Genomic DNA, 72,089 nt, shown 5'->3' on the forward strand with positions numbered 1-72,089 from the left:
TGTTGCTAGCTCAAATGGTGTTCGCCCAGTGGACTCACTCCGCTGCAAGTTATAAGAGAATTGGGCGATGTCTAGGAGCTTTGCCCAATCTTTCTGATGTGCGCTTACATAATGCCTCAAGTAGCATTCTAGTAAGGCATTGACTCGTTCCTTTTGTCCATCCGTCTGTGGGTGGAAACTAGTAGAAAAGTGCAGTTCCGTGCCAAGTATGTCGAACAACTCTCTCCAAAAGTTCCCAGTGAAGCGGGGGTCTCGATCACTGATGATATGCCTTGGTAAGCCCCAATACTTTACCACGTTCTTAAAGAATAGCTTGGCGGCTTCCTTAGCTGTGCAACCCGGTGAGGTGGGCATGAAGGTGGCATATTTGTAAAATCTATCCACGACCACCATAATAGTACCATAACTATAGGACTTCGGTAGGCAAGTGATAAAGTCCATAGTCACGCTCTCCCATGGACGCTCTGCAACTGGTAGTGGCTCCAAAAGTCCTCCGGGTTGTTGTTGTTCAACCTTGTCCTGTTGACAGACAAGACAAGTCTGCACATAGCACTCTATGTCATTTTGCATGCGTGGCCAATAGTAGACTGACTCAACCAAGGCCCTAGTGCGACGTTGACCTGGATGACCAGCCCACATTGTGTCATGACTCTCCCTTATGATCCGTCGTCTAATGTCTCCAAACTTAGGAACGTAGACCCACCGACCTGTGGTAAGTAGTAGTCCATCTTCTATCCAAAACCGTCTCGTCTTGCCTTTGTTAGCTAACTCGATAAGTTGTCTGGCTGCTGGATCATGCTGCATGCCTTCTTTTATAGCCTCCCGAATGTCCCATCTCGCTGAAGTGATTGCAGCAAGCTCGGCTTTCCGGCTTAAGGCATCGGCTACAACATTACCTTTTCCCGGCTTATACTCCAGCGCATAATCAAACTCGGCTAAGAAATCCTGCCACCTAGCTTGCTTTGGTGTGAGCTTCTTCTGTGTTTGAAAGTAGCTAGTAGCAACATTATCAGTCTTGACCACGAACCTCGACCCGAGCAGATAATGTCTCCATGTACGAAGGCAATGCACAATGGCAGTCATTTCCTTCTCTTGTACCGTGTAACGCCGCTCTGTCTCATTTAACTTGCGGCTCTCAAATGCTATGGGATGCTTATCCTGCATCAGGACACCTCCAATGGCAAAGTCTGAGGCATCTGTGTGCACCTCAAAAGTCTTGGCAAAGTCAGGTAACGCCAAGACTGGCTCCTCTGTTACAGCTGTCTTAAGGCCTTCAAATGCCTTTTGACAATGCTCTGTCCAAACCCATGGCTTGTTCTTCTTTAGCAACTCAGTCAATGGTGCGGCCTTTGCTGAGTATCCACTGATGAACCGGCGATAGTAGTTAACAAGGCCAAGGAAGGATCTCAACTCAGTTACCTTTATGGGTGCCTCCCACTCCTCGATAGCACGTACCTTAGCATCGTCCATGCGTAGCTCACCATTGCTACTGACATGGCCCAAGAAGTGCACCTTTGATTGCGCGAACTCACATTTCTCCCTCTTGATGTATAGCTCGTTCTCTCGCAAGACTTGGAAAACCTTCCTTAAGTGCTCCATGTGCTCCCCCAAGGTGTTGCTGTAGATGACTATGTCGTCTAGGTAGACTACCACGAATTGATCAAGGTAGGGATGGAAGATCTTGTTCATAAGGGTGCAAAATGTAGCCGGTGCATTGGTTAAGCCGAAGGGCATCACCAACCACTCAAAGGCTCCATATCTCGTCACACATGTTGTCTTTGGCTCATCCCCTTCCTCAATGCGAACCTGGTAGTAGCCCTTTCGAAGATCCACCTTGGTAAAGTACTTGGCTTTCCTAAGTCTATCGAACAAGTCAGCAATGAGCGGGATTGGGTACTTATTCTTCATGGTGACCTTATTAAGTGCTCGGTAGTCTATGCACAAATGCAACGATCCATCCTTCTTCTTCTGGAACAATACTGGTGCGCCGAAAGGTGCCTTTGATGGGCGAATGTGACCAGCATCCAACAACTCTTTCAATTGTTTCTTGAGCTCCTCCAGCTCGGGTGGTGCCATACGATATGGGGCAAATGCAGGTGATTTAGCCCCTGGCTCCAACTCAATCTTGTGATCCACCTCTCGCCTAAGCGGCAAGTGCTTAGGCAACTCCTCGGGCATGACATCCTTGTTCTCCTCAAGCAACTTCTCTATGCAAGGCGACACTGTCTCTTGAAAATTCTTGTCTTCCTCTAGACTTGCAATGGTTGCCACGAATGTGGGCTCCCCCTTCTTGATCCCCTTGACAACCTGCATAGCTGAGAGTTGTGCTTGGATCTGTCCGTGTGGCATAGTCATTGTAGGTACCATGCAAGCTCCTTCTCGCTCCATAACCAAAAGACGTTGGAGGTAGGGGTCGATTAAAGTATGACAATGTCTAAAGAACTCTTGCCCCAGTATGATGTCAAAGATATCCATAGTGGTTACGGTAAAGTTTGTCATACCTTTCCAAGTTCCCAATTTGACACCAACTCCATTAGCTACCCCACGAGCATTCTGTATCTCGTCATTAACGATCTTGACGCGAGAGTTGGTTGGAGCAAGCTTCAATTCCAGTCTCTTTGCGGCAGCCTCAGTCACGAAATTATGAGTTGCTCCAGTGTCCACCATTGCACGAGCGGGCTTGTTGTTGATGGTGAGATCCACGTACTGATTGCCATTCTCGGTAGGTTGGATAGCTTGCTTCGTGACAGCACCACATAATCCGATCATACCCAACTGTGCGGTTTCCGGACTCTCTCCTTGTGGCTGCTCCTTCCGCTCACGTACCATGGCACTGAGGCTCTTGAGGTCAGGACAATTCCTGAAGCCATGTGGCCCTCCACATATATAACATCCCTTCTTCTCGACCTGTGCCTTCTTCTCGACGTAGCCCTGACGGCCACTCGACTTTTTGAAATCTTGAGTCTTGGAGTATTGTTGTTGTATCTCCTTGCCTTTGCCACGGTCTCCCCCACATTTGACATTGTTAACCTTTGACTCCTTGCCATTACCTTTGTCATGCTTGTCATGCCTGAAGTCCATCAATGATTCGGCCTCCACTATGGCTTGGTCTATATCAGTGACTTGTCGGTGTTGCAACTCCTGCTTAGCCCAATTTTGCAACCCGTCCATGAAGTGGAACAACAAGTCATCATTGGTCAGGTTGGGGATTTGAAGCATAAGGGTAGTGAACTCCTTGACATAGTTACGTATGCTCCCTGTTTGCTTCAATTCCCTAAGCTTGCGCCTTGCCTCGTACAAGACATTGTTTGGAAAGAACTGTCGCTTGAACTCCGCTTTGAACTGATCCCATGTGCTAATAGTACCTAGACCTTTATCTATGTTGTCCATCTTCCTTCTCCACCATAGCATGGCAGTCTCTGAGAGGTACAATACCGTAGTATTGATATTGGCCTCGTCGTCCCTCACTTTGCCGTGCCTGAAGTAGTTCTCCAAGTGCCAAAGGAAGTTTTCCACTTCTTGTGCATCACGAACACCTTTGAACACCGGGGGTTTAGGAGCCTCGATTTTGGCCTCCCTCATCACCACAACATTGCTGGCTACCTCGGTCATGCCAGCATTGACATGCTCCTCGAGTGACTCTATCTTTGCCTTCATAGCATCGATAGTACTCAAAGCCTCCATGAGTCTGCACTCTAAAGCAGTGATGGTTTGCCTTAGTTCCATCTCAGTCTGTGTACGTCCCTCCAAGTCATTTCAGATACTCTCAATCTCTTCAAGAGTGTGCCCCTCAAGAACATTAAGGGTGTCTTCCACCTTCCCCAAGCGTTGGCCAAATACCTCCACGGCATCCATCCCCGCGTTCATCTTCATCACCCACTCTTTACCGAGCGAGACGTCCTCTGGAAGGACCTCCACTTCATCCTCGCTCGCCTCAGTGGCAGATGGTTCTTGGGATGTAAGCCCTTCGTTTGAGACAACCTCAGGTGGCACCTCCTGGCTCTTGTTGGTGGCATTCCTCTTTTTACTACGGCCGCTCTTGCCAGCAGCATCCTGGATGACGTTGGCTTGGGTGTTAGCAACGTTAATTTCTCCGTCGTTCGCCATTCCCTTAGTTGAAACCTTCGCTCTAATACCACGTTGTCACGTCCTTAGTTGTTAACTAAGTACACGTGCGGCACTTGACAACTCGCTCACGATCTTGCACAAATTACTCACGTTCTTGCTATGCCAAGTCAGCCTTACTACCTTTAGGACCGCTAAGAGAATGGTAGAAAGAACACAAGAGAATTGTTCAAGAAAGCTTTGTATTAGAGAGAACTTGAATTGTTTGCTTGATGAATTACAAATGAATGACCCCCTTTATATACTAGTCTCCTAGGGGCTAGTGTGTAAATATTAATTATTACACAAGTCCTTGATATTTACAAGATAAGGGTTTTTTCTAGAATTCTCTACAAGCCTAGAAGATTCCAAGGACTTTCCTAGCAAATCCATAAGGATCTAGGTTTTTCCTAAGGAAATGTCCATACTTCTCTAGAATCTTCTCACAAATGCTAGCCTTATTCTTATGTAAGCTTCCACATGGCATTAATATATGCCAAATGGCGTTTATGTGGCATGATGACATGGCGGGTCATCACACATGGATCTATAATTGACCCATAGGAGATTACCCGATATCCTTATGTAAGAAATTGGCCTGTTCCTCATTTTTTTTTTAAAAAAAGTTTTCTTTTCCCCTCTTCCTTCCTTTCAATCTAAAAGTTCCATTAGTTTTTAATCCTTCCTTCAAAAAATTACTTGACTTATGCGATTGAAATAGGATGTGTTAAAAAAGGTCACGTAAATTTTATATCAAAACAACGTATCAGAAAAATTAATTGTAACAACAACGATAGGGATACGCTAATGATCTCGTAACATATCAAATACATCAATAATTACCCATGAATCCATGATCATATGTAATTTCAATAAAAGATAGAACAATATTTTTTAATGGAACCTTTAAACTTCTTAGAAGAAAATAAAATGAGACAAAAATACCTTCTCATTCTGTGGTTCATAAATTTTAGGTATATGAAAAGCTTTAGTCCTTGCCTTCTATAATTTCTTTTTCTTTCTCCTTCTTCAAGCTTTCTTGTTCTTTCTTTGGAAAATTGGAATTTACAGTATAAATATTTTCATCCATTCCCCAATCACCATAGTAGGCAGTAAATCTTGTATTCTTTGAACTTCTTCGTTCATCACTCCTTTTCTTCTTCAATGCTTGCCAAAGACAGCTGCATGTTGATCTTTGTGAAGAAGGTGAATCCATGGGAAAGAAAAAACTAAGGAAAAAAAAACTAAATCTTACAAAATAAAAATCTGTATGTTTGTGTGTGTTTTAATTAATGTGTACTCTAAATATTATCGAACATGCTTTTATATTTGTGAGATTGGGATTTCGTAATCTTGCAATATCTGTAATCTAGATTTTCTTTTGACATCCTATTGATAGAATTATTTATTTCTCTTTTACAGTTATACTAAAGGGAAAATATATAAGTTATCTCCTAAACTTATAAGGAAAATTCATTGACACACCTTAGTTTTATGAGCGACCTCTTATTCTCCTACACTTGGTGAAAATGAATATAATACTCATTAAGGGATTGACGTGGCAGAAAAACACATCATAAAATTATAACTTTCTTTTATAACTAGGACGTTTAAAACATTTTAAAAAAATTTGCATAAATATGAAACTTTTTGGGGTGGTCTTAACTTTTAATTAACCTCTATTTTTTCTATAGGTAGAACTTTAATGTCAAAAGTTAAAAGTGTTGCCCATGGGGCAAGCTAATGACAAGAGTAAAACTTTTCAAGTGGCGCCCAATTTTGCGCCAACTATTAAATTTGTACTCATTTTTTTTTTAAGTTTAACTGATATCCAATTTTTGGATAACTTCGGATACATATACTTTTCTCTTCTTCTTACTGCTATTCTCTTCTTCTTTGTGCTTATAATTTCTTCTTCTTCTTCTTCTTAGTTGCAAAATAGGTTTATTAAATTTGTTGTTGTTTTGACAATTTGATGATTGAGATTTGTTCTTTATGATATTTGAAAGTTATGTTTCAAATTTGAGCTCATTTGGAGTAGATTTGGGCATTGAATCGTGTATTGTATTGTTGAAATTCGAAGAACAAGTTTATGTTTCAGAACTTAAGATTTGAAATCTGAAGTTGGATTCAATAGATTGAACTAATTAAGATTCGAATTTCTGAAGTTGCATTGAAGAGACTAAACTGCTTCACATTTGAATTTCTAAAGTTGCATTTAAAAGATGTAAAAAATTTCAAATTTAATTTCTGAAGTTGCATTGAAGTGATTGAAATACTTCAGATCCGAATGAGTACACTTTTCAAAATTTTATACAATACGAATATAACTTCAATGGTGGCCTCAAAAGTAGGTATATATGAAAATGCCATATGGCAATACTTGTTAAATTTGAAGTTCTGCCTATGTGACAAGCAGGGACAAAAATTCAAGACCATCCACTTTGAGGGCTATTTGCATACTTCACCCATTAAAACATGACTAATAAAAATTAGGGTCCACTTCTTACTTTCTTTAATTATCCAAAAGAGTAGTTAATTACTTATGTGATCATTCAGCTAATAAAAATGATGTAATAAAGTCATTTTTTTAAAATTTTATAACAAAAAAATTCTTCTAGTATTTCTATATCACATCAAATATATTTTTATTGAAAAGTATATTGTCGTTAACAATATAACGATGTGGCATGTAATGTTTGAAGCCAAAAACAAAACTCGACCATTTTTAGAGTTGTATGAGCGAAAAACTTCATGTCATGCATTTGACCTGGTCAATAATGATAAAGTCTTTGAAGATTGTGATGTGTCAACACTATGACATATCAACCTGATCCCAAAAGGCCGAGGTCATTTAAAAAAAGATAAATTATCATCGAGGTAGAGGTGGTTTAATGCAAAACGACGACGAGCATCCAACTTCGGCACGCAGTAACCGCTAGTTTTAGGATTTAGATTCCCTAGAAGAATATTCTAGTGAATATTCCTTTTTGTTGTACTAACTAGGGTTTTGTGGCCCATGTACTCTTATAAATAGGAAGAGATCTAGTTCTAAAGAGGGATCGAACATTTTTTGTAAAGAATATCATTGACATTTTTTGTGGAAGATTCGCTCTTTATTGACTACATACAAAGCATAACTTTACACTCCCTTTCTTTGATCATTCTCTCCCGATCCAAGAAGAATCAAAATATTCAACTGCTTATCACCATCTATCATTGTCATAAAGCTTAGTGAAAAACTTCACCCTTGTCGGGTGAACCTTGTCTCATTTATTACTTAAAAGACATTTATTATCATTCATTGCTATCTTTTATGTTTTCAAGTCTTTATTGCTCCATCGTTGTTTTGTGATAATCTCACCTGTTACCACACATTAAATACACGCCATAAAAGCATTATATATGTTATTGAACATTAATATTAAGTTTGATTAACCCTCTCTTTCTATAAATCTAACTGTATAAAAACGCATATCTAATTTTTGTGTTATATGGTTTGGCGTTGTCTCATTCAACTTTTGTGACTTGTTAACTTAAACTTACTGTAAATCTATCATTTCTCTCTTTGTATGCAAGAATTTCTTGGAAGGTAACCAAGGAAAGGGAATAAGAGCAGCGGACAACGTCCCACTCAACCTAATGAGCGCCATCGACGAAGGGTATGAAACTCAAGATGAAGAATTAACCCCCACGACATCCCCAGGTTAGGGAAGTCGACGACGCCCTTCTATTGCACAACCATACCAAACGAAAAGAGGCTTCCATGTCTGCGGAAGAAGGCGTACTACCCGCTATGAAGAAACTCCTGTAGGCTTGGCTAACTGGCACTTTTGTCAGCGTGATGAGCAAGAAGGCCCCTTTCACGATGTGGAACCCTAAGGATCCATGCAGCACAATGTAGGAACAAACAAGATTGCCAACTGAACCCTCCTACTTTAGGTAATACCCATACAATTGTTGATAGTGCAAGTGACATCGTCTCGCCACCGTGTTAAAGAGAATGGAAGAAATGTAGAACGAGAACAGGGCGCTCAAGGAACAGATGAAAGAGCACCAAGAATGGGTAGACAAGATACCAAGTGCCCCTAAATTGTTATAAAAAAGACACACCGGCAGCTTCGTAGAATAGCTATACAGGGAAGAAACGGCTTCTCATACCATACCAAAAACATTCAAAATGCCCCAGTACCTCATAATCTACGACACAACAACTGATCCCGAGGACCATGTCACCCACTATGTCACCGCCTTGAAAGGCAACTACCTCACCAAAGAACAGGTCTCCTTGTTGAAAATTTTTGGTGAAACCCTCACAGGAGTGGCATTGACATAGTATTCATCGCCGCCGACCTATTCCATAGAAACATTCTGTTACAACCCATATTCACATATGTTAGTTAATGCCGTAAGGTAGTCAACGTAAATCCATAAAGAGATTATCATTAAGATGATAAGAAGTTAATCCTATTGGTCTTATATGATACAAGGATGTATAAGGGTGGTAAATAAGTATTAGAAGTTAAACGAATCAAGTATGTTGTAACCCATATTTTGGGTAAACCTAGAGGTTCTTAATATACTCTGAGGTCGTGTTTTAAGGTACTTGAATCATATAATATCCATATCATAAGTCTTGAAGTCAAACAAGTCATGAAACAAAAGTCGACAAAAGTTGTCACAACTTACGTTCATAATTTTACTTAAACTTGAGGTCAAATGTTACTAACCTTTTCTCCTAATTTACTTAGAATTATGGGGTGATCTACCCACCAAAATGAAGATCTATGAGTTTAGTTTCCAATGCATTTAACTGTTCATCAATACGATATCGGAGTATAGAGATATTCTGCATTTTCGTGATACTGCACCAAACAGCTCTCTATGGGGCCCACATAGGCGGTTTAAGACATATGGATAGATATAATATGCTTCAACCCCGTTTTAAGTCATTATTTTTTAGTTTATTCAGACCTTAGAAGCCTAAAAACATTCTCTCAAGTTTTTCTCATGATCCAAGACCCAAACAAAGGACAAACAACACAAATCAAGTGTCGGGAATCCCGTGGCGCTAGTAAGTTTCTTGTTCTTCTTATTGTTGCTCATTTTTGTATTGTTCCAGCTTGTGTGGGAGGTTGTTTTAAGGGGTTTATATTCTGTAAATACTCCCTAAAGTTTTTAATATAAATCCTAGGTGATTTCAAATCTTCTAAAGTGATTCTAGTGCCGGTAAACCCTAATTGATTGCTAGTTTCGCTTCATTGTTCTTGTGGCAGCATTGGAGGGATATTTCGTGGACAATTAAGGTCAAATTGGAGTTTTTCTTTCTGTTTGAATGTAAGGAACCTCTTACTTTATATGTATTTAAGATTATCCAATTTGCGGCTAAGTCATTGAAGCTAGAACTTGTGAAATATATATCGAAAAGCTTGGTTGTAATGTTGTTTGTTGGTGGACTATTTTTGGAGGCTCAATATGATTATTATTGATGTTGTTTGGGCTATTTGGTGATTGTTTCGACTTGTGGGAAGTCATATATATAGGGGAGGTATTGTTCACTTCATCGTAAAATAGGTTGCGATCGATATATAATAGTTACGACGCTTAAACGATAACAATAATATCATTTCTCTTATTGTAGACTAAGGAATCGTGACATTTGCATAGCTTCAGGTTGGGAAGTATATACAAGGTATGTGAGGCTATCCCTTTCGTTCTTTTGCACGACTTTGATTGTACATAATGTAATGAACGATCTTCTAAAGATACTCTACTCTTAGAAGCTAGCAGTCCTTACATTGTTTCCCTTCATATGGAGCGATTGATGTTGATGTTGCTTCTCTTATTCTTATATTATCAATGTTGTTAGTACTTCCTGATTCTTATAAGATTCATGATGAAGAGTTAGTCCTAATAACGTGTACCGAGGATACCGACCTTACGTCACTTCGAAAGGTTCAGAATATTATTCCAATGAGTCCAACATGCATTATATATATGTATCTATTTTACTCTACCGAGCCATGTTATAGACAGCCGGGTACGGCACCTATTGTGCAACCACTGATCAGTAGGGTTTTACCGAGCTTTACGTGGCCGGGTACGATTATACCAAACCTTATAATGGCCGGGTACGTTTTTACTGAGCCTATTACGGCCAGGTCCTAATAGATGGGTAGAGCATCCCCCCAGCAAAGTAGGCTGCCCAATTCAGCGGTTATTAGCGAGATCCCTTCTCCGGACTTGTCGTGGTCTTGGTATGCATTTTTGTTATAGACATTATGGGTATGTCGGGGCCCTGTTCTGGCAATGTTGCAGAACTTATGTTCCTTTAGAGGCTCATAGACAAGTGTCGACTCATGTATAGTTTAGTATGCCTTGTCGACTGATTTTTGTTGTATGGTTTTTCACGGCAGCGTGGTAGCTCGTACCTTATATATAGTTTCTTAACTGTCTGGTCATCCCATATTATGCATGTTCATGCCATTATCTTTCATTATTTGTTGTTCATGATCCATGTCTACCATTTATATTGATCCCTTCGACCCTTAAAGATAATAAGGAAGGTTAGATAAAATGTATGTTGGTGCTCGGCAAGTATGGTCCGGGTGCTAGTCATGACCCTCCAGTTTGGGTCGTGACACATTCAAAGAGATGTCGGACATGTTCGTGAACACGCATGTTGGGGCTAGGAAAGCTAAAACAAGAGTAAATGATATTTTCGCCATCAGACAATCCCCAGGGGAAGGACTGAGGGATTTCTTAGCCTGATTCAACAGGGTGAGGATGACCTTACCAAATGTCTCGAGGGAATGGTCGTGGCAGCCTTCCAAAAACGGGCTGAACAAAGAAGGATCAAAGGCAACCAAAAATCCACTGAGCCGATTGATAACGTACCCGCTGGCTACCTAGGACGAGATCCACAATGCCTATTATGTCGAGCTCAGGGAATAAGACGAAGACCTTAATGGGCCGACCCGACGACTCACCTCAGTACAATCCGAACCTAGGAGGGAACGCAGGGAAAATGCAAGGAGACACCCTCCAATGCCTCAATTAAGCAGAGATTGGCATCAACCTTATATCAGGGCACCCATCCCCAACTTCCGCAGTGAAGACGGCATCCACAGAAGATCGAGCTATGGCACCTTACTATCTACTCATAACTTTTGCGTGTCACCTATAGAGGCGGTCTACGCACTCGAGAAGCTAGGAACTAAGGTGAATCGGCCCCCAAAGATTAGGTCCGACCCAAGCACCAGGAAGTGGGATGCCTTCTGTAACTTACACTAAACCGTGGGCACAAGACGGAAGACTGCCACGCTTAAAGGTTAGAAGTGGTGAACCTGCTGCAATAAAGACACCTTAAAGAGTTTCTTAGTGACAAAGGAAGGAACACCTTAGCAAAAGGTCGAGAATGCCCAGGCCCGCCAAAGCCACCCTCTCCGGCTCGCACCATCAACATGATTATTGGAGGCAGCAACGATGCCTCCATAAACGGCATCAAGTTCACCGCCACTCATAAACTCAAGAGATCGATCACCCACAAACAGTATGACGGCCTCAAAGAGAGTATCATTTTCGATGAGTCAGACGCTGATGGTTTGACTTTCCATCACAATGATGCACTTGTCATTACTTTACGAATTTTTGATACTGATGTTTGGAGAATTATGGTGGATCATGGAAGCGGAGTGTGTATCATCCATCCTCCAGTCCTCACACAGATGCGACTCGAGGATAAGATAGTATCGCGTTGCATCACGCTAACCGATTTTAACAATGCAGTTGAACGAACTTCGGCGAGATTATACTTAGCGTCCTCACCGGTGGGGTAAAGTTGGAGAGCATGTTCCACTGCATGGATGAGGACACATGATACAATGCCATCATAGATCGACCATGGATACACCACATGAGGGTAGTCCCCTCCAGCTTGTACCAAGTGATCAAGTTCCCGACCCTCTGGGGAATATTTAGCATACGGGGAGAATAACGCATATCCCCAGAATACTATCGGATTGCCCTGGACAACACAACCACTCAACAAAAGAAAGAACAAGAAAAGCAGGCATAGCAACTAGCGGGGTCGAGGTCTCTACAGGTCGAAGCCAAGAACACCATTATGGACCCATAAACTATCGAAGCTATAGGATCGACCATAGAGGACCTCGATCTTATTTAGCTAGATCAAAGCGACCCCAGTAAAAAGACCTACATCAGTTTCAAACTTAAAAACCTAGGTAAATTTAGTCAGTTCTTAATAGCTAACACAGATTTATTTGCATTTAGCTGTGCAAATATTCCAGGCATCACAGGTTAAATGTCAACCCTTACTACCCCCCAGTAAGGCAAGTTCGACAAAAGTTCAACCCCATCATCAACGAGGCCATCCACGAGGAAATGGAGAAGTTGTTGGCCAATGGCTCTATTAGGAAGTTGAAGTACCCCAAGTGGATTGCTAATGTGGTAATGGTCAAAAAACGAGAAATGGAGGATGTGCGTAGACTTCATCGATTTGAGCAAAGAATGTCCAAAGGATTCATTCACATTACCACACATCGATCAGCTCATCGACGCCACATAGGGACATGAGCTCCTGAGCTTTCTGGATGCCTACTTAGGCTACAACCAGATACTCATGGATGAAGACGACCAGGAGAAAACCACATTTATCACTCATCGGGGAACATACTGCTTCAGGGTCATGCCATTCGGGTTGAAGAGTGCGGGGGATACCTATCAAAGGCAATTCACGAAAATGTTCAAAGACCATGGAGGTATACATCGATGACATGTTGGTTAAATCCTTGAGGGACGAGGATCACATCGACCATCTGAAGGAAGCATTCGAGATATTGAGGAAATACAGGATGAAATTAAACCCCGTGAAGTGCGTATTTGGTGTAACTTTGGGTAAGTTTTTAGGTTTCCTGGTATCACAACACAGAATCAAAGTCAACCAAGATTAGATCAAAGCTATTTATGGGATATTGGAACATCTAACCATAAAGAAACAAGTCCAAAGACTGATGGGTCGAATAATTGTCCGGATTCATTTCGAGGTCATCTGACAGGTGTCACAAGTTCTTCAACATACTCAAACAGGATAATGGCCTCTAATAGACGCCTGAATGTATACAAGTACTAAAGGAACTCAAGGAATACCTATCATCGCCACCCTTACTCTCAAAGCCCGAGCTCGGGGAACATCTCCTCATCTACCTTGCTATTTCAGAAGTAGCAGTAAGTGCAGTCCTAGTTCGAGAAGATAAAGGAACGCAATATCTAATTTATTATATCAATAAAAAACTTATCGACACTGAGACGAGGTATCTCACCTCGAGAAATAGGGCCTGGACCTTGTCGTAGCTTTGAGAAAGCTCAGGCCATACTTTTTGTGCCATCCGATCTCGGTCGTCACTGCATCCCCTTTAAGTAGCATACTGCACAAGCCCGATCTGTCGGGCCTCGCCAACTTCGTCGCGGACTTCAGTGCCAAGGTGAAGACTGAGGCTGAGAAGGAAGCCACTCAAACTTCTCACCTGGCGCAGGACCTTTGGATCTTTCACATGATGACGCATCCAACACATGCGGGTCCAGACGGGGACTCGTGCTCGAAGTCCCCACTAGTGAAGACATTCGCCAATCTATAAGGTTCCCAAATATGACTAACAACAAGGCCAAGTATGAGGCCATGATTGCAGAACTGAGGCTAGCACTCGAATATTGGGCGAGGCGTCTATGGATGCACTGCGAATCCCAAATCATCGTCAACCAAGTAACCGGGACTTTCCAGATCAAAGAACAAAGGTTACAGAAGTACCCGAACGAGATATGCATATTGTTGCCCAAATTTGATAAATGCCGACTCGGCCAAATTCCACGAACTCAGAACGTCGAGGAGGATGGCCTCACGAAATTGGTCGGCGCAACCAAAAACATAACTCCTGGATTAAAAAACGTAGTACATCTCCTCAGCTCAGCCTTAGATCATGTCGAGGTAAAATCTATAAACTTAACCTGGGACTAGCACAATTGTACTATAAGCTACTTGCAGGATGGTGTCCTCCTAAACGACAAAAAAGAAGCCAGGAAGTTGTAAATGCAAGCGGTGAGGTACAACATCCTCCACAATGAATTGTATAAAAAGATGTACGGTGGCCTATTGGCAAAATGTTTGGGCCCCAATCAAACTCAATGCATCCTCGAGGAAATCCACGAAGGCCACTGTGGTAGTCATTCTGGTGATTGTGCACTGGTCAGATGCCTCATACAGGATGGATACTATGGTCCTACCATAATGAAAGATGCCCTGGAATTCGTAAAGAAATGCGAACAGTGCCAGAAATATGCTCCAATAATCTACCAAGCAGGCAAACACCTTCATTCACCTCTCTATGATCATTCATTAAGTGGGGAAAGGACATCGTGGGATCGTTTCCGCCAGGGCAAGGTAATGTTAAGTTCCTTTTAGTTTTGATTGACTACTTCTCTAAATGGGAAGAAGCATGCACATTCGCCCAAATTTCTTGAGCAAGAGGTAATCACCTTCATATGGAAGAACATCATTTGCCGATTTGGCCTACCTAATGAAATAAGCTGCGACAATGGAACCCAGTTCACGGAAAGAAAAACCACCAAGTTTTTTGAAAAATGGCACATTAAAATGATACTCTAACCCCTTACCACCCAGCTGGCAACAGGCAAGGAGAATCCTCCAACAAGTCGATCTTGAATATCATGAAGAAGAGACTCGAAGACGCTAAGGGACTGTGGCGGGAGACACTCCCATGATTATTGTGGGAAAATAGGATGACCCCAAAAACAAGCACAGGAGAAACACCTTACTCCTTAGTCTATGGGACTGAAGTAGTCATACCTGTTTAAGTGGGAGAACCCAGCCTAAGATACACCAACGAGAGCGGCAACGATAAGGACGAGAAAAGAAGACAGGACCTCGACGTAGTTGAGGAGCAAAGAAACATGGCGTATATAAAAATGGATTCACAGAAACAACAAGCAGAATTCTACTACAACAGGAAGTCCAAAGTACGTTTACTCAAGATCGGGGATGATGTGCTCAAAGCCAAGACTCAAGCAAGAAGAGACACCCGAGAAGGCAAATTAGGAGCCAACTAGGACAGACCGTACAAAATCATAAGCAAGGCAGACAAGGGTTCATTCCAACTATAGACATTGGAAGAAAGCTCTGACAAAACAATTGGAACATCAGCCACCTCAAGTACTTCAATTTCTAAGAAACAAGGAGTGCCCATAAGTCGTTCTCTTTTTTCCTCACTTGAGTTTTGTCCCAATAGGGTTTTCTTGAGGAGGTTTTTAACGAGGCGGTGAATGGGACATTTCAAATTGGAGAAAATGAGAACAGACATATTTCATTACCCAACTCCTCTATAATCTCTAAGTCGAGCAATGAAGGGACTAGATATACTAGGACCGGAACGCCAGCCAGAACCCAAAACTTGTAATTTTCTCCAAAACACCTCAGGAGGAAATGACGTAATCGATGCGATGTTGATTGAAATAAATGATATACATGTTCATTGAAATTGTTCTCCTAAGTCTCTCAACTTAGAGATACATTCTACTAGCTCGAACAACACTCATCGGACCTTGGCCATATCTCAACTTAGGGATACGTTCGACTAGCTCTAATAACACCCATCGGCCCTCGACCATGTCATAACTAAAAGGTATGCTTGACCAACTTGAACAAAACCCTTCGTCCCTCGACCATCTCTCAACTAAGAGGATTGTCCGACTAGCTCGAACAAAACCTTTATTCCCTCGGCCATCTCTCAACTAAGAGGAATGTTCGACTAGCTCGAACATAACTCTTTGGCCCCAGGCCACGCTTTAACTAAAAAGATGACATTCGACTAATTCTAACAAAAACTCCACGGTCCATGGCCACTCATCCCTACACAGAATTACAAAGGAAGCACAAAAGCAAAGCACAGAAGTACAGAAACAAAACATGCAAAGGTGCATATAAAACAAAAACCAACTTTGATATATATATAAAGAGTCTTTACAAAGGCGCACGAAGACGCCAACAAAAAGAAAAAGTAAAAAATACATAGTATAAAAGCCAAAAAACAAGGGTGGAACGTCTAATAACTGTCACCGCCTGATATCCATCATCCCCGCCTTAGTTGTAAGTAGAGTCGCACTAGGCACTGTCTTCGAGTTGGTCGAAGCCTCTTTTATCATCTTCCTTAGCATCAGGCTGAGGTGTGTCTATGTCATAGCCACAGGCCAAACGAGCTTCTTGAGCTTTAGCTTGGTCCCCCTCCATGGCTATCGAACTACCTCTACTCGAGCTTCGGCAAGGATCCACTCCTCGTACTGCTCTCGAGGAATGGCCGAAACTCAGAGGCATGGGAAGTAGAGGGCCGTTCGAGCAGTCTGGAATTCTCACCGTCCACAGTAGAAACCCGCTCAAGAAGATCGACGTTCTCTTTCCCCAGTTCGCCAATTTTCTCCTCATGCTTGGCCTCCTTAGCTTCAGTCGTCGACCTAACATTGTCTCGGTAGGCACGAAGGCTTCTGTATTCCAATTCTAAAAGAGCGGCTCTTTTTCGATTTTCCATCCGGGAGGACTCCGCCTCCTCAAGCCGCTGTTGCTCACCAGCCACCTCTCCCCTAAGCCCCTCCATTTTGAACTAGCACTCATTCAACCTACCCTGCAGTTGATCAACCCGGCTCTGAAGGTCGCGTCAATGGGCTTCTACGCCCCTTCTCAGCTCGAGCCCCTCCTCTTTTCTTATCAATGCCGCTTCGAGAGCACTGAGCCACTCCACAGACGCGAGCAACTCTTCATCTTTCTTTCTCAGCTCCTCCCTTAGGGCAGGAACATCACCCCCCCCTCACGAAGCCGTTTCTCGACCTCCTTATATCGCCCCCGCTACTCCTCATACTTTGACCGCATTTTTTGGTAGAACTCCTTTTGCCTCCTCTCTCTTCGCACACTCTTATTTTCCAGGATAGCCGGTTGCACAAAAAGGAAAAGAGTAAGCAAGGTGAGATCTAGAAGCAAATCAAAGCAAAAAGAAAGGGAGAACGAGAAAGATGAGGGAAATGATTTACCTTGAGAGAGAGGTCGCGATGCTCTTGGAAAGGGTACTATCACTCAGCTTCCTGAGATTTCTATACTCGGCGTTAGTAAAGAAGGGGCCAAAGGCCTGAATCACATCCTCAATGTTCATAACTAAATCTGATTCACTAGGATCATGATGGTCCTTGTCCCCCTATAATCTAACCTCAATCTAAGTCGTCTCGCAGTCAATCATCTTGTGATCTTCGGGATCGAGGTCAGAGTCGGACTCATCGTCAAAAAGTTCAGCTCGCTCATCATCCTTCTCGGCAAGCATCTTGTTATTCCCCTTGTCAGCAGGGGAAGCTTCCTGAGTTAGTTTGGAGGACAGAACCTCCTCGCACCCGGAATGCGCATGACCATCATCAGGGGCATTCATAGCGACCTCTTCCTCTTCGGTCCGCGAAGAAACAACAACTCCGATTTCTTCCAACCTAGGCACCTCGGATGCCGCTCGAACGCCTTCTTTTGCACCACGCCTCATGCTCAAATAAGCCGACTCACACTGGTACACCGGCTCCCACATCTATAACATTCCTCTTCTGGGGTCTCAAGTCCGTGCTACACAGAGAAATCTCCTCATCCTCAACATAGGACAGAACCAAGGGAGGAACGGGCGCAATAGTCATGATGGTGGCGGGAGTAGAGGAAACAGCATCCCTCTTTCTCCTAAAGGAAGGCATCAGATCTACGTTCCTTTTAGTAATTTCCTTGATAGAACCTAGAAAAAAGTATAAAAATGATCACAGCAAAATTAACGAGCGAAAACACCACCCCATCTAAAGACAACGTACCAACATTACCTTTTGGATGGAGAGCCGGTTTGAACTTCTACCAGAAGCTTGACAAATCAAATCCCTGCAGTGAAAGGAAGGACATGTCTAACGCAATCAGCAAGGTACATCACCAACTGAAGAGGCCGAGCAGTTGCTACAAAACAAGAAGGATTAGCTCACGAACTCAAATTATGTGATTACATGAAAGGACAAAAGCAATTGTGGGTACTTATAACTATAGATCCAGGCTTCAAGGAAATCCGCGACATCGACCACGACAGTCTCAGTCTTGATAAAAAAAAGGTTGAGCCAAAATTGCCGACTACCCTTGTCGTCCATCCTGACAACCAGGGATTTGCTTCCACAATGCCGAATGTTCAATATCATGCCCAAATAAAAGTTAGGCATAAATAGATGCACTAAGTTCCAACGTCAGCCAGCCCAACAAACTTGGACAACATCTTGATCACTTTGTAAATAAAGGGAGCGAGTTGAGCATGACAGACCCGGTATAAGCGGCAAAATTCCTCCACCAAAGGGGGAAAAGGAAGTGAATAGACAATAGTAAAGGGGTAGGCAAAAAGAGCACAATACCTAGGATGGTGAGTGTACACTTCATCGTCATTAGCGGGTACGAGCTACACTCGATTATGGAGGCGTACTTATCCTTGAATTTCGCTAAATGTTAGGATGTTAGAGAGGATCGGAAAACCTCAGCCACCGCCTCTGGCTACCATTTCAAATCCGGCTTCGCATTGGGGTTGCAGGGAATAATTTTGCAGAAGAGCCTCCACTTCAAAATGGCAGAGATGTTGTCTCCTCCGCGAACGGAGGCTGCAACAACCAACAAGGTAGTCGGAATATCCTCGTTCACACTAGAAACCTCACCACCAGGAGTATCAGAAGGAAAGTTAGACATGGTTGTAAAGTTTGAAGAAATTTATGGGGCAAATGAGTTGAGAAAATGGGAGGAAACTTTAGAGAATGATAAAGTAGAGAAGTAAACTAAAAGAAAGTAAAAGCAATTCAAACAATAGTGATGGTAAAGTTGAAATAACGGTGATCATCCCCCTCTTTATAGTGGAGGAACCTTGAAATTGAAACGGCTCATCTTAAAGGTAGCCAAAATCAAAACGGAAGAACAATCTAAAAGTCGCGAGTGTCTTGACGCGACATATCAAGAACATGCGTCATCATGATAAATGATATCATATCCCATCCATGTCAGGCTCTCACCAGAAGTCACCTAGAAAAATTAAGAGCTCGAAATATGTGACACTCAAAACACCACGTTATCTGCCTCTAACAATGAACGCGACCACTATTATCCACTTATCAAGCATGTCCACGAGGATGACTTCGGCAAGCGAAGTGACTAACTGTATGGGCAAAAAAATTAATGTCATGCATTTGACCTAGTCAATGGTGGTAAAATCTTTGAAGACTGTGACGTATCAACCTGACCCCAAAAGGTCGAGGTCATGTGAAGAAGACAATTTATCGTCGAGGTGGTTTAATGGAAAATGAGGACGAGAACGAGCATCCGTCTTCGGCACGTAGTAACAACTAGTTTTAGGATTTAGATTCCCCAGAAGAATATTCCAGTGCATATTCCTTTCTGTTGTACTATCTATGGTTTTGTGGCACATATGCTCTTATAAATAGGAAGAGATCTAATTATATAGAGAGCATTTTTTTAAAGAATATCATTGACATTCTCTGTGGAAGATTCGCTCTTTATTGAATACATACAAAGAATAACTTTACACTCCCTATTTTTTTACTCTTCTCTCCCGATCTAAGAAGAATCAGAATATTCAACTGTATCACCATCTATCATTGTCAGAAAGCTTAGTGAAAAAGTTCGCCCTTGTCGAGTGAACCTTGTCTCATTTATTACTTAAAATCATTTATTGTCATTCATTGCTATCTTTTACGTTTTCAAGCCTTTATTTCTCCATCATTATTTTGAGATAATCTCACCTGATACCACACATCAAATACTAGCCACAAAAGCACTAGATCTGTTATTGAATATTAATATTGACTTTGATTAACCCTCTCTTTTTATAAATCTAATTGTATAAAAACATAGATCTAATTTTTGGGTTATGCAATAGCCAATTTAGAATTATCAACCCATGAACCCAGCCCACCTTATATTCATTTTAGCCAGAATGACACAAGCATATATGATTTTGAAATGTATTCATCCGTTTAAATTGATTGTTCAATTTTTATTATTCTATTTTAAACTCATTCATTTTATTCAAAAATTTCAGGTATTGTGAGAAAACGCAAAAATTCATTGTGTGAGAAAACTTCAGGTATGAGAAAACTCATTCATGATTTTGGGCAATAGTTTTGTATGAGAAAACGCAAAAATTCAAAAAGTTAAATAAGAAGTATTTATTTTAATTATTGTCAAGATCTAACTTTAGTTAATTAAATCATAATTATTTATACTAAAAAGGGACTTATGTTATCAATCCAAGTAAAAATTTGAGGAAACGGAGAGCAAACAAAGCAACATAATTCAAATCTGTTTGGGACTCAAATTCTTTTATAGGTTGGTGAGCAACTTAATAGTTGAGCTATGATGAAAGGTTGAAAGGGAATAATTACCTATAGTAATCTATGTTTTCCTTCTTTTTCTTTTCAATTTGACTACTTCAAGTGAGTTGATATTTCATTGATTTCTTATTGTGGTTATTTTAAAATCAGCAACAATTTTAAAAATGCAAAGACTACAAGCCCCTCCTCTCCCCCCCCCTTTTGTGCAAACTTCATACTCAGAAGTCAAAAGTACCTACTGTAACTATAAGAAAATATGTAAATAAATGAATCAACAGGCTCAACAAGTTAATAATCAAATCTATAGTAATAGACATGTATAATTTGGTCGTCATGCATAATATCAGAGCAATAGAACTCATTAAGCCTACAACTCAAACCTTTTTTTTGAGCAAACAGGAAATAGATATATTAATAACTAAGGAACGTCTAGTACATGATTAACATAAGATGCATTACGAAGGAGGAATTGATTCCCTAAGCTTGCTAACAGTTGGCAAGCTTCATTGCATAGCAGGTTTTCATGGGTAGTAGTATCTAGCCTATCACTTTTCACAAAATCTATTACATCAAAGAGTGGTTCAACAAAAACTTTTTTTCTGGTCTTCTGAGCATTACTTCTTCCTGCTGCTCCAAAAACATGATTATCCCTTCCTAGGCTCCTTTTTTCCAGTTGGTGAGCAATCCTATTCCCCTGCCTAAAAGTGTGCTGGAGAGTATCCCTCTGCTGGTGCATTAAGGACCTGCAATCATTAACAGTTTTATTAAATAATTTATTACCAAATTGTCAGGCCTGGATTACCTCTGAGCAGTCTGTCTCTATTTCAAGTGGGAAGAGATTCCACTCCTTTGCTGTCCTTAGACCTTCTCGTAGAGCTTTCAATTCTGCTGCTAGTGAGCCATTTGCATGAGTTAGCTTTGTAAAACCAACTACCCAGCTACCAATTAATTTTCTGAAAACACCACCTAAACCACAATTTTGGTTATAGCTATGAAAACTGGCATCCACATTCAGTTTGAACCAACCCCAAGGGGGTTTGAACCAATTGATTTTTATTAGTAATTTGAGAGGGTGAATAGGGATTTTTTCCGTGAGTAATTTAAATTCTATAGCCCTTTGCATGATTTAATAACCACTGATTTGGTTGGAAGTGTTATTGTGATTATTACTGTTTCTATTAACCCAGATATGCCAAATGATAAAGGGAAAGTAAGTGTTCTATTTTAGGAAATCATGTTTAAGAAGAAAGTTGAAGTCCTTTATTTGGATAAGCCAATGCTTCCCATTTTTGTTAGGAAGGTGGCTCCATTGAAGGTCGGTCCAGAGTTTCTTGACAGCTTTGCATTCTAGGAAGATATGCTCGATTGATTCCTCATAAGGGCTTTTACAAATGGGACAATTAGGGTCAATGTTTAGTCCAATCTATGAAAGGTATTTTCTGCAAAGGATTCGATTTTGAAGGCATTTCCATAGGAAAAATCTGATTTTATTGGGACAGTCCAACTTCCAAATCCACTCGAAGTCTAAGTTAGTATTATTAGGAGATTCCAGAAGCGTATAACAAGATTTAGTAGTAAAAACCCTCTTAGTGGTGAGAGACCAAATATGTAAGTCAATTGAGGGACCCTTAAGACGGACTTTTATTTTAGTGATATTAGATAATAAATCCGGAGGAAAAGAGAGGGTTAAGGGGTCTAAATTCCAATTGGAACCATCGAAGATATCTCTGATTTTTGTGGAAATATCCTTAGGCGAAGGGGGGCCTATTGCAAGGTTCCTTAGGTTACCAAAATTTGGTATTCAACTGGTCTCCCATAGGTTAAGATTGGATTGAAGGTGGGGGGACCATATGATGCCCTTGGAGTAGATGTCTCACCCTTTGCAAATGCTTTTCCAAATGTAGGAGGATCTATTCGTAGAGGAACTATTGCAATAGTAAGAGATGATAAGCTTTGCCCATGGAATTAGTGTATTTGTGAGAAGTCTCCAGCTTAAGCTAGCTAGAGTGCATAGATGTTTATTAAGAGCATTATGGATGCCTAATCCACTATATTTTTTGGTTTGGCATATGGTGAGCCAAATCACCATGTGAATTTTCCTTCTCTCTATAGTTCTACCCCATATGAAGTCCCTTTGGACTTTATCAAGCTTTTTTAGGGTTTTCCTGGGGAGGAGAGTGTATTACATGTAATAGTTTGGGATGGAATTAAAGCATGATGCTGCAAGGGTTGCTCTTCCTGCCAAACTAAAAAATTTCATTTTCCATGACGCAAGTTTAGTTCTCATCTTATCAATTAGGAATTGACTGTCCCTAGGTTTTGGGCTATGGTGTAAGATAGGAAAACCTAGGTATGTGCCAAAACTGTTACTTTTCTTAATTCCTAACATAGTGGAAATGTCTCTGATAATATTATGGTTGCAATTTTTTGAGAAAAATAATTTTGACTTTGCAGTGTTGATACTTTGACCTGATAGAGAGCAAAACTGGTCAAGACCATTTTTAATAGCTTGGCAAGATTTAGCATTAGCTCTAGCCATTAGTGCAAGGTCATCTGCAAATAGTAAATGGGAGATTTTTGGACATTTATAACCTAAAGATATAGGGTCCCAATTCTTGATGTTCTATATATCTAGTTAGCATTTCTAGGCAGAGGATAAAGATATAGGGTGAGATGGGGTCACCTTGTCTAATACCTCTACTTGGTTAAAAGTAATTTGTAACAGATATGTTGACTAAGATTGCTATTTTACTGGAAGAAATGCAATTTAGTAATAAATTGAAGAATTTTGGAGGGAAATTAAAGTAATCCAGGGTGTGGCGAACAAAAGACCATTCTAAACGATCAAAAGCCTTTTCTAAGTCAATTTTAAGAATCATATGGCCCTGCTTGCCTTTCAGTTTGTTGAACTTAGAAATCATTTCTTGGATGATGATAGCATTATCAGACGCTCTTCTGTTTTTCATGAAGCTCGCCTGATATGGACTGATCAATTGATCTAGGAAAGGCTTAAGACAGTTGACTAGAATCTTGGTGATTAGTTTATAGATAGTATTGCACAAGACAATGGGTCTGAAATTTTTAATATTGTTGGCATTATGGATTTTGGGAATGAGGCAGAGAAAAGTTTTGTTAATTTCTGGAGGGATTTCCTGATTGTTAAAAATATCATGGCAAAGATTACTAACTGAATGCCCTATGTGATACCAATATTTTTGAAAAAAGAAGGGGTGTAAACCGTTTGGACCAGGAGACTTAGAAGGTTTGAACGAGAAGATAGCTCTTTTAATTTCATTATCTAGAAGGGGGTGTAGGCATATAAATTTTACTTAAAATTAAATCCATAAAATAATTTGGATTATATTTTAAATTCAAATTAATATTGGCCCAAAAAAATATTATGTCTATTATAATTGGAATAATTATATAAATCAAATATATATGAATTAAATAAATACGTCTTAATCCATTGGGCTAGCCCATTTAATTGGGCTAAAGTGATGAGCCCACTTCATTAAGCTCAAGATGACATCTTCCTAGAGGCCCAGTTTGATGCCACGTGTCAAATGACGTGGAGCGCCAAGTCAAACGGAAGAGCCAATAGGATCATGTCACGTGTCAAAATGACAAGGCATGTCAAGTCACACTAAAAGGCCAATGAAATTGTGCCACATGTGCAAGTGACATGTTCTGGACAATCAAATGTGGCCATGTCACATTTCAATTTGATTGGTCGGAAAGAGTTTGTTCTTATCACAACTCCTCCCTTCCACAACTATAAATAACGGTTTTCATAACTCAAAAAAGACACCAGAAGTTATAACAAGAAGCAAGAGAGTGCTCGTGGATCAAACACCGCAAATTTCTCTACAAGTTTCAAGCTTCAAGCAATCAAGTTTCAAGCTTCAAGCAATCAAGTTCAAGTTCAACAAATCAAGTTCAAGCTCAAGAATGAAAAACAAATCAAGGTCAAGTTCAAGCAATCAAGCTAAAGCTCAAGAACAAGATCATCGTTCGTGGTGACAACTACATATTCAAGATCAAGCTCAAAGGCCCTTGAATTTATTTACTATTGAAAAGTAGAATAAGGGGATTCATAGATATTGTAACACTCAAATATTCGAAATAAGATACTACGATTGTTGCGATATTTTTCGGTCTTGATTTTGTTTTCTCGACGCAAGTTATTGTCTACAAATTCTGACACGCCCAGTGGGGCAATCTCTACCTCTCATCTCAACTTTTAAATCACCAAAGTCTAATAACATTGAAATGGCTTCAACAAAAATCAACTCCGGTTCAACTTCCACTAAGGCTGCTAACTTCAGGCTCTATGCTGATGTGGAAAGCATCCTCGATGTCACCTTCGGAAGCTTCGGACCAGTTACGAGGAGCAAAGCAAGCTCTTTAGGACAACAAGCACCCCAAGTGTCGTCCGCATCAACCCCTGTTTTCAGATCTTCATCCTCAAAAGGAGCAAGATCTTCCACAAACACATCTGAAGGAGGAAGCGATGTTGCTGAAAAGATCAAGAAAACTCTTGCTCTGCTTGACCTCTCTGGATCCAAGCACTCTGCTATGAAGGAAGATGATGATGCTTCAAGTGATGGATCCTCCCCACTTACACCACATAGCGTGAGCCAATCAAGGATCAATCTGTGTGAAAATCCATGCTACTCTCCGTCGTCCACGACAATCATGCAAGCCATGGTGAAAAATATTTCATCTATGGAGGAGCAGTTGGCAAACTTGACGGAAGCAATCACTGGCTTGACCAAATGCATGCAAAATCAAGAGGCTAGAATTGACAAGCTAACAGACAGGGTGGGAATCTTGATGGAAGAAGAATCCACCCATGCACCCGGTAAGCTCCCAGAGGTTCTAGAGAGTGAATCTCCCCCAAGACAAGCAGCATCCACTAAGGCTATCCCTATCTCATCTGAAGGGATGATTCCAATCGATCAATTGAAGGAGTTCATTGAAGGAACCATTAAGAACAAATATGAAGTTGCTGCCAAATCCTCCCTTACATATGCAAAGTTGTATACTGCAAGGGTCGATATGTTGAAGATGCATGCTGGCTATCAACCTCCAAAGTTTCAACAGTTTGATGGTAAATGTAACCCGAAGCAACATGTTGCACACTTCGTGGAGACGTGCAACAATGCCGAGACTTATGGAAATTACCTCATCAAGCAGTTTGTCCGCTCGCTAAAAGGAAATGTTTTTGACTGGTACACGGACCTCGAGGCTGGATCTATCGATGGCTGGGATCAACTAGAGCAAGAGTTCCTTTTATAGTACAAGATGTACTGTGAGTATGATAGAACTTACAAATACTCGTCAACGAAAGGGGGAACCAGTTATCGACTTTATCAATCGTTGGAGGAAATGCAAGCCTCAACTGCAAAGATAGGCTTAGTGAAGCTTCAGGCATAGAGATGTGCATCCAAGGCATGCATTGGGGATTGTGCTACATCTTTCAAGGTATCAAGCCTGACATATTTTAAGAACTTGCAACTCGTGCCCATGACACGGAATTGAGCATGGCCTCCACTGGAAATGAAAGGATGCCCATCTATGAACCTTGCAAAGGGAATGACAAGCAAGAAGGCAGGAAGTGGGGCAAGTTCGTACCCAAGTCTGAAAGCAAAGAAGCTAGGAATGTCAACACGTCACCTATGAATTTCACAACGAAGGTGAGTAAGAAGCAGAGTATGAAATCCACTTCTTTTCAAGATAATCCAAGTGGAAAGTTGACTCTAAAAGAAATGCAGGAGAAAGAGTACCCATTCCTGGGTTCTGATGTGCCAGCCATTTTCGAAGAACTCCTCGAGTTAAATCTCATTGAGCTTCCGGAGATGAAGTGACCAAATGAAGTTCGGAAAACAAATGACCCAAATTACTACAAAAACCATCGACTTGTGAGCCACCCTCTGGAGAAGTGATTTGTCTTCAAGGACAAAGTCATGGACTTGGCTCGCAAAAAGAAGATCGTGCTTGAAGATGAGAAAGCAAGCGCGAACCAAGTCTCTATAACCTTTGGCTCATTCAATCTAGATGCGTTATGCAGTTTAAAAGGAATCAAAAATGAAGAATTACTGGAGAATAACAAAGTTGAAGACGATTAACCTGATAATAATGAAGGTTGGACGTTGTTAACTCGTCGTAGGCGCCACAAAAGGAGCCCACGAAAAGAATCAGTAGAACAACCAACAAGGAAGATGATGGTAAAAAGACCAATGAAAAAGAATCCAGTTAGGCGTTTGAAGAAAGAAAAAGTGTAGATGCACCACCCTCAAAAGCTACGACATACAGTGAGTTTGGAGGATTTCTTGCCATTGGTTCCGCACGAAGATTTCTCGTGATCGTGTTGAGGCCTCTTGTTGCAATGCTTACAAAGGGGAAGAAAAGAGTGATGACCTACCGTTGGCACCATCTTCGGAAAAGCTCACTGAGTCCATTCCTAAAGAAGTTAATGCTTGTGAGGAAAAAGTCACATTCACAAATCTTCTGCTAGGTGACCCTCTTCATAACCACCCATTGTACCTGGTTGGCTATATATGTGATGAAAAGGTAAATCAAATTTTGGTTGTTGGAGGATCCTCAGTGAACATTTTGCCAATTCCCACTGTGAAAAAACTTGGTATTCCCATGAACGAACTCTTAGAAAGTCATGTGATGATCCAAGGACTCAACCAAGGGGGGAAAAGAGCCATAGGCGCGATTAGGCTGGAAATCACCATTGAAGATATGCAATCAAGTGCATGGCTACATGTGATCAATGCAAAGACTTCATACAACGTCTTGCTCGGAAGGCCTTGGATACATGAGAACAAAGTGGTTCCATCTACCTACCATCAATGTTTGAAGTACTACGAGGGTGAAGTCGAGAAGAAGATAGTTGCTGATGATGAGTCATTCACCGAGGCAGAGTCACACTTCGCCGATGCAAAGTTCTACTTGAAGAACCGCATTGTGAAGGAGATAAAAGTTAATGATGGCATGAAAAGCAAGAATGACGAGCCAACAACTAAAGAGCCGAAGTGACTACTGGTAGAGTCAAAGATGTTACCGAAGAGGTACAACCCAATGCAAATAAATCTTATAGAGGGGGTATTGCGTCTTATGGCAAGAAAGTGAGTCCTGCGCTCCAATATGTCCCTAAAAGTAAGAAATATGAAGGTGAATCATCTAATCTCCAAACCAAGACGCTAAAGGAGTTAACTCTTCCGGTAAAACGAATTGAAGCAGTAAAGTTGTCCTCGAAACCGCTTGCAAGGTTTGTAGCCCAAAATTATTTGTAGAATATGGCACTCCCTACAAAGCGAACAGATGAAGGTTTTGATCCTGACACTTACAAGCTATTTGCAAAAGCTAGATACAATCCTAATGAGCCGTCAAAGTTAGGGAAGCTACCGTCAGAAGCTGCAACGAGAAAACCACGTGAAGGTTTGGGATACAATAAGCCGTCACCAGTGCGCATCTCCATAAGAAAGGCGAGTAGCAATTATATCACTGTAGGAGACGAATTTGCCATTCTAACAAACCTTCCGTCTTCGATCGACTTGGAAAATCACCTATGAGGACCTCCGTGTTTGAAAGATTGGGTCCATTAAAGAAGGGGAACAAGTTCCAGAGAAATTTTCAAAGCATAAGAACACCCGCCTCGCCCAAATCAAGAAAATCTCTAAGGATTTCCAAAGTTTAGTTCCTTCTAGAATGAGGCGATAAACAAAACTTGTGGTTTCATGTAAAGAAGTACTTAAGGTAAAGCCATATACTGTGGTCTACACTAAGGAGCATGACGAAAATGAAGAAAGTGTGGGTTCTTCGTATCATGTTACGGTACAAGGCGAGAATTGTGTTCCATATTTAATGGAGGATAATGCGTAATTGGAGGATGTTTCACCATGTTATCACATATCCTTCAATGATGGGGACCCTCAAGAAGATGAAGATGAAAAAGACGCTCCACCCGAACTTGAAGAAGGAGTGAAGACAACAGTTGATGCCTTAAAAGAAGTTAACCTTGGCACCGATGAGGAACCAAGACCCACCTACCTAAGTGCTTTACTAGAAGCTGATGAAGAGAGCACTTATATTGAGTTACTCAAGGAGTTCAGGGATGTCTTCGCTTGGAGTTACAAAGAGATGCCTGGCTTGGACCGGAAAGTAGCAGTCCACCACCTTGCAGTCAAAAATGGTGCTCGCCCTGTTAAACAAGCTCAAAGGCATTTTAGGTCGGACTTGGTTCCCTTGATTGAAACTGAAGTTAAAAAACTCATTCAAGCTGGATTTATTCGGGAATTTAAATACCTAACATGGGTTTCAAGTATTGTCCCTATAAGGAAGAAGAATGGCAAGATTCGAGTATGTGTTGACTTCAGGGATCTCAATAATGTGTGTCCCAAAGATGAATTTCTGCTTCTTATTCCAGAGTTGATGATCGATACTACTACTGGGTACGAGGAAATGTCTTTCATGGACGGTTCGTCGGGCTATAACCAAATTCTTATGGCACCAAAAGATGAAGAGCTTACTGCGTTCCGCACCCCCAATGGCATTTATTGCTACAAGGTAATGCCTTTTGGCTTGAAGAACGCTAGTGCTACTTACCAAAGGGCTATGCAAAATATTTTTGACAATCTTCTCCACAAGAATGTCGAATGCTATGTTGACGACTTGGTGGTAAAATCAAGAGAGAAGGGCGACCACTTGAAATACTTGAGAATGGTGTTTGAGTTGCTCCGTAGGTACCAACTTTGGATGAATCCATTGAAATGTACATTGGAGTTACTTCTGGGAAGTTCCTTGGTTTCATTGTTCGACATCGAGGGATTGAAATTGATCAAGCCAAAATAGATGCAATCTTGAAAATTCCTGAGCCTCGGAATATTCATGAATTGAAAAGTCTGCAAGGAAAGCTAGCATACCTTAGGAGATTCATCTCAAACCTAGCTGGGAGGTGCCAACCATTCATTCGCCTTATGAAGAAAGGTGTCCCTTTCAATTGGGACCAAGCATGTAGGAATGCCTTTGAGAGCATTAAATCCTACTTGATGAAGCCTCCAATTTTGGCAGCCCCTATACTTGGAAAGCCGTTGATACTATACATTTCAGCAAAAGAAAGGTTTGTTGGAGCGATGTTGGCCCAAAAGAATAGTGAAGGGAAAGAAAACTCCATTTACTACTTAAGCAGGATGATGACACCAAATGAGCTGAATTATTCGCCAATTGAAAAGTTATGTTTGGCGCTAGTCTTCTCAATCCAAAAGTTGAAGCACTACTTTCAAGCTCATGTCGTTCGTTTGGTTTCTAGAGCAAATCCCATCAAGTTTGTGACGCCAAAACTTGTCCTTAGTGATCGACTAGCAAGGTGGTACCTCCAGTTTCAACAATTTGAAATCGTGTACATCCCACAAAAGGCTATAAAAGGACAAACGTTAGTGGACATCTTGGCAGATCACCCTATACCTAATGATTGGGAACTAACTGACGAACTACCTGATGAAGACGCCATGGTCATTGAAATTTAACCTCTATGGAAGATGTACTTTAATGGTGCTGCACATTGCAGAGGAGCTGGTGCTGGTGTAGTATTTGTCACTTCTCTAGGTGAAGTTCTGCCCTACTCTTTTACGTTGACGCAACTCTGCTCTAACAACGTTGCTGAGTATCAAGCACTAATACTTGGGCTCGAAATGGCTGTCGAAATGAAGCGGTTGCAATTGCAAGCCTTTGGTTACTCTCAGTTGGTGGTCAACCAGCTTTTAGGTAGTTATGAGGTCAAGAAGCCTAAACTATGCCCATATCATGATTACGCTAAAAAGTTAATGGGGTGGCTCGGTGATGTGACTATTCAGCATGTGCCAAGGAAAGAAAATAAGAAGGTGGATGCTTTAGCTGTCCTAGCTTCATCTTAACCCTGCCTGATCAAGCGCAAGTTACTGTCCGCCAAAAATGGGTAGTACTACTGCCAAATGAGGCTGAAGGTGAAGAAAATGAACTCAAGCATATTGTCATTGTTTCTGAAGTCGAGAAAGAAGAATGGAGACAACCCATTATCGACTACTTGTGCTATGGGATACTCCTAGAAAATCTGCGGAGAAGAACTGAAATCCGTCGTTGTGCACCTCACTTCCTTTACTACAAAGATACCCTATATAGAAGATAATTCGAGGGAGTACTCTTGCGATGCTTAGGGGTAGATGAAGCACTCCAAGCTTTACAAGAAACGCATTCTAGGGTATGTGGATCACACCAATCTGGACCAAAACTCCACTTCCATATAAAAAGGATGGGATATTATTGGCCAACGATGGTAAAAGATTGCTTGGACTATGCTCGAAGATGCAAGGCTTGTCAATTTCAGGCGAATTTTATTTATCAACCTCCTGAAGTGTTGCACCCGACTGTTACATCCTGACCGTTTGACGCTTGGGGATTGGATGTTGTTGGACCACTACCAAAGTCCTCTGGTGGGCACCTATACATCTTGGCTGCAACTGACTACTTCTCAAAATGGGCTGAAGTTGTTGCTCTTAAGGAAGTAAAGAAGGAAAATGTTGCAAGTTTCATCCGAGTAAACATTATTTATCGCTTTGACATTCCTCATTAGATAATCACGGATAATGGAAAGACATTCGACAATAGGCTGATGAACAAGATTTATGATCTCTTTGGCTTCAAGCAACGTAACTCTTCGATGTACAATGCTGCCGCCAATGGTCTAGCTGAGGCATTCAACAAGACTCTATGAAACATGTTAAAGAAAGTCGTCTCCAAATTCAAACGAGATTGGAATAATCGTATGGAAGAAGCTCTATGGACATATAGGATGACTCACTGCGTGCCAACACAGGCAACTCCTTATTCAATCGTTTATGGAGTCGAAGCCATCTTTCCACTTGAGCGCCAAATACCTTCATTATTACTGGCTATTCAAGAAGGGATCACTGATGAAGAAAATGCTCGACTTCGATTAGCAGAGTTGGAAGCTCTTGATGAAAAGAGATTGGAAGCTCAACAGAGTCTTTGATGTTATCAAGCTCGATTATTTCGCGCCTTCAATAAAAGAGTTCACCCGAGATCCTTTCAAGTAGGAGATCAAGTCCTTGCCGTACGAAGACCTATAATTACTTCCCATAAACCTGTAAGGAAGTTCACTTCAAAATGGGATGGGCCATATATCGTACAAAAAGCTTACTCAAGTGGGGCTTACAAGCTGGTTGATGCAGATGGTATGAGAATCGGCTGACAAGTTTTTGGAGAAGTATTATCCATGAAGTTGCAAAGCTCCTTGACGCACGAGCCTAAACTGCATGTTGCTACACTCCTGGCCCGCATGAGTCTAAACTGTGTACGGCCCCCTACAAAAAAAAATATTCGCTAGGTTGAAAACTTCGAAAGAGGCAGCCTAGGTAAAAGTTAGGACATATAAAAAAAATTAAAAAAATGATTAAAAAAATCACCTGGTTTGAACTACGGTATGACTTGATCCTCTTCACCGAAGTACGTAGGTAGCTTAGAGTTTCATTCTAAGTTTAGTCGCATAAGTTCAAAAGATATATATTGTCCCAATTGTTGTTCAAATAAAGTATGAAGGAATGTAATATCAAGCTGAAATGCCATCCTCCTATTGAACTTTGATCTCATTTGATTTAAAAGGGGGCAATCCTCCATGGTAAATTGATACTTTCAATGGGCCGATTTTAGGAGGATACCAAGTATTTGCATTGAAGTCCAGGGATTCTCTATGTCTTCAAATTCGCCGATCTTCAAGTTGAAATATTTAAGCCCTCCAAGTCACAAAGTTGAAGTCTTCAAGTTCGTCGATCTTCAAGTTTCAGTCTTCAAATTAGCTGGTCTTAAAGCTGAAATATTTAAGCCCTCCAAGTTGAAGTCTTCAAGTCCTTCGGTCTTCAAGTTTCAGTCTTCAAATTCGCCGATCTTAAAGTTGAATTGTTTAAGCCCTCCGAATCTTTGAGTTGAAGCCTGCAAAGTCCGCCAAATCTTCAAAGTTTTCCAAGTGTTCAAGTCGACATCGTCTTCGAGTTGAAGCTTTATAACTTTCCAATCTTAAGGTGGACATATAAGTCCATTTGCACCTTAAGTTGGCCTCTTCGTGGGTTTGTCCTTAAAAGGAAAAAGAACTTTCCAATCTTAAGGTGGACATATGAGTCCCTTTGCACCTTAAGTTGGCCTCGCCGATAGTCGAGCCATATTGAGAGCAATCTCTCTGATAGTCGGGCCACATTGAGAGTAATCTCTTCGGTAGTCGGGCCATGAAAGTAATCTTTCCGATATTTGGGCAGGGATGAGTACTCATCCCCCCATACCCTAAGAATGTCTTCTTCATGCATGGATCATCTCGTTAAACAAGAATCATCTTTCTTGTTTGACCTACAAACAAAAAGAATAACAAAGGAAGAAAAGCACAAGAAAAGAAGAAGAAATTACCTTCGCGTCAGTGCCTCTAAGTCGTCAAAATTATACTCAAACCAATTTGCAAACGCTGAAATTGGTAATGAAATTGGTACTAATGGAATGAAAGGTGTATGGTATTTATAGATGATGGAGGTCAGCAGTCAAGGATTTTGTTTCGATGTGGGATATTCATAATCCATCCCCAAAACGAATTTGAAGTCTATTGAGGCGGCGGTTCTTTTCCTAGGCAGAGTAGAATCCTTTTCTTGTTATAATTTCAATTGGAATATGATTTGGCTCTCTATCTCCAATTTAATTGGTTGCTGCTAGCAAACGATTCGGCCTTCCATGTTTGCACGAGGCACTGTGCGTGAATATAGCTTTATACGTATATACTTCCTTAAATAAGGAATGCAATATCTTTGGCTAGATGGATTGTGATTTCTATGTTGGCCTACAAGTCAGAACATGACTTTTATTGACATTCTGCCAAAGTCCACGTGAACCCTTCTAGAAACAAACCAAGTGTTTGGATATTTGGCCATATGTATTGAAAGCTCATTCAAGCAGAATTTATTATCTCAATTCTTTTGAAGTAATGCATGAGTACATCTATAGTGAACTTTAAATTATATGTTAGTTCGTGATACTTCAAGTCTGGTCTTCAAAACTCGACATACTTATGCCCGACAAGTCTTGAAATAGGGAGCATTTGTAGGCATATAAATTTTACTTAAAATTAAATCCATAAAATAATTTAGATTATATTTTTAATTCAAGATAATATTGGCACAAATAAATATTATGGCTAATATAATTGAATTAATTATATAAATAAAATATATATAAATTAAATAAATACGTCTTAATCCATTCAGTTAGCCCATTTAATTGGGCTAAAGTGATGAGCCCACTTCACTAAGCCCAAGATGACATCTTCTTAGAGGCCCAGTTTGGTGCCACGTGTCAAATGACGTGGCGCGCCAAGTCAAACGGAAGAGCCAATAGGATCATGTCACGTGTCAAAATGACAAGGCATGCCAAGTCACATTAAAAGGCCAATGAAATTGTGCCGCATGTGCAAGTGACATGTTCTGGCCAATCAAATCCGGTCATGTCACGCTTCAATTTGATTGGTCGGAAAGAGTTTGTTCTTATCACAATCCCCCCCTTCCACAACTATAAATAAAGGTCTTCATAACTCAGAAAAGACACCAGAAGTTATAACAAGAAGCAAGATAGAGCTCGTGGATCAAACACCGCAAATTTCTCTACAAGTTTCAAGCTTCAAGCAATCAAGTTCAAGTTCAAGCTCAAGAATGAAAAACAAATCAAGGTCAAGTTCAAGCAATCAAGCTAAAGCTCAAGAACAAGATCATCGTTTGTGGCGACAACTACATATTCAAGATCAAGCTCAAAGGCCCTTGAATTTATTTACTATTGAAAAGTAGAATCAGGGGATTCATAGAGATTGTAACACTCAAATATTCGAAATAAGATACTACGATTGTTGCGATATTTTTTGGTCTTGATTTTATTTTCTCGACGCAATTTATTGTCTACAGGGGGTAACCAGATTGTCTAGATTAATCTTATTACATCTAGATTGGAGATTTAGGGGGTTTTCCTGGATAGAATGAGAGTGAGAAGAAGTAAATGCAAAGGTAAAGTAATTTTGAACATGAGACATAATTTGGCTATGATCATTTATCCAATTACCTACCTCATTTTTGAAATAATTAATTTTGTTTCTTCTTTTCCTATTAGTGGCTGAGACATGGAAGAATTTTGTATTTGAGTCACCATCATTAAGCCACATGATCCTAGACCTAAGTTTCCAGTAATCTTCCTCTATTTTTATAATATCATTGAACTCATTTTGAAGGTCTAATTCTAATTTTCTAAGGAAAGAACTGGTAGCATAGCTATTAGAAGATTGGATACCTTGGAGTCTGGCTAACAATTTTCTCTTCCTTCCCATGATATTTTCAAAGGTACTGTCTTTCCAAGGTTTTAACTTATCAACCAAATTGAGGCTAGCTTTAAAGTAATCACTATTATTCCAATTATTTTTAACAATTGTCTGAAACTCCAGATGTTTACACCAAAAGGTTTCTAGTCTAAAAGGAAACTTATGGAGAGACCTATTCCTTGGAATCAATTCAGTAAGGATATGATTGTGGTCAGAGTGAGTTCTAGGCAAGTGAATAATAGAGCTTTTAGGAAAGAGTTCAATCCATTCCTCATTTCCGAAGACTTTGTCAAGTCTTTCTAAAATAAGACCCTTCTTGTTACGTCTATTATTTGTCCAGGTATATTTGCTTCCTTTCAAGCCTAGATCAACCAAGTTACACTTGTTAATTTTGGACCAAATGTATCTAGCTCTACTATCCTTAATAGGTTTGCCACCAAATTTCTTACTAGCGGCTAAAATGTCATTGAAGTCACCACCAACTAACCAAGGTCCTTTATAAGAATTGCTAATACTTTCTAGGTGATCCCACATAATATTTCTATTATGAATACAAGTACTAGCATATATGGAAGTAAAAAGCCAGGGTTTACGTATAGGAATTACCTCTGTGGTTGCATGGATCTCTTGACCCCTACGAACAGCATTTTGAACGTTGATTATGTCATCCTTCCACATCATTACCATACCACCAGACTACCCTTCTGATGGAACTTCAATCATCTCAGTGAACACAAACTCATTAAGCATGGCTGCATGGTACCCATCCTTGTTTCCAACAACGTCACCATACATGGCCTATGTGTGTCTAACATCTCCCTAAAGTTTCTCCTGAAATTGTCATTATTCCCTCCTCGTATATTCCATATTATGAAATTTGTGGGCTGATTCATGACTAAATTAGATTCAGGGTTGACCATCTCTCCATTCTCCCTTATCCCTCCCACTTGGACAGGATTTCTTCTCATCAACGGAACTAGAATTATCACCTTTTTTCCCACTATTGGGTCGTGTGGAGGACGGATATCCATCGAGCACTTGCATAGGGCCAACGGGCAACTGAGTACATGCCTCTTCTCGTGCCTCTCCGTGAAGAGAAATTTTTTTATTCCGTCTAGGTTTGAGAGTTCTAGGGTTGGCCTTAAGTGTAAGTTTAGAGGGACATCATCCTCCTCCATTTCTGCCTCTACTGGACCGGGTATGAGGTCATCCTGATATTGAGGTGGGGGTACTGGAGGGGGTGCCATCTCTAGGTTCCCCTAGTTGATGTCCCAAGGCAGAAAGATGGGGTTGAGTTGAGTATACATCTCTGTTGGAAAGAAGGGAAGATCCAATGGGGCATTTTGAGGATTTATGGGGTTGAAATGGGGTGGTATGCTCCATTGTTCTCTCATCATTTGAGCCATTTGAGGATTCATTGATGGAGCCATCGGGTTGCTAATGTTGTCGAGTCATACTTGATTGAGATAGTTGTTCATGGCCAATCTTATTCCCTCTGTGATGAGTTGTGCTAGATATTGGGTGTTGTGGAGGATCACAATAGCCTCTTGGCCATTGATTGGGACTGTGAATGATAGTGTATGGTCCATGAGACCTAGTTCCATCCATCTCGTGGGTTGTTAGTCTTAGGCTTGGGATGGTTGAGTGTAAATTATCTGGGGTTGTTCTTGAGGATGGAGGGGGAATGTTTTCCATGTTGAGAGGACGGTGTTGTCTTAGGATTTGGATTAGGCGAGTTCTTTTTCTTAGGGTTGAGGGAACTTTTGGCATTTTGGATAAGGGAAGGAGTAATTAATACACTAGAAGTAGGCGTGGGGTTTTGGGTAGGAGAAGGGGTTGGCTGATTGGTTGGTGAAATAATGATTGTTTCTTCCAAGTTTATGTCTTTTGGTTGTTCTAGGTCTTGATTTATAGGGCACTTAATAGCTTTGTTTGAGTTTTCTAAGAGAATGTCCATTTTGCTACTCTTTTCTACAACCGTTGCCATTTGGCCAACATGCATGGTGGGAGGGATCTTGCCATATCTTAAGGAAGGATCTTGTGGAGATCCTTTGGATAACAAAATATTTTGGGTAGATTTTTTATTAAGGGTGGGTTTAGGGCAGTAGGGGTAGGATTAGAGGGAGGGTTAGAAACGTCCATGCTAGGGCCAATTTGCATGACATTGATATTTTCTATTTGGTTAGTAACAGTAGAAGCCACGGGTAAGTCACTCATACATGTGTCAATATTTTCTAGTTCCAAATCATCATTTAAATGAGTAAATTTATTATTACTAAGAAAATTATTATTTGCCATGGTGGGTTTTGGCAAAACCATTTGTTGATTATCTATGTAGTGATTTTTAGAAGGAGAGTTGTTTTGTTCCTTAGGATTGTTAGATTGATCAGTGGCTTTTGTGGGTTGATTAGGGGAAGAGTGATCTTTAGTTTTATATTGAAGCAGTTGGGTGTCCAATTATTTACCTGTATTAGTATTGAAAAGTTTAATCGAAATACATGGACCATGGTTGCCTTTAACCTGGTTGATGGAAGGTTGAGGAGGAAGTTTTCTACCTTGATTTTTCTTTTTGTTGAATGAAATAGTGATGTATTCATCCACTTTCCTTTCATTTGTAGCCATAGGTTGATGAGCTTGTCCTGCACGGGGAGATTCAGTGCATTGTTTCTTGATATAACTGCATTGCCTCATTGTATGACCAAAGCGACCACAATTTTTGCAAAGAAAGTCTTCCCCTTCATAATGAATATTTTGCTTATGTTGTCCAACAAAAATGTAGGGTTGGACTGGAACTTCCAGAGGGATTTCGATACAAATTCTTGCATATCGACCTTTAAGGGTAGTTGATGTACATATGTCAATTTTTAGTAGGCGTCCTATTGCATTGCCAATTTTTTCCAGGATTTTCCCATAGTAAAACTCTGTTGGCAACTAAGGAAGCCTACTCTAAATAGCTGAGGTGATTAATTTTTTATTTTTAGCCACGAAGTTTGGTTTCTATCTGGAGATGGACAGGAAGTGGCCATTTATGAACCATGGACCTGAGTGGATGGCTTTATCCATGTTCTCCTTCTTCTTGAATTTGATATATAATAGTCTTCTCCAAGATCAATGAGAGAGAAGTCTTCTTTTAGATTCTATAGATCTTGAATTTTCTTTTTTAAATAATGATGTAACATACGTTTTCCTACTAATTTGATAATGATGGAAAATTTCCACGGTTCATAGATACGTTGTCTATCTTCCATTGAGAGGGGAATTTCTATCACACCATTTTTTTTTTTTTTGCATACTGGATTGTGCACAATTTCCTTCTCATCCATTGAGTTGGTGGGGTGGAGTATGTATTCTTGTTCAATTGTAGGAGCAAAATCCATTGGGTTTGATTCCATCAATTTGTCCTTGAAGGATGTTGGATTTTTCAAAACATCTTGAGGTAGGTTGTGATGGATTATGTCACGGGGTTTAGGATGGATTAAGTTAGAGGTTCTTGAGTTGTTCATGGTTTGAAGTTTTTTAGTGAGAATGAAGAGGTTCTCTCTCTAACTAGGAACTCCCCGCCTGGATTATACAACAACTCAAACCTTAATAAGTCTTTTCTATATACTTATGTCTCAGTTTCATAGATTATTTCTCAATCTTATAATTAAAATCATACTTTATAACTCATATACTTAATATTTATACTCAACTCGTACTAGAAGTAGGGAAGGTCATCACATTTGCTATTTCTGTCAACTCGTATCTTAATGAGATAGAGATCCTAGAAAATATATAATTGTTACTCTCGTGAGAAACGCCATATGTTTAGCACACATATATTAATGTTGTTGGTTATTGCTCTCTCACGAGCAACGTGTACCATCTCATTGCTTTCCGCCACTCCTATTTTCTTTTTGGTTGAAGGGGGAAAAAGGAAGAAACTGTTATGAAATAAAAGCAATTTAGTAAAACATGAACAAGAAATAAAGACAATTTAGTAAAACATGAACAAGAAATAGAGATAGAGAGAAAAGAAGAGATTTTCTTCTTAAATTGTGTGTATTTTCCTATCTATTACAAAGCCTTTATATAGGCATGAAAAGTGAAGAAAATATGTCATGAAATATGTCATTGAACATAGAAAATATATCATTGAATATGTCATTAACCATTTGAGAGAAAGATCATGGAGGAAGAGTAGACATCCACCATATTTTGATTTTTATCATAACACTCCCTCTTGGATGTCCATAAATAATGTGTCTCGTTAAAACATTATTAGGAAAAAACCCTATGGGAAAAAAATTCTAATGAAGGAAAAAGAGTACACATATTTAGAATTACGCCTTTTGGTTGCCTCGTTAAAAACCTTGCAAGGAAAACCCAATGGGACAAAACCTTGTAAGGGAAAAAGAGTACAACGCGTATTAACTCCCCCTGATGAGATCATCAGTTCACATCGTTGAGCCTTCGTATCCCAATCTTGTACACTAGTTTCTTGAAGGTTGATGCCGGTAGATATTTGGTGAAAAAATCAGTCATATTATCACTTGAACGAATCCGTTGCAAATTAATATCACCATTCTTTTGAAGATCATGTGTGAATAATAATTTAGGTGAAATATGCTTTGTCCTAACTCCTTTATGAATACTCCCTTTAATTGGGCTATGCATGTTGTATTTTCTTCATACAAAACTGTGGGTAGTTTATCACACTTCAAACCACATTTGTCTCGAATAAGATGTATAGTAGACTTCAACCATACACATTCTCGACTTGTTTATGAATAGCAATTATCTCAGCATGATTAGAAGAAGTAGTCACGATTGATTGCTTAGTCGATCGCCAAGATATGACAGTGCCACACATGTAAACACATAACATGTTTGAGATCAAGCCTTGTGTGTGTCAAATAAATACTCCACATCAACATACCCAACAAGATTGGTATTGTAATCATTGCCATAAAATAAGCCCACACTGGTAATCCCCCTTAGATAACGCAATATGTGCTTGATTTCATTCCAATTTCTCCTTGAGCGGAGCTATATCTTGCTAAGACATTAACTGAAAAAGTTATGTCATGCCTTGTAGTGTTAGAAAGATATATTAGCGCACCAATTGCATTAAGATATGGTACTTTAGGACCAAGAAGCTCTTCATTATTTTCATGAGGTTGGAGTGGATCTTTATTTATATCGAGTAATCTCACAACCATTAGGGTACTTAACGGATGTGCTTTATCCACATAGAAGCTCTTTAAAATCTTTTTAGTGTATGCTGATTGAAGGACAAAAATTCTATCTTTCATATATTCAATTTGTAGACCAAGACAAAATTTTGTCTTTCCAAGATCTTTCATTTCAAATTCTTTCTTTAAACAGTCTACTGCTTTAGGAAGCTCTCCGGGAGTTCTAATGATATTTGAATCATCAACATACATGGCGATTATAACAAATTCAAATCCATATCCTTTTATAAGGACACAAGGACAAATTGAATTATTCTTATACCCTTCTTTCAACAAGTACTCTCTCGGGCGATTATACCACATGCGCCCTGATTGTTTCAATCCGTATAAGGATTTTTGAAGCTTTATTTAATAAATTTCTTGGAAACCTTAATATGCTCCAAGACAATTTAAATCTTTCAATGATATCCACTATACGCATATCAAGTTTTTCATATATTGCCAGATTAAAACCTGAAGTGACTATATCCACTATAAGAGAACATGTCTCCATATATTCAATGTGAGGATATTTACTAATTTTCTTGTGCCACAAGTCGTCTTTATGTCTATCGACTTGAACCTTTCGCACAATAACACATTTATACCTCAATTGACTTTATACTTTCAGGTGTTGGACTATCCGTCCGACTTCACATTTTTCAAGTGAAGTCAATTTCATTGCGTATTTTTTATTTGGCCAATCTTTTATCCGTCCAAATTTCATGATAGATTTGATCTCAAGATCCTCGTCAATATTAATCATATTGAGCGCTACATTATATTAACAATATCATCGACAATCATTTTATGTCGGTTCCATTATTACCCAATAAAGACATAACTTATTGAGATCTCTTTATTTCATTATTTTCAGGTACCTGAGCCTCTCCCATGAGGTCTTATGAAGTGTTATGTCGTGGTGCTCTTCTAGGGTACTTGCCTCCTTATTATGACCATTTTGAATATTTGCCTCTCTCCTTCTTCAAGGAGTTTTATCTTTGGAACCGATTGGTCTGTTACACTTCATGTGTGCCATAGACTCTGTCCCTCATGGACTTTATTCTATTTGGAGCATTAGCAGCTGAAATATGACATTTAGCTTTGGGTCAGCAAATGCGTCTGGCAATAATTTGTAAATGAATATCACTTGAACTTCAAGTTCATATTTTCTTGTACGAGGATCTATATGTATTCATAATAATTCATTTCACGTATCACTTTCTCAGCTGCCCATTTTCTCCCCCTAATGTTGGGATCACCAACACATTTCCCAACCATCTTTGGGAACTCATCTTTGTACATTTTGGTGGCATAATTAAATCATATAGCACATCCATATTTCTATATAGAAATTATTTGGTTCCTGACCCTGAACCGATTGTGATAGGGAGAAATTTTTATTATAACTTGGCTAGATGCGTACAAGTGCTGCTGTATATTAAATAATAAATCTCATACCAAATTTCGTTTTTGGGAGTTTTGTTCTCATAACCAATGATTTAGCTATAATTGGAGGCATACAATTTCTGCTAAACCAACTTGGATTTAAACCAGTATTATTAAGATAAATCATCATAATTTATATTCTGGAATTGTGCTCTAATAATTTGAGCAAGCAATCTTGCAAAAACCAAACTGCAAGTTGATAACAAATGCACATGTGACCATAAAATAGATGCATCTATTAAAATCATATAATAGTAAACGGTCCACATGGCAGGTGACTGGGCCCATATATATGTCACCTTTTATTCCTTCCAGAAATCAAAGGATTCAATCTCAACCTTTAACTGATATATCATGAGAATAAGCAGCACAAGAGAATTCTTGAAGAATCTTCTATTCTTCAATATATGTCAATGTAATTCTTAATTAATTTTTCGCATCATAATTGAACCGAGATGGTCAACCGGTCATGCCAATTAATATTTGTTTTAGTAAACCTCTAGTTTACTTGTGGCATATGATTCCAGCATCATGCTTATATTTGTGTAGTACAAATAGAAAGAAGATCGGGTAACCTTTCATATTTACCCGGTATGATTATAGAAATATGAAGATATTCAATCTTCCTTTCATTTATAGTCTCAATATGCCAATCACTTTGACTTATATAGTTGAAACTCAAAAAGTTTCTTTTGAGACTTTACAATATCAATGTCATGAATAAGTTTATTCATCCGGGTAGTAACAAATTAGTTTTTCCGGAGTTCTTAACAACTTTTGTACTACAAGATCTTTTATCATACCATTCATATGGTAAATGTCTCCTTCACGGAGAAAATTATATCATAATAAATTATCATGGTCAAAATCATCATAAGCAAAATCATTTCTTGCTTTAATTTTGCCTTTAATAACTTTTATAAGGCATAACAAAATAATATTTGGCATATCACATGTACGCGACCAATGACACATTCATGTAACCACACAAGAATATTTATTCTCTTTATTTTTACTCAAACCTCCCTTAGAGGTGAGTTGTGTGATATTCATATAATCATGAATTGCATGTCTTTATTCATTGCTTTTATCACATATTGCCACATTCAACTTTAGGAATGGGTTTGCATTCTCAATGCTTATCACAAGTCATATTCTCTTCAAGGAATGAATCATAATCAGCGACGTGCTTTATTATTTTCATACCAATTTGATGGTAAGCATTGCCTTCACATTTTGAAGGACTATTTTGAGAACCCTTATTGTTCTCCTTTTATAATCATAGTGATGATTATTATTATTTTGATATTTGGAACGCCCACGTTTATTGTTCAACCACTTGTCTTCATTGAAACTTATTATGCATTGTTATCACATTCACTTCAAGAATGGAGCAAATCAAGTGGGGACAATTTTTATGCCTTTTCATGAAAAATATATTATTTTTCTTTAGTCATCATTATATCATCATTATGGTACATTGGGACTCAAACCCAATGTCTTACCAATATAAAGGCATGTTAGGCCATAATAAATTGGGACTCAAACCCAACTCTTATCATTATGGAGCATCAGGACTTGATCTCGATGTCTTATCCTCAATTAATGACATAATAGGCTAAACAATATTGAGATTCATTCTCAAGCCTTAATTTCAATCACATGCCAAGAAAGTTATACACAACTAATTTGCAACTTAGCAAATCAAATTTGCTTTCTTAAATAAGTGTACAAATCTCAAATCAGCGTAAAGCTTTATTAATTATTTGTAATATGAAATACAATTGTTTGTAGTCAGAATATTTCTTCTAAATTCTATTAGAGTTTAAAAGGATCATAAAATCATTGTCTTAATATTTATTGAGTCTCTCTCAAAAATATTGTTGTTTTCGAGGTATACCATACCTATTGGATTTGGTTTAACGCCATGACTTTCATTCACTCAATTCAACCAAGAAATTAGTGAATAAATTTATCAAAAGTACACCATATAAGTAACAACACATATATAGTACTAATACATAAGTTCAGCATTTATATTACCTGAAAAGTGACATTATAGGTAACAACTTACCAGTTGTAGCTTGTGCATCATTCATATAAAATACTTAAAAATGGTAAGTCAGTAGCAAACATCAAGTAGGTCATGGATACTCAAAAATACCTCTTCTAGTAGTCATACTAATCATTGTTTGCTTTCAAATGATACGACCATAAATTATGAAGTATACTTTCTCAATAGCTGGTTTGTTTTCCAAATTTCAAAGAAGTAATTAATCAACCTAGATAAAGATGTGAAGTATTTCTTGTTTTCTTCAAGATGATTTATGCTTTTAATCAATATGACCAATTTTATTTTATTTTTTATTCCTTTTTTTTGGTACTATATGCAAGTGTAAAAATCCAAAAGGAAAAAAAATATTCATTCAAGTAAAAGAAAATGTTAAAAGCGGCAGGACAGATTGAAGATAGTTAACACATAAATATGCATAAGACAATTTATATAAAATATCCTTGGTTACTATGACATGCATCATATCAACAATTAACTGCTACTATGATTTTAACATATAGAACTTCGAAAATTTTATTCCATTCATGTGATATAAAAGATGTAATATTAATATGTGCTTATGCAATACAGGTGTAGTACGAAGTTGTGTGGATATGAGATTTTAAAGGAATGACAAGTATAAGATAATCATACCTTCTTATATTTCATTACTTACCATATGTAGTTTCTCTTTACATTTAACCATGTGATGATATGTATGGCTTCTAATTGTAATCTTTCTGGATGTAGGAAATTTTTTGTAGATATACATATACAATTGGTTAGAGACTCGTACTGATAACGTGTTATGAAATAAAAGCAATTTAGTAAAACATGAACAAGAAATAAAGACAATTTAGTAAAACATGAACAAGAAATAGAGATAGAGAGAAAAGAAGAGATTTTCTTCTTAAATTGTGTGTATTTTCCTATCTATTACAAAGCCTTTATATAGGCATGAAAAGTGAAGAAAATATGTCATGAAATATGTCATTGAACATAGAAAATATATCATTGAATATGTCATTAACCATTTGAGAGAAAGATCATGGAGGAAGAGTAGACATCCACCATATTTTGATTTTTATCATAACAGAAACGATAATATTTTCCTTTCTTCCTAGTCTAATTTTGCATAATCAGACACCAACCCCATTATCCCTTCATCTTTCCCAGCAAATCAATTAATTTCTACACTCAAAATTTTGGGAAAGGATATTTAGATCTCAAAAATCTCATAACTAGTTTGATTTGGTATTAATTAAAAAGAAAAAGTCAAATTCAGATCAAACCAACCTGAATTTATATTTATATATTATTAAAAATTATCTATACATAATTTTTTTTATTATAATATAATTTATAAATATTCTTTAACTTTGTCGTAATTTTGATTTCCTTAATATTTTAGAGGAAACTACACTATATACCTACAACAACAATTACAAGCCTAGTAAATTTTCATAAGTAGTGTCTGGGGAGGGTAAGATGTATGCAGTCTTACCCCTACCTTATAAGGATAGAGAGATTATTTCCGATAGGCCCTCGACTAAAGTAAAGATGAAAAAAATAATGGCAACAAATAGTAACAATAACAACAAGATAAAAAGAAGACTGGCGCCAAGGTAACAACTAAACCGTAGGTAATAATAACAATCTAAGAGTATAAATATATCAAACTAGCACTAATGCTATCAAACAGAGGAAGTCAAAGGGAAACGCTCTCCTACCAACTAACCTTCTACCCCTAATCCTCGACCTCTATACCCTCTTATCAGGGTCAAATCTTCAGTAATCTTCAGTTGCGTCATGTCTCGCCTAATCACCTCTCCACAACACTTTTTAGGCCTACCTTTATCCATCCTCATACCCACCAAGGTTAACCTCTCACACCTCCTAACTGGGCCTTATGTGCTTCTCATCTTAACATACCCTCGAACCATCTCAACCTCTCCTCCTGCATCTTATCTTCCACAGGGGAAACTTCCACCTTATCCCGAATAACTCATTCCTAATCTTATCTAACCTTGTATTCCCGCAAATCCATCTCAACAAACATTCTCATAACTACTTGTATATTCTGAACATGAGATTTCTTTTCCGGCAACATTCTTCCCCATACAACATAGTCGATCTGACTATTGCTTTTCAAAACTTACCTTTAAGTTTTAGTGGCACATTCTTATTACACAAGATACCAGAAGAGAGTCTCTACTTCATCCATCCTACTCCAATACGGTGCATGATATCCTCATCAATATTCCTATCACCTTGTATTATTGACACAAGATACTTGAAACTTCCTCTACTGGGGATGACTTGTGTCTCAAGCCTCACATCCATGTCTGCTTCTTGGGTAACATCGCTGAACTCGCAATCCAAGTACTCCATCTTGGTCTTGCTCAACTTGAAACCTTTAGACTCAAGAGTCTGTCTCCAAACCTCCAGCATCTCATTAATACCACCTTGTGTCTCGTCAATTAGAATGATATCATCTGCAATAACATATATCATGGCACATCCCCTTGTATATATTATGTCAAAGCGTCTAAGAGTTGATCCCTGATGCAATCTCATAAAAACTGGAAAGTGTTCTAAGTCTCCTACCGATGTCCTCACATGTGTTTTAGTTCTATCATACATGACCTTAATTACCTTAATGTAGGCTACATGCACATATTTCACTTCCAAACCCATTCATAAAAACTCTCTCGGGACTTTGTCATATGCTTTCTCCAGGCCAAGGAACACCATATGCAAGTCCCTCTTCGTTATCTTATACAGCTCCACCAATCTCCTAACCAAATGAATGTCTTCCATAGTCGAACAGCCCGACATGAAACCGAATTGATTCTCAGAAATAGACACACTCCTCCTTACTGTCGCGTCTACCACACTTTCATCGTATGGTTTAGCAGCTTGATACATCTATAGTTGTTGCAATTCTAGACATCACCCTTGTTCTAGTACAATGAAATTATCGTACTTCACCTCCACTCTTTAGGCATCTTCGTTGTCCTAACCTAGAGAGTCATTCAAAGCCTGCCTTATTCGTGCTCTACGAGAATTCTATAGGGATTTCGCCTAACCCGATCGCTCTGCCCCTGCTTATCCTACGCACCGCCCCCTCGACTACCCTCGTTATTATGCACCTATAATACCCAAAAACTCGGTGAATCACAGAGTTCTACAAATCATCCAACACAATGTTCTTATCTCCCACTCCATTCAACAGTTTATAGAAGTATGACTGCCTTTTTTGCCTAATATGTGCCTCATCCATCAAAACTCTACCATCCTTGTCTTTTATACACTTCATTTGATCCAGATCACAAGTCTTTCTTTCTCTCACTTTGGCTAGCCTGTACAACCTCGTATCCCTGGCTTTCTCCCCAATCTCTTCATACAAATGTCCAAATGCCACAGTCTTAGCCGCAGTAACTGCTAACTTAGCCTTCTTCTTTGCCATCTTATACCACTCCCTGTTAACCCTCTTCTCCACCTCATCTATGCTCTCTATTAGCTTCAAATACGCTAATTTTTTGGCTCCCACTTTTTCTTGGACCTCTTTATTCCACCACTATTCCCCTTTGTGGATACTAGAAAAACCTTTCGAGACCCATAACACCTCTCTCGCAGTTTTTCTAATACATTTTGATGTCATAATCCTCATACAACTTGCATCCCCAACACTCCTCCAGACCCCTATAGCAGTAACTTCTCCTCCAACTCCTGATCTTTATCCTTAGTCAATGCACCCTACCTGATCTTAGGTAGACTAGACACAACCCTCTTTTTCATCGTCCGCATGATCGCCAAGTCCATAACCAATAACTTATGTTGAGTCGTGAAATTCTCGTTCGGAATGACCTTGCAATCCGTGCATAAGCTTTTATCACACCTCCTGAGTAAAAGATAATCAATCTAGGTTTTGTCCACCCATACTGTGGAAGGTGATTAAGTGCTCCGCCTTCTTTGAAAAATACGAGTTAGTAATCACCAAATCAAAAGCTTTAGCACAATCCAACAACAAAGTACCTCCTCCAATTTTGCCTCCAACATCAAAGCCGCCATGCACACCATCATAACCCCTAGGCGTCATCCAAATACGGCCATTAAAATATCCTCATATGATAAGCTTCTCGGTGTGTGGAATTTCGAGAATCAACCTATCTAAGTCCTCCCGGAAGGACCTTTTAACCTCCTTGTCCAAACTCACTTAGGGCGCATAAGCACTAATTATGTTTAAAGTAAATTCTTCCACAACTATCTTAATAGCCATCAACCTGCTATTCACCCTCGTAACCTCTACCACCAGCTATCTAAGTTCCCTATTAACTAAGATGCCTATCCCATTCGTCTCCCTCGCCCCCTCCCTCCTTCCTCGAGTACCACAACTTAAACCGGTCTGCTTCCCGAACTTTAGCTCCTACCCATCTAGTCTCTTGGACACAATCTATGTTGATCTTCTTTTTTCTGGAGAATCTTCGCTAACTTTATAGACTTTTTCGGCAATATTTCTATATTCCAAGATCCAACTCTCAGCCTAGATTCCCTATCCCCTTACTACCCTTGTCCCCCACCCCCGCCCGCCCAAGGACATGACCTTACTCTATCATCTCTCACCACGGCTACTAAGTTATAACTGCCGCTACACCAGCAAAGAGCTACACTAAGAAAGTACTATAATAGAGCAAGCGGGCAAAATAACTAATTAAGATACCAACAAGAATGTGTGAAAAATTTATTCAAATTAATGTGATATCCCTAATATCAACAAAAGGTAGCAAAATCGAAAGTGCTATAATAGTAAAGGGACACATCAAGAATGAGAAAATCTAGTTAATGTAATTTAATTCAGAATATCTAGTAGAAGCAATGAATACCAGAGCAAGAATGCTACCCAGTCACAAAAATAATTAGAGCAAGAATGTTAAAGCGAATAATGGAAGAGTCAATCAATTTAACAGGAAAGATGGAACTTGGCGCTTTCTGTTGTCATCCTAATATCGCCGACAATGATGACTGTCGCTACTGCCTTTGCAACCTTAGCAGGGTCCGAAGGAAAGCAGGCTGCCCAGAGTTTCCAGTGCCGCTGTTTGTAGCGAAGGGAGGAGAGGGGAGATATCTACCTGTTGTTACCTGTTTGGATGGTGGTTGCCGGAACCTAGTCAACAACGTTTGGTATGTTTGTCAGAGAACAAGATCCAGAAAAGGGGGAAGAAGAGACGAGGATAGGATAGGAGAGAAAGTAGAAAGGGAGAGAAGGCAGAAGGAGAGAGACATCAAGAGAAGAGAGAGAGAGAGAGAGAAAGACTTACCTGGGCTGCGCTATGCCGATGAGGGGTGCTGGACAGAAAAGGAAGGGACGGTGGTCGGTGCGTAAAAGTTAGCGCTGGGACTAAAACAATTATCTGTTTTTACCCATTTCGAAAATACTTACATTATCTATCTACCCCGCCTAAATTAGTTACCCTACCTACCCATTATCTTTTTACACAGCAACTCCAACGATATTTATTCCCCTTCTCCTCATATTCTTCCAAAGATAACAATTCTTTTTATTCTTAAATTCTCTCTTCTATCTGTTCATTAGTTAAAAATTGAGTAGAAAAAATTAGGGCGTCTCTATCGACTATTACATAGAGAAACAATATAAAGTAGTAGATCTAGCTTCAGATATGAATAAAAAAAAATTGAGACTCTATGTGCATGAGTTCAAAGTTTTAGATCTGAATTTTCATGTGTTGGAGTGTTTTGCTGTTGAATTTTTTGAAATGTTGATTGGAGGTTGTAGCTAAAGTTTGAGCTAAATTGGTGGAGATTTTTGCAGTAAGTTTTTGAATTTTAGGTTGAAATTGAGTTGAACTAGCAAAAAAGATGAATTTGTATTGTATACTATAATGACATAATGCATACCACTATAGTATATAATTCATTCCAACAGTATATTGTTACTATATACAATATAATATAACAATATATTATTGCAATTTGGTCCTTTTAAAAAAAAATTATAAATTTTTACAGGGGCCATTTTTAAAATTTTCAACGGAGTTCTCATGCTTTTTTTAAATTTTTTCTTAAACCAAAATATGTAGTTTGAAATGTTGACTAGAGGTTGCGGCTAAAGTTTGAGTCAATTTGGTGAAAATTTTAAAATAGAGTTTTGAAATTAGCTTGAAATTGAGTTGAACTAGCAAATAAGACAATTTTGTATTGTATACCATTTAGGTGCACAATATTTAATTTAATACTAATATATAATTTCTTCCAATAGTATATAGTTACAATATATGATGTGACGTAATAAATATTGTCACAATTTCGTCCTTTTTAAATTTTTTTAAAAAAAATTACCTGGATCTTTTTCTATTTTATAATGGAGTTGTCATGTTTTTTCAAATCTTTTCTTAAACAAGGTGTTTAATGAAGTTTCATGAATGTGTTATTCTCTGCACCAAAAGCAGGCATACGATATACCTATTTGGTATATTTATATATTATATTTGAGTATACGATTATGTTAGACACTAATATGTCATTTTATTAGGATACTAGTATATTATCTTGATATACTATATGCTAAAAATATTTACAGTGATACAAATATTATAAAATAGATAAAATAAAAAAGTATAATATATAAGTTATTTTCTAATAATTGATATAGAGAAAATAAGAAAAAAGTGTACTATATCACTTATCCTTTTTATTACAGAAAAAAATAACATAAATAAAAAATAAAGGAGCCAAAAGGTGAATGAAATCGATTATGGAAATATTACCAAAATTAAATGAAATTTTAAAAAGAGAACGAAAAAAGAAAAGAGAGAAAAGATAGAAAGGGAATAATAAAAAAAAGGGAGAAAAAGAGGACGAAAAGGAAGGAAAAGAAAGGAGAAAAGGAGGACGAAAAGAAAGAAAAAAAGGAATCAAAGTATAAAATAGGTACAAGAGTTAATGGGTATGCTAATGGCTAGGGCTGGTAAATATTTTAGTTTGGGGTAGGGATGGGTAAATGAAAAGATTAAGCGACAACAAATATATATACTGCATTTATCATTGTTAGCTATACGTTTAGAAAAATATCATTCGTAGATATATTTGAATTTTATAGCACATTCATATGTAGTACTGAAATAAAAGAGCAACAAGTTTTTGTAGCCCAGTTGGTTAGAGCACCTGCTTAGTAAGTAAAAGTCTTGAATTCGACTCTATATGAATTCAATTTTTCTTTATTTCTTCACCTTGGATGAACAAATACAATCAATACATTTCGCCTTGATTTTATTCGTTATTAGACAAACTATAATTACACATGATTTATCCCAATTCCATATATGTCCAACAATTTAAATGAAGCCCAAACCCAAATCAGTTTTACACCCATAATGTTGTTTAGTACTCCCTATATCCCAAAATATGTGGCAGAGATTTCGAGAATCAAACGAGTTTTTTAACTGTAATTTTTCATATGCCTTTTAGATATTTTGAATTGTTAATTATGGTAATTTATAATACTTTTTACGTAAATTTCAAATATATAATTTTGTTTTAAAAAACTTAAAGATTTTACGATCAAAATTAAGAAGTTTGACTCTCGAAATCTGAGTTACACCATAAAAATTGGGACAGAGGGAGTACTTGTCATGGTAGCTTCTTAGGCCATCTCCAACCCTTCCCCGTCCATAATGGGGGCAACTTTTGCCATAATGGAGCTTCAACCCTCTCCTATTTTTGCCTCCAAAATGGGGGATGAATAGTGTTCCTCCAAATATGGGGGACACTATTCATCTCCTCCATTACTATTCATGCATATTTTATTACTATTTTTATTATTTAACTCTTTTAATTTGTCTCTTTATATATACCTAATTATGTTTATGTAATATCTTTATAATATTAATTTTACATCTTAACTTTGGCGAATTAAAATATTAGATGTTGCTAAAATTGAAAAGTAAAAATTAAAAATACATTAAATTAAAATACATAAAAATTGAAACTACGGTAAATAACATATATTATTTAAATTTTTATGGTATAAAATAATTTTATATTAAATTATATGTGATGAATATGTAAAAAAAAAAAAGATAGATTGAATTAATAGAAATAAGAAAATAAAATGTAAATAAAAGATAATAATATAATATTAAAGAGAGAAGAATATAAAATGGATTTTTTTTTTGGAGTAAAAAATAGAGTAATGGTTAGAGTAACTTTCCTGCATTTTGGAAGAGAAAATGGAGGTAGGGGTTGGAGATGGCCTTAGGCATACTGCTTTGGCATGTAAAAGAGAGCTATCGCTGGTTTTTTGTCACCTGAATTTTGTAACAAAGTTAAATTGTTGAACTCTAAATGTTAAAGTTCTTAATGTGTGATATGAATTTCTCTCACTTTTGTGACTTTGTTGTCGATAGTTTTGTGTATAATTGATTAAAACAAAATTAATTAGGTATGATTGTATGAAATAATTGGCAATTTACATTATGTTTCAAAAAGAAAATCAAACACTTGGTATTGCAAGATGCTTCACATCGAACAACAAAAAAATTCAAAAAATTTAAAAATCAAACAATCAAAAAAAGGTTGATATTAGAAAATCTCATTTTTATTGATTTGATTTAATTAATAAATATAATAAATAAACACAATTAATTTGGTACGGTAAATTAAAAATTCTAAACAAACCGACCCGCTAGCCGTAACACTAACACACCAATAAGCGAGAATTGGAAATAGCATCAAAATGATGGGTTGACTTTTTGACTCCCGAATATAACGTTCCAAAATTATGAGTTAGCCGTTATAGCAATGAAAGAAGCTCCACTGATGTAACCCCTAAAGTCTGTGGAAAAACTTCTCTCAATTACACTAAGAAAAATCAGCTTAATTTTCTGGTTTCTTCTACTTCTCCCCTCATTTTAGACAATGGCAGATTTCTCTTTTCTTTCTGATGATAGCGACAATGAAAAAGCAGTAGATGAACTCCTTTCTCAAGCAATGGACCAATCTGTCCTTGAACAAGTTGTTGCTATAAACTGCTCTGGTTTTACTGACTCTCTCCTCCCCACTCAGCTCGAAACTCGCTTTCGCAAACTCAAATCCCTTCCAACAACATCCTCAAAACCTGATACTCTCACAAAAAGTTCCAGAAGTTTCTGTTCCTCGGAGTTCCCAAAAACCAAGAAAAGTTATGATGATGACGACAATGAGAAAATTGAAGGAACCCCAGTTGAGGAAAAGGGTTCAGAAGTGAATTTGGGACATGGGTTTGTTCAAGAAAATGATGTTTATACAAAAACCCCAGTTGAGGAAAAGGGTTTTGAGGTGAATTTGGAACATGGGTTTGTTCAGAAACAAACAAAATCAAAGGTTCATTCGAATAAAGATGATATTTTTACAAAATCCCCAGATGGAAAAAAGGGGAAAAAGTCAAAATCTTTATCTGGTTCAATGTCATCAGATTCTTGGGATTTTTCAAAAGATTGTTTGTCTCCACCAACGAAACCTGGGTGTTTTTGGTGTTCACCTAAGAAGGAGTCTAATAAAAAGGGGAAAGAGAATCGGGGTATGAAATTGGGGAAGAATCATGATGAGTTTTTATCGGATTTGAGTGCGTTTTCGTTGAAAAATCAAGAGAAGTTGATGAAGAAAGCTATGATGGAGCAAGAGAAGATTAATAGAGAAGCTGAGAAGATTGTTAAGTGGGCAAAACAAGCATCTGCTAGATTGGATGTTTCTAGCATTGAAGATGAACTCAGTGATGATGACACTTTCAAATGATTGTGATGAATCACTATTATACTGCTATACTAGTAGGTAAAAAAGCTCTGTTTCAATGGCTGCTTATATAAATATAGTTCTCTGTTTCGATCTGCTTTGGAGTCTACTGTTAGTAGTTTGTGTAGAGGTGTAGAAGTTTACTGTTAGTACTATGTGAAAAGGTTTATACAACTTTTGGATTACTGTAATTTGTTGGAGCTTGGGGGGGGATGGTATAAGATCTTTATGTTCCAGGTGCAATTCAAGTTATTGATGCCTTAGATTTTGTGAGAGATACTACTAATATATCCATTTCATTCTAAGTGTGTTGCCAAATTGTTGTGATTTCCCATTTGAAGAATCGTGAAGGCCTGAAAACTTAAGGTTATGTTTGTGGCCATGTGGTTACATTCCTAAAATCTAATACAGGGACGGCAACAGATAAGTTTCTTGAACAATCAATCTACCAGTTAAATTTTTGTGATACATTTTTCTATGGATTGTATCCTGTAAAGCTGTGGACATTAATATATTAAGGATAAGTAGCTAAAAGGAAGGTAAGTTTTTGAGGAACCTCCGAGATTGAGTTCTGAGGGAGTCAAAGTTGAATGGCTGAATAGGAACATGTGCTGATAAAGCTTATTTTAAAACCAAAATTATAATTCGAAACGAATGCCAATATAAGAATCCGGTAAATCAGAACAATCATTGAAGGTCGAGACTAGTTATTGACATGTTGTGCCTTCTTTCAGATTGCCCCTTTGGAAAGCTATCTGTTAAGTTCTACTCTGAACCATGTTATCAGTAACATCTATGTGGATTTATATGTCTATCAGAACAGTACGATCCAATGTCATTATATCGGTGCAATTAAATGTGTTGATGCCTTTCTGATTGAGTTCTTCACAGTTATTGAGGCATTGCGCAAAGTTTGAAAAGAAGTAATCTTTTCCTTTATAGAATTTTGAGTGCCCTCAATGGGAAAAAAGGAATTTAGAGTGCTGTGAACTGAAAATTATTTAGGGGTTGTTCGGTTCTGACTTCCATGACAAGATATGCAGGATAAGTAATGCGGAATCTACCTCTGGTATTTCTAGTTCAACTAATGTCATTAAACCACAGGTACTTCAAGGCAAATGATCCATATAACTTAGCTATTTGCTGAATATTCTATTCTTTGAACATGAATACAAGGGAAAGTTAGTAGTACTAGTGGGAACACAATAACTCGATAGATCACAGAATCTAGCTCTGATATTTCTGGAGAAAATTTGTACTTGACGTTCTTTTGGTTTGTCTGTCTAGTTCAACTAATGTCATTAAACCACAAGTACAATCAAGGCAGATGATCCATATAACATGGCCTTTTGCTGACTATTGTATTCTTTGAACTTGAATTCTAGAGAAACTTACCATAAGCGAAGGAAGATTTTGGGAAACAATTGAAATTGAGTTGTCAGGAACTTTTGGGAATATGAATGACTAGGAAAATGTGATAATGAAACTTCTTTCAGACATTCAATTTGTTGCAAACGGCAATTAATCTTAACGGAAAAAGTGAAGCAATCAACTATGTATTGACATGCTCTGCCTTGTTCACTGACCATTGTGATGTATTCATGCCTTTATCACTATGTGTCCGTTTGATCTATATTATTCTCCCTTTCCAAATTTACATTTCACGCCTTCTTACTTCAACTTCCAAGCTGCCTATCATCGCTTTTAGTAGGGGCCTGAATTTTTCCCTCCAAAGTTTCTCATCTTCAACCAATTAACTGCTTTCTGTCTTCTTCTTTAATTATCTATCTAGCAGAACATTGTTTTCATGTAACTATCCGCCTGCACAATCTTGATCATGATTTATCTTCCACTATGCAATTTTTCATGCACATCTCCTTGTCAATATTTGGCTATTAGCTAGCCGTTCTGGTTTCCACTTCGGAACAACGTTCTAGCTTGGGGGGGGATGGTATAAGATCTTTATGTTCCAGGTGCAATTCAAGTTATTGATGCCTTAGATTTTGTGAGAGATACTACTAATATATCCATTTCATTCTAAGTGTGTTGCCAAATTGTTGTGATTTCCCATTTGAAGAATCGTGAAGGCCTGAAAACTTAAGGTTATGTTTGTGGCCATGTGGTTACATTCCTAAAATCTAATACAGGGACGGCAACAGATAAGTTTCTTGAACAATCAATCTACCAGTTAAATTTTTGTGATACATTTTTCTATGGATTGTATCCTGTAAAGCTGTGGACATTAATATATTAAGGATAAGTAGCTAAAAGGAAGGTAAGTTTTTGAGGAACCTCCGAGATTGAGTTCTGAGGGAGTCAAAGTTGAATGGCTGAATAGGAACATGTGCTGATAAAGCTTATTTTAAAACCAAAATTATAATTCGAAACGAATGCCAATATAAGAATCCGGTAAATCAGAACAATCATTGAAGGTCGAGACTAGTTATTGACATGTTGTGCCTTCTTTCAGATTGCCCCTTTGGAAAGCTATCTGTTAAGTTCTACTCTGAACCATGTTATCAGTAACATCTATGTGGATTTATATGTCTATCAGAACAGTACGATCCAATGTCATTATATCGGTGCAATTAAATGTGTTGATGCCTTTCTGATTGAGTTCTTCACAGTTATTGAGGCATTGCGCAAAGTTTGAAAAGAAGTAATCTTTTCCTTTATAGAATTTTGAGTGCCCTCAATGGGAAAAAAGGAATTTAGAGTGCTGTGAACTGAAAATTATTTAGGGGTTGTTCGGTTCTGACTTCCATGACAAGATATGCAGGATAAGTAATGCGGAATCTACCTCTGGTATTTCTAGTTCAACTAATGTCATTAAACCACAGGTACTTCAAGGCAAATGATCCATATAACTTAGCTATTTGCTGAATATTCTATTCTTTGAACATGAATACAAGGGAAAGTTAGTAGTACTAGTGGGAACACAATAACTCGATAGATCACAGAATCTAGCTCTGATATTTCTGGAGAAAATTTGTACTTGACGTTCTTTTGGTTTGTCTGTCTAGTTCAACTAATGTCATTAAACCACAAGTACAATCAAGGCAGATGATCCATATAACATGGCCTTTTGCTGACTATTGTATTCTTTGAACTTGAATTCTAGAGAAACTTACCATAAGCGAAGGAAGATTTTGGGAAACAATTGAAATTGAGTTGTCAGGAACTTTTGGGAATATGAATGACTAGGAAAATGTGATAATGAAACTTCTTTCAGACATTCAATTTGTTGCAAACGGCAATTAATCTTAACGGAAAAAGTGAAGCAATCAACTATGTATTGACATGCTCTGCCTTGTTCACTGACCATTGTGATGTATTCATGCCTTTATCACTATGTGTCCGTTTGATCTATATTATTCTCCCTTTCCAAATTTACATTTCACGCCTTCTTACTTCAACTTCCAAGCTGCCTATCATCGCTTTTAGTAGGGGCCTGAATTTTTCCCTCCAAAGTTTCTCATCTTCAACCAATTAACTGCTTTCTGTCTTCTTCTTTAATTATCTATCTAGCAGAACATTGTTTTCATGTAACTATCCGCCTGCACAATCTTGATCATGATTTATCTTCCACTATGCAATTTTTCATGCACATCTCCTTGTCAATATTTGGCTATTAGCTAGCCGTTCTGGTTTCCACTTCGGAACAACGTTCTAGCTTTTGTGTTGCTAAAGTTATACGCAACTCCGATGTACTTTAATTCTGTTTATCTCCCTTGCAGGATTTTATTTTCATTTGTGGTTTTCTACTTTATTTTCTTTCTTTGTTGGACTTCCGTCTTGCGTGGACCATTAGTATCATATATGCAAAAGATGGATAATATATGGCTGCGTCACCCTTAATATATAGAACTTACACCAGACTAGAATCTATATGCACATCTGTTTAGCTTCAGTAACTTGAGCTTTCAGAATGGTTATCAGTTCATAAGACATAGACCATGCTGGAATCGACTGCTCAGTAGTCACTGTTGCTTTACCACTTTTGCATCTGTTTTAACCATTGCCATATCAAAAAGCTAGAGCTTTTAGAATGGTTGTACCTAAACATGACGTTGACCCTGCTAACATTTCTAGAACGTGAGGAATTTGATCCAAGTACAGGGCTTACATTTCTAGAACGATCACTAGTATTAGCACTAGTCTTGTATTTTCCTATTCCTAGTTCCTTGTTATTTCACGGTGCGTCACTATTACCAGTGGTTGACACTAGTCTCGTATTCTCGTATCTTTGTTCTTGGTTATTACATGTTTTGCCATTTGCTTCCGCTGCCTTTTACCTTCTTGTTGCTATTATTTAGTTATTGCTTCCTTCCACTATTCTCGAGCCGAGGGTCTATCGGAAACAACCTCTTCACTTTCACAAGGTGAGGTAAGGTCTATGTACATTACCATGCACAGACCCCACTTGTAGTATTCTACTGGGTTTGTTGTTGTTACACTTTGACAAGCCATTCACAAGATCCCAAGCCAAGAGATTGCAAGAGCTTAAAGGGTTGATGAAAAAGATCTTGGAAGGATCGACATTGATGTCCTTAAGGAGAAGCAAAGCCAATCCACCTCCTTGTAATGCATTCAAAGCCAATTTGGAAATACGCAAAGTCAACCCGAGCATTAAGGTGGTCGAAAGGGAGAGTTGGGGGGGTCACCATGAAGCGGAATAAGTAGTATCACAGCATCGGGAGGTACAATTGCAGCATTATGTTGAAGTCACAATAGAATGCTCCATGAAGGTTGCCAAAGAAGAATTGTGATTGCAGTCCTCGCAGCAAAAAAGGATTACCAAATAAGAACAACTGAGTTTGCACCAAATTTGAGTAGATTGCAGCCATCGCAGCACACCTGTGTCCGAACAGACTTTCTATTGCGGACTTCTTTCCATTTTTTGCCCATTAGGTTTCTATTTTGGGTTTTTGGCCTTTTTTTTCCTTTCTCTACACCCCCCCCCCCCCACCCCCCACATAAAGACTGTTTTTGAGTTTTGATGATTGATGACTGCACACCCTTGAGAGAGGTGTATATAGTTCTACTTGTAGACTCTTATTTCTTCAATTAAGGTAAGTTTCAATGGATAATTTCTTCCTTGATTCACTTCAATTAAGGTAAGTTTCAATGGATAATTTCTTCCTTATTAAGGATTTGGGATTTTACTCAAATTTGTTGTTTGCTCTCTTTGAAAGGTCTAAATCCATTTCTGAATTAGTTTAGCATCTACTTTGGTTTTAAATTGTCTATCTTTTACCTATCAATTCTAGTCCCAGGCTTGAAAAATTATGTGTTACATATGAAAACTGTGTTCTTGAAAATGATCATGAGTCTAAAAGATTTGAATTTCTACTAAAAATAAGATGTCACGGGATTTGAAGACATCTCTCCCTATTCATTCATATAATAAATGAAAAAAATAAATCTCCAGCTAGTTTAATTTCTGCGTCATAAGCTCTTTCTTAATTTTCCCAATGAGTCATGCATCTCACATCTCAAAGAAAAGTGATAACGCCCGGGAATTCCACTCGTCGTAACAAATCTATGTACAAGAATTGCAGCACATAGTCCAACATCTCTAATGAATTTTTGTACTTCCATATATAATAAGCGTTAGAATCATCTTACTGGTAAGGTATATTAACCATAAAACAGACAACAATATTATCAATAATGATAATAATAATAATAATTTATCTATCTATATCTATATCTATATCTATCTATCTATACTATACTAAAAGTATGAAGCTCCTTAGCGAAATGTTTTTCGCCTTTTTTACCCTTTAAAACTAAATTTTATACTGGTCAAAATTGCAATTTAAGTTACTTTCCTAATATTTAGGAATTTAGAATCAACTAGAATTTTATTTATAAAATCTTTTCTTATTAAACTAGGTAAAAATCATTAACAAAATTTGGTTTAGGAGTCCCTATTTCCTTTATCTTCTTCCAGTTTTAGAAATCCTTTACGTTCTTTTTTGGTTAAAGTACTTAGGTTTAGTAGTCCTTATATTCCTTTTCCTTTTCAGAACTCATTGTCTTCGTTGTGTAATTTGATATACAGAATAAGTAATAGAAACTTATATTTTTTATAATATGTTGGAAACAATTCATATAGTAGTATTGTTTATTGACTAAAAGAATATAACAATTTACATTTTACTTGTGAGAGAAAAATTATTGTTTTTTATCAATTTGCTAATCTTGTGTGTGTCTTCCAAAATGAACTTGTGAATAGCTTATCGAAAAAGTTTTAGAAAAGCACTTAAATTTTCAAGGGTTATGTGTGATTACTGAAACTGAAAAGGAATCATATAACTTGTGAATTTGAAGTGATGGAATTATAAAACTGAAATAAATTTTTAGTTGAATATATTGATCGATGATTGAGAACTTTTATGGGACATTATTTTCTTCTTTTATTGAGTTAGGTAAATAGGATCAATGACGTCATATTTGAATTGGAACGTCAACTTTTGTTATATAACTTAAAATAATATTTTAATATAATATTTATACGATTTAATTTATTCATTAAGATAGTGTGCGTACTATTAGTATGCTTAATGTGAAGAGTGTAGTTTACTAGATCATCACCAAAGGAAAAAATGAAAATATATTCAAGAAAAGTAAACGAAGCAGGTAAAATTATCTTAAAGAAAAATAACTAAATATGCATTTTAAAAATACTTATTCTACTATATAAAATAATTAATTCATGTACAATTTCCCCTAAAATAATTAATTCGTGTACATTTAATATTTTGTGTTATTTGAATAATCTTTGAAGAATCGTAATAAAAATATAGCTATTAACTTTGTTTGTGTCTCCTTAAATGAATTTGAGAATAACTTTTCAAAAATAGCTTTAGAAAAGCTCTTAAATCTTTAAAGCCCATGTATTTTTATTGAAAATAAAAAAGGAAGCATGATAATGTGTAAAATTGAACTAATAAAATTATGACACTAGAATAAAGTTTTGAATGGATTTGAGACAAAGTTCCTTACTTCATTAAGTTAATCATATATGAACAATATTCATTAATTTTTAGGAGCTTATATTTTTATTTTTTAACTCAAACATAATTTTTGAATAATATCTATGTAATTTTTTAAATCAAAATTACTCATTAAGATGGAGAACACACGCAAAGTGCGTATACTAAGACTGGTATAATAATAACGGTCACGCATAGGGGTGTACATAGGTTGTGTTGGTTCGAATTTTACAATTATCAAACCAAACCAATTGTGTCGGGTTATTAAATCTAAAAACCAAACCAAACCAATAAAACTCGGATTTTTCACTCTCGATTTTTTTGGGTTTATCGGGTTTTCGGGTTATTCAGGTTTTTCGGATTTTTTTCCCGGTAAAACCTTTGTAGAACAAAACAAATAAATTGTGCTCAAAATATTTCTTTAGTCCTAGTAAGATACAACTATATATAGTATTTTCCAAGAAAATAATACAAAATATGAGATATGTCATGGCATTATCCTAAAATATTTAACAATAAAGACAATAAAATTATGTAATATAAATATTGCTAATTAAAAAGATAATAAAAATAAACATAATCTAAAAGTACTAAGTCATGCTAAAATAAGTAGACTACTAAGGGAGTATTAATTACATGACTAAACGCTAAAGGAATAATAAAAATAGGTTATGCATTTTTATCTAAATTATTGCAAAACAAAAAATAGATATTCAATACATTCTCGTTCGTAGTATTGAATTGAATATCTTTTGTTAGCATTAGTATTTATTTGATTTTGGTTTGGGCTTTTGCTAGCACTACTTAATTTACTAATGTTAATGGCTATAAAACTTATTGCAACATTCAAAAGTTCTAAGTCCAGCCTTGAAATAATACCTCAAAAGATAAAATTATGAAATCTTTTAAGAAATATTTATAAATTAAATCACAATAATTATATTTATATATTAAATATATCTAAAATTTATATATATGTTATGTCGGGTTGGTTTGGTTTCGGTTTGACTTTCTTTAGTTAAAACCAAACCAAACCAATTTTGGTCGGATTTTGTTTCCAACACCAAACCATAGTCGGGTTTTTTTTCTCGGTTTGACTCGGATTATCGGGTTGGTGCAGTTTATCGGTTTCCTTTGTACACCCCTAGTCACGCATATGAATGTCATATGGACAATTATATTGTAAAAAATCACGCTATTGTATCTTTTCATACTGAAAGTGTATTTATAGTAAATTATCATGTTGTATTAATAGATAAAGCCAGATAACAATAAATATTGCCTAGAAGAAGTTAAATCCCTTTGTGTGAAAACTTCCAAAGTTCGTTCATTCAATCAAGATGAAATTTGTATGCCCCTAAATTCATATGAATTCAGACCAAAGGCCGAGCCAATGTCACGCAAAGGCATTCATAGTGTGCACAACACAATTAATTAGTATCTTCTCACAAGGAAAACATATTAAAAGTTTTAAGTAGTTATCATGTTACATTCTTAAACAAAGGTCCAAGTAACAAGAACGCCTAGAAAATTTTAAAAACCTTCTATTTGTTCAATAAGGGTTTATTTATAAAGTAACCGGGTAATTGGAATTGGTGTAATTACTAGGGTAGTAATTAAACAGCCTAGTAATTACATAGTATTATAATTAAGACGACATGTTTGTTTGTCATAATATAATTACAGTGCAATTACAAGTGTATTGTTTGGTTACACAATTGTAATTACACAGTTAGATTAAATTTTAAATATAAAGATATCAAAAATTAAAAGTTCATATTTAACAAATGCCTTTATAAATGATATTAAATTTGATATTTAAGATACATATTGTTTCTTGAAAATATATTAGTTACTAATCATATATTTGTAACTAATATGTAAAAATAATTGACATATATTTTTTAAATTAATAATATTTTATTCCAATTAATTATAAAAACTAAAAAGTGCATATTTTGTAAGAACATCATAAATTACATGCTTGATAAATATATATATATATATATATATATATATATATATATATATATATATATATATATAATTCCATAACATTACTCAAATATTTTACGAAAAAAAGAATCTATCAATTTTAACTGAAAAGTTAATGGCATACAATCTCAATTAATAAGTCAATACTACTAAAGCAAATAAAATATAACCGAAAATATAACATAAATTGAAAATCTAAAAAAAATAAACATAATACTCTTATGTAAAGTTACAACATAACATAAAATAAGTTTCAACATAATTTAAGTAAATATAATTCAAGAGAATATGAAAACATAAGTCTATGACCTCGTTCAACAATGAAATTCTACTTTAATGACATCACTCATTATATGCTACGTTTGTTAATGACTCATTGTTTTTAATATTAGGAGATATAGTTTCAAAACTAGAACAATAACACAATTATGCTCAATGAAGAAAATAAAAAAATAAAACATATGAGCAACTGCATGGAATCACAAAAAATTAGAAAATAATAATATTATTTAAATATTAAAAAGTAATTTATTATTTTAACTTAGTTAAGTTTACATATAACCTCATCCAATAACAAAGTTCAACTTTAATGACATGTCATACCCCAACCTCAGGAGGTGCGACCGGCACACAATGCCTGAAGGCCCGTGTGAACCAACGTCCAAATTTAGACCTTTCAACTGAGATCTAGGCCAACAAGGCCTCCAAGTATAATACTGAAATTTAAAACTAAGGTTCACAACTAACTATGGGAGAAACTTTCAATATATATATATAAAGAGAGAGAGTTATAACCAACATTTACATATATACCGGACCCTAGTCTACAAGACTTTAAGAGTGTCATATTGCATAACTTGGTCGGGATAGGGCCCCACCAGACCCAAACAACAGAAACACATACTTCAATATCTATCGACTTCTGTACAACTACTACGAAAGAAGTGGAGTGCGACAACTAACAGTTGGAACGTACATCCTACTGGGGGGGGGACATCACCGGGTCTATGTGTATCTGTGAGCATGAAAATAACGCCCAAAAGAAAGGAGCGTCACTACGAGAGATGTACTGAGTATGTAAAGCCGATAATATAAATGTAAACTAAAAGCATAACATTTGAGATATAAATACCCAATTGCAACCTGGCCACCAACGACAAGCCACAGGGGGCCTGCACTGCAGTATCTATGGATCATGAATGTATGCAAGCTTTGTACAAATCAAGACACTCATTAGGGCTATGCATAAAATATTTAATACAATACAATATTGCTTAGAAACATTTTGGGGCATATCATCTCATATCATGTTCATCCTCTCTTTGGGACATTTCATGTCATATCGTACCTGGCCTTAGAGACGACTCGGTAAGTCTCACGTCTTCATCACACCGTACCCGGCCTCAGGAGGTCTCAGTTGTGCCTGGCCTCAAGAGCATTCAGTTATATCACGTGACACATTATTCCATACCCGGCCTCATGTAGGGCTCGGTGATATCGCCTAACACATCATTTCGTATCCGGCCTCATCGGGGGCTCGGTTGAGCAAAATAGATACACATATACAATGCAAGGCCAATCACAAGAGATATTAGAGTTAGACTCAGAATGAACTACATTTCACAACCTCAAGATATTATCCGAAAACATCTTAGACTAGACAAGAAAATGCCACTGGTAAAGAATATACAAAAACATGAATAATGTTTCAAGAAATACTTAGACCAATTCAGTCGTACAACATGAGGATCAATTGGAAAGAAGCGTTTATATCAAGTCATGCCAAGGAAGAAGACTGCCTTACATATCTTTCTGAAGGGCTACCTACGCTTCCTAAATTTTTACACTTTTATGGTGATTATTTTCATCTCCAAGGAGTTTCCAACATCTTTACTACATGAATATATATAGATGATACAGTGATGATCACGAGCATCTTTACTTTAATCTACCAAGTTCGCTTTTGATTCTAGCCCTAAATCGTTTAGGGAATTCTTAGAAAGCTTGAGAGCATTATTTTGGGAAAAACTAAAGCTGGTAATATCACGTAATTGTGTAAGAGGAGGAAGTTGTACTGAATATTATATTAAATCTAGAAACTCCACCGCCCCATGCGTCAAATGGGTCACCCCTGCACCGGCCATTGCGCCCGATGAGGCAGCTGGCGCAATCTGGTAAAATGTAATTACCTTTTTGTTCCATTAGCATGTCGTCGGCTGATTGGCTGCGCTAGAAGTTAAACTTATCATCTTTTAACTTCACGAGTGGATAAAGAGTGCGTGATGTAATATGACATTACTCATTATAAGTCAAGTTTGTGGATGACTTATTCTAAGATTATGAATATAATTTTTTTTTAAAATTTAGAATAATAACATAGCTAAGTATAAAAATAATAAAAAAATAAAATGATTAAGTAAGAAAGAAAATATAAGAGATTATATAGAAACACGTGAAGTAATGGTTGAAAAATAAGAAATAAGAAAATAAAAGATAAATAATGTAAAAAGAATAATATTTGAAAAAAAGAATTTTAATAGTTAAAATAAAATGAATTAAAAAGGAAAAAAGAATAGAAATAAAAAGTAAATTAAAAAGAAAAGAAAATAGATTCAAAACATAACCATGTAATTACTAGCAATTTTCAGTCTTCCCTTGAGAATTGAAGAGTAATTATACCCGATCAATTACTTGCTGACTTGGTCAGACAAACATACCAAAACTGTGTAATTACATCAAATTACACTCAAATTCAATTACAAGGTTACTTTCCAAACAGGTGGTAATAGTCGTTTTTAACATGGACAAGATCTGCAATAAAAGTAGCGTGGAAGAAGTATGTACAAACAAAAATCTTCATTTTTATTACATTGTATCTTCGCAGAATTAATTAACCTACTCGTGTCCATCTGTTTTATGGGAAAACTCTTTATGCAATCAATTTATATAATTTCACTTCCCGTTGTGTATTTTGTATTTCTACATTCCTTGCCAAAATTAATATATATCCCCCCCCCCCCCCACCTCCCCCCTCCCCGATCAAATTCCCAATTTCCCGGACTTTCCATATTCTTACATGCATCGTTTTGCTCATAACCAGAACACATATTCTTACATGCATTCACTCTTTTTTTTTGGGCCTATAAAATGGGACTAATTATCAACTTCTGTTTTGCATAAATCCTCCCAAGTTCTACAACTATTCTTAAACCCTAGCCATGGAGATGAATCACAAAAACTCTTTTAGCCTCTTATTCTTCTTAGCCTTTTTAGCTTTAGTTTCTTGTCGAAAAACCAAAACCAACCATCATGGTGTAAAAGGATTCACTCTTGACCTCATCCACCGCGATTCTCCTCTTTCTCCGTTGTACAACCCTTCTATCACCCCCTCCCGACGCCTTAGAGATGCCTACCACCGGTCCTTTTCCCGTGCATCTTTTTTCAAAGCTGCCACTTCATCATCGTCACTAGAGCGTTCCTTTATCCACCAAAAAGAATTCCAATCTGATGTCATTCCAATCCCCGGTGAATACCTCATGAAATTCTCAATTGGTACACCCCCCGTGGAAACCGTTGCGATTGCTGACACTGGTAGTGACTTGACATGGATTCAATGCAAGCCTTGTGCCGATTGTTTTCAACAAACAGCACCGCTCTTTGATTCTAGAAAAAGCTCCACTTATAAAACTGTCAAGTGTGATACTAAGGCATGTGAGATAGTGGGGAGTACCACTTGTGTTAGAAAAAATGTTTGTGAATATGAGATGAGTTATGGTGACCAATCACATAGTGTTGGTGATGTTGCTTTTGAGACCTTCACTTTTGATACCTTAAATTTTCCTTCAAAAACTGACAAAAGCAAAGTTTCTTTTCCTAATGTTGTATTTGGTTGTGGCCATGATAATGGTGGCACGTTCACAAATTTGACTTCTGGGATCGTTGGATTAGGAGGTTCAAATATCTCAATCGTTAAACAACTCGATAAAGAAGTGGTTGGATCATTCTCTTATTGTTTAATCCCATTGGATTTATCATCTTCTTCTGCTTCTAATGCTACAAGTCATATTAGTTTTGGACCTTTAGCACGTCTTTCTGGACCTAAAGTTGTTACAACTCCTATAATTCTAAAGGAGCCCAGAACGTACTACTATATAAATCTTGAAAGTGTTAGTGTTGGGAAAAAGAAGTTGGCATTCAAGAGTTCGAGACTAAGTTCTTTTGCTGCTGATGGTGAATTAGGGAATATGATAATTGATTCTGGGACGACATTGACATTTGTCCCTAGTGATTTTTACGAGAATTTGGAATCAACATTGGTGGATACGATCAAAGGTAACGTTAAATTGTGTGACCATTTCATTAAAAGGTTTAACTGTTATATAGATCGGCAGATTCCAATTTTAATTATTTAATTATATCATTTCTCGACAGGTAAAAGGAAGGAGGATCCGACCGGAACTTTTGCGCTATGTTACGAGTCTAAAAATGGTGTTATTAATGCTCCTGAGATTGTGTTCCATTTCACGAATGCTGATGTTGAGTTGTTACCAACGAGTACATTTGCAGAAGTTGATGAAGGTTTGGCTTGTTTGACAATTGTGCCAGCCGATGAAATTGCTATATTTGGAAACTTGGCGCAAGTGAATTACCTTATTGGATATGATCTTATACACAAAAGACTCTCTTTCTTGCCTACTGATTGTACCAAGCACTGAATTAAGTCTTTAGTTAGAATTTGGGTTTTTATATTATTAATTTAAGCAGTTTTATGTAATGAATTTCGCTTCTATAAAGTTTAAATTATTCTTCGTTTGTTGGTCTTATTCTTTTGTTTCTTGATTTAGTCTTCTACAAAGAAGAACTGAAAATCATGATATTTTATTAGGGATTTTCCTTTTCAAAAGAAAAAGTACAACAACAACAACCCTGTGTAATCTCACTAGTGGGGTCTGGGAAAGGTAGTGTTGTATATAGAAAGACTGTTTCCGATAGACCCTCAAAAAGCAAAGAAAGAGTTTCAAAAGAAAAAGCAAGAGTAAGCAAGAGTGATAAATAGGTAAATTACATACACTCAATCTTATTTTATTGCCATTTATTCTGATTTTTGAATTCAGACTCACTAACTTTTTCCACTAAATTTCATTTGGTTGCGCTCATTGATGCTATTTTATTGGAATGCCTTGAAAATAATGATATTTCGGTTGATTATTTTCCTTTTAGTAGCGAAGCCGTGTAAATAAAGATGTTGCAGAGGCGACCTATATTCATTCAATCTGATTTTTCGCCCTATTTTGGACCTCACCAACTTTAATATGAATTAAGGTAATTTTAGAATTCCATTAAGACATGGTTTACTATTCAAAAATATTTAATACCACATAATAATTATGAGAAAATCACAAAGTTTGCTCTAAATAACCAAATGCTAAGACTAGTATAACATAGCTCTCTTTTCTTATGTACGCTGATATGAAACTTCTGTTATTTTCTTGTCTATATTTGTAAATAATGATTCTGGAAATTAGAACGTTAGCTTATAAACGTAAATATAAATAAAAACAGAAATTAATTCGAGCCCACTAAATTCACAGTGTTTCCTTAAGGAATTTAATCCCCTCCTAGTACCCAAGGTTATAGATTATTTCCTCCCAGGATAGAACGAATTGCACACTGGTGTAGCGGTACTTCAAACCCCAGTGTTTCAGCGAACACAAAGTTCGGCAGCAAATCACACTTATGGATGCTTTGTTTGTAGTTAAAAACAATGCAGAATAAGGAGGACAACTCAGAAGTCGAATGGAAATTCTGAGAGGAAGGAATGCAAAGTATAGCCAATGTTGAATTCTTACTGAAGAGAATATCAGATTGCAATTCGTTTTTTCAGTGTATACGCAGTGTATACAGAGTGTATATCCAGTATATACAGAGTGTATATCCAGTGTATACAGAATGTATATTAAGTGTATACAGAGTGTTTCGAGTGTTTTTTCCGATGTGTTCTTCTTTCTCTCCAACTTATGCTCTATTTATAGCAGTTATTTGAGAGAAATCCGCCCCCTCCATGGTGCAACAAGCACTAGGCTATCATAGAGGAAGCACTTACATGGTGGAATGTACACTTGCTTGGTGGGAGGAGCACTTGCACCATTGTGGGAGGTGCACTAGGCTGCATTGTTGCTTAGTGTTGCAACACAATACACGGATTGGAAAACATCCGTTACAAACACGGATTATATCACGTTAATATTCACTATTAACAAATAAATTTGGTCCAAAAAATTAATCAATCGATCGATCATTTGACCAAATCCGAATCCAAATCCCATTTCCCATTCACTCTAATTTTAAGACTATTTCATCTTAAACAAAAACTCAACAATCCCCCACATGAATGGGGAATGGCTATATCACGGAAGTATGCATGAAAAACTTGTGTGATTTGCAAGCAAGGATTAATTGCATCTGGATAAGTAGGTTTCCCTTTGAACTTTCCGTAGTGAACTTATGTCGGATATACTCGGTCAATCGGTAGATTTGATATCTTTGAACCGTCGAACTTTAGTGTATACCTAGACAACCATAAGTCACACAATCAATCCCTTAACCGTCTTTGGTTCTCATTGTTGTGTTCGTTTCAGCCATGAACACTGCCTGGTTTCATAAGTGCGTAGAGAATTGGCCTTGCAAAATTCTCCTTGAAGCGGCTAACACTTCACACTTACATAGGTGATTCCTAAACGTGTCATCCCGTAGATACACTATTTGATATACCCTGTATCAAATTTAGAAATCATTAAAAAGCCTTAATGTTTTATCCTTGGTACTGAACATTGTCTCATCACGAGAATGGACTAAAATTTTTGTTGACAATGTTGAACCGTCATTAATGACTTTGTTTGATCTCCTTGAACCTAGATCTTGGGATCTCCAGTCTTCTAGGTAGAGTTACCGCCACAATGACTTGTTCTCGGCCATAGTCCTATTCCCCTCGATGATTTCTCAACTACCTCTCTAGTTAGGCCTTTTGTAAGTGGATCCGACACATTATCACTTGACTTTACATAGTCAATCGTGATAATTCCTCTAGAGAGAAGTTGCCTAACGGTTTTATGTCTTCGTCGTATATGACGAGATTTACCGTTATACATAACGCTCCCAGCCCTTCCAATTGCCGCTTGGCTATCACAGTGTATGCATATTGGTGCCAACGGTTTGGGCCAAAATGGAATATCTTCCAAGAAATTCCGGAGCCATTCAGCTTCTTCACCGGCTTTATCTAAGGCTATGAACTCAGCCTCCATTGTAGAGCGGGCAATACATGTTTGTTTGGACGACTTCCAAGATACCGCTCCTCCACCAATAGTGAATACATATCCACTTGTGGACTTCGAATCAGTTGAACCGGTGATCCAATTTGCATCACAATATCCTTCAATCACCGCAGGATATTTACTGTAGTGCAAATCAAAGTTTTGGGTATGTTCTAAGTATCCCAAAACTCGTTTCATTGCCATCCAGTGAGATTGGCCTGGATTGCTCGTGTATCGACTTAGTTTACTTATAGCACAAGCTATATCTGGTCGTGTACAATTCATGATGTACATTAAGCATCCCAACACACGAGCATAATCCAATTGTGATATGCTTTGGCCTTTGTTCTTTGCTAGTGCAAGATTCACGTCAATTGGAGTCTTTGCAACTTTAAAGCCTAAGTGCTTGAATTTTTTCAAGTCTTTGCAACTTTAAAGCCTAAGTGCTTGAATTTTTCAAGTACTGTCTTAATATAATGAGATTGTGACAATGCCAGACCTTGAGGAGTCTTTTGGATCTTAATCCCCAGAATTAAATCCGCAATTCCCAAGTCCTTCATATCAAACTTGCTAGTTAGCATACGCTTAGTAGCATTTATGTTGGCAATGTTATTACTCATTATCAGCATATCATCCACATATAGGCAAACAATGACTATGTGATTTGGAACATTTTTAATGTACACACATTTATCACATTCATTTATCTTAAAACCATTTGACAACATTGTTTGGTCAAATTTCGCATGCCATTGTTTGGGTGCTTGTTTTAGTCCGTAAAGGGACTTAACAAGTCTACATACCTTATTTTCTTTACCTGGAACCACAAACCCTTCAGGTTGTTCCATGTAAATTTCTTCCTCCAACTCTCCATTTAAGAAGGCCGTTTTAACATCCATTTGATGAATTTCAAGACCATACACTGCAGCTAATGCTACTAACATCCGTATGGACGTAATCCTTGTAACTGGGGAGTATGTATCAAAGTAGTCAAGACCTTCTCGTTGTCTATACCCTTTGACAACAAGTCTTGCCTTAAATTTATCAATAGTGCCATCATCTTTCATTTTTCTCTTAAAAATCCATTTAGAACCCAAAGGTTTATTTCCAGGAGGAAGATCAACCAATTCCCATGTATGGTTGTTCAATATGGATTCTATTTCACTATTGACTGCCTCTTTCCAGAACAATGATTCCGAAGAAGACATAGCTTCTTTAAATGTTCGAGGCTCATTTTCCAATAAGAAAGTCACAAAATCTGGTCCAAACGAAGTAGACGTTCTTTGACGTTTACTACGTCTTGGATCCCCTGATTAAATGTACTTTCTTTTGTTTCTTCCCGAGGTCGTTTAGATTCTTCACCAATCGACTCGCATTCCTTTTTATACGGATATATATATTCAAAGAACTCAGCATTATCTGATTCTATAACCGTATTATTATGAATGTCGGGATTTTCTGATTTATGAACCAGAAATCGATATGCTTTACTATTAGTCGCATATCCTATGAAAACACAATCAACTGTTTTCGGTCCTATTTTTACCCTTTTGGGTTTAGGAACTTGCACTTTTGCCAAACACCCCCACACTTTAAAATAATACAAGTTGGGCTTCCTTCCTTTCCATTTTTCATATAGAATTGATTGTGTTTTGCTATGGGGTACTCGATTTAGTATTCGGCTGGCCGTAAGAACGGCTTCCCCCCATAAGTTTTGTGGCAAACCAGAACTTATCAACAATGTGTTCATCATCTCCTTTAATGAACGATTCTTTCTTTCCGCAATCCCATTGGATTGGGGCGTGTAAGGGGCTGTTGTTTGATGAATAATTCCATATTCTAAACATATTTGTTCAAAAGGAGATTCATATTCACCACCCCTATCACTTCTTATCATTTTGATTTTCTTGTTAAGTTGCGTTTCAACTTCATTTTTGTATTGCTTGAATGCGTCTATTGCTTCATCTTTACTATTAAGTAAGTAAACATAGCAATATCGAGTACTATCGTCAATAAAAGTTATGAAATACTTCTTTCCACCGCGAGATGGTATTGACTTCATGTCACAAATATCTGTGTGAATTAAGTCTAAAGGATTTGAATTCCTTTCAACCGACTTATAAGGATGTTTAACATACTTAGATTCCACACATATTTGACATTTTGATTTTTCGCATTCAAACTTAGGCAATACTTCCAAGTTAATCATTTTTCGCAAGGTTTTATAATTGACATGACCCAAACGTACATGCCATAAATCATTTGACTCAAGTAAGTAAGAAGAAGCTGAAGTTTTATTATTAGTTT

At 37.4% G+C, this 72,089-nt stretch overlaps 4 protein-coding genes across 4 annotated transcripts; 3 read left to right on the top strand and 1 right to left on the bottom strand.

Moving 5' to 3' along the window:
- Positions 1-30,122: 30,122 nt before the first annotated feature.
- LOC138875445 (uncharacterized) lies at positions 30,123-31,333 on the top strand. The gene is made up of 2 exons (XM_070154273.1): positions 30,123-30,464; positions 31,193-31,333. Exons 1-2 carry the CDS (start codon positions 30,123-30,125, stop codon positions 31,331-31,333), a joined length of 483 nt encoding a protein of 160 aa, XP_070010374.1.
- A 1,606-nt stretch (positions 31,334-32,939) lies between these two features.
- Positions 32,940-35,650, bottom strand: LOC138875446 (uncharacterized). The gene is made up of 4 exons (XM_070154274.1): positions 34,724-35,650; positions 34,564-34,627; positions 33,034-33,088; positions 32,940-32,976 (listed from the first exon to the last, which is right to left on the bottom strand). The coding sequence occupies exons 1-4, from the start codon at positions 35,648-35,650 to the stop codon at positions 32,940-32,942; spliced, it is 1,083 nt and encodes a 360-aa protein (XP_070010375.1).
- A 16,865-nt stretch (positions 35,651-52,515) lies between these two features.
- LOC104232606 (uncharacterized) lies at positions 52,516-53,661 on the top strand. Its single transcript, XM_009785856.2, has one exon. It carries the CDS (start codon positions 52,625-52,627, stop codon positions 53,477-53,479), a length of 855 nt encoding a protein of 284 aa, XP_009784158.1. The 5' UTR covers positions 52,516-52,624; the 3' UTR covers positions 53,480-53,661.
- Positions 53,662-65,674: 12,013 nt separating this feature from the next.
- On the top strand, positions 65,675-67,226 carry LOC104212470 (probable aspartic protease At2g35615). The gene is made up of 2 exons (XM_009761743.2): positions 65,675-66,804; positions 66,904-67,226. Exons 1-2 carry the CDS (start codon positions 65,691-65,693, stop codon positions 67,185-67,187), a joined length of 1,398 nt encoding a protein of 465 aa, XP_009760045.1. The 5' UTR covers positions 65,675-65,690; the 3' UTR covers positions 67,188-67,226.
- The last annotated feature ends 4,863 nt before the right edge of the window (positions 67,227-72,089 follow it).

The sequence above is a fragment of the Nicotiana sylvestris genome, chromosome 8, assembly GCF_000393655.2.
Source record: "Nicotiana sylvestris chromosome 8, ASM39365v2, whole genome shotgun sequence".
NCBI lineage: Eukaryota > Viridiplantae > Streptophyta > Magnoliopsida > Solanales > Solanaceae > Nicotiana > Nicotiana sylvestris.

Excerpts from the sequence above, each read along its gene's own strand:
- LOC138875445 (XM_070154273.1), top strand. The coding sequence starts at position 30,123 with ATGTACTTTAATGGTGCTGCACATTGCAGAGGAGCTGGTGCTGGTGTA. Across the intron at positions 30,465-31,192 it reads CAAGGAAAGAAAATAAGAAG|ATAATCACGGATAATGGAAA; the intron begins GTGGATGCTTTA and ends ATTCCTCATTAG.
- LOC138875446 (XM_070154274.1), bottom strand. The coding sequence starts at position 35,650 with ATGTGGAAGGATGACATAATCAACGTTCAAAATGCTGTTCGTAGGGGT. Across the intron at positions 34,628-34,723 it reads TTAATTATTTCAAAAATGAG|GAAAACCCCCTAAATCTCCA; the intron begins GTAGGTAATTGG and ends CATTCTATCCAG. Across the intron at positions 32,977-33,033 it reads TTAGAGGCACTGACGCGAAG|GTCAAACAAGAAAGATGATT; the intron begins GTAATTTCTTCT and ends TTTTGTTTGTAG.
- LOC104232606 (XM_009785856.2), top strand. The coding sequence starts at position 52,625 with ATGGCAGATTTCTCTTTTCTTTCTGATGATAGCGACAATGAAAAAGCA.
- LOC104212470 (XM_009761743.2), top strand. The coding sequence starts at position 65,691 with ATGGAGATGAATCACAAAAACTCTTTTAGCCTCTTATTCTTCTTAGCC. Across the intron at positions 66,805-66,903 it reads ATTGGTGGATACGATCAAAG|GTAAAAGGAAGGAGGATCCG; the intron begins GTAACGTTAAAT and ends ATTTCTCGACAG.